The 72089-nt window shown below is 40.5% G+C and overlaps 1 protein-coding gene across 1 annotated transcript; it reads left to right on the top strand.

The window, feature by feature from the left end:
• The first annotated feature begins 22601 nt into the window (after positions 1-22601).
• MTNR1B (melatonin receptor 1B) lies at positions 22602-49460 on the top strand. The gene is made up of 2 exons (XM_085065167.1): positions 22602-22885; positions 44331-49460. The coding sequence occupies exons 1-2, from the start codon at positions 22669-22671 to the stop codon at positions 45197-45199; spliced, it is 1086 nt and encodes a 361-aa protein (XP_084921293.1). The 5' UTR covers positions 22602-22668; the 3' UTR covers positions 45200-49460.
• Positions 49461-72089: the final 22629 nt, after the last annotated feature.

The following is a 72089-nucleotide window of genomic DNA, read 5'->3' as shown; positions in this document are numbered from 1 at the left end:
TTTGAATTCTGCCCTGTTAGAGACTAGTTATCCTGAGTTTCATACCTAGTACCTGTACAACACAATTTCAAAGCAGCATGTCTTTAATGCATATAAATTTAGGAAACTCTGCTCCGTAATTATTATTACAAAGCCAGCCTACTTCCTAGTTTTCCCCTTATCTACTTCTTTAATAGCCTGTGTTGTGGCCAGGACAATTCTTGCACCCAGCCAGAGCAAGCATTTGGGTATTGAGGCAGTCAAAGATCTACTGCAACTCTACTGTAGATGTCTTCGGTGAAAACACTCTTGAGATGAGGTTCACTTGAGCTTTATTAAATATCTATTTCAGAAGAAAACCCCCGCTGCAATTTCATAAAAAAAACCTATCTCACCTGCTTCACTAATTTACAATTACTGGGATTGTGAACAAGTAGTTCAACAGTGGTTGAAAATATCACAGTCAGATGAATCAGCCCTAAGTTTCTCTGACACCTTGTTTTCAATGCAGAAGACACTCACCTGCTATGCTAAAGAATGAATTCTAAAAACTTAGATAAATAAAATTACACAGCTCTCTTAAGCTTTATCCTATTTTCATGATATTAATCCGTATTGCCCTCAAGAAAAGAGTCAACAAAAACTACAGAAATGAATAAATAAAAATTATGATAATTGTTATTTTGGAGTTTCGCAGTGAGATTGCATCTTACATACCAGCTTCCTCTAGAATTTTAATTTCTAACAAGAGGAACTATGTTTCACATCTTAAACTACCCTAAATGCTGTCAGTGTTCAACAGACCCTGATGCCCTTTGCAAGACAATGGGACAGCACAGTGATGATACAGCAAACTGATCTGCTTCTCTCAGCTATTTAGCATCAGCATAATTACCATGAGCAAGAAACCTTCTTCAAATATTCATAAATACTCCACATCACCTTGCAGATATTCTGGAAGAACAGCCACTTGAGGCATCAAAGAATTAGCATGACAAAGAGTGCTGAATTAACACAAATGCCTTCTGGCTTATTCCCTGTGTTTATGTACAGCCTGACACCAGTTACCTGTTTTTAGGTTAGAGCAGATGGAAAAGAATGCAATGAAACTGAAGAATCATTCTGCTCCTCAGATTAACTGTGGGTCCAGAAACTAATCCTTCGGGAAAGAGATTACTCATGCTGACCTTGGATTTACTGGTCATCCTCTCTGTTTGCATGAGCATTCAAGCGTGTTGATGTCAATAAAAAGGCTTTGGGACACACAGACACTCTGGCCTGTTGTAAACCCTCCTTCTTAGCATTTCTCATCCTATCAATTAAGAATAATCCATGAACTATTTTCCTCTGAAGAAATGTGTTGATACAACTGTTACAAGAGCAAAATGAGGAAGAAAAAAACCACTTCACATTTCCTTCAGCAGGATAAATAATTTCATTAATTCACTGATAAAAATTAGTTTGTGAAGGCACTATGTTCTGCAATGCATGAAGATAAATGGCAATGTACTTTTCTTTAATGAGTAACTTGGATGTTTAATTACTTTTTTTAATGTAAAGAGATGTTAAATGACATACTCCTATTCCCTGCTCTTTACAATAGTTTTTAATGAAGTCTACTGATCAAAGAAAATTTATGAATAAAGACATGGATATTAATAGACACATAGACCAGTTTTAATTCTAAAGGAAATTTGCTTTTGAACATATAGGCAAGATTCCATAAACTTTGCCAAGTTTTGAAGCAATAACTAAATCCATTCTGCTCATGAGTTCTGCATACCTAACTCACAGGGATGCCAGTCTTCCTCAGGCAAATCAGTGTTTGAGCTGATTGGTATTTATTATTTATTAGATGTACTTATACACTGTATTTCACACTTCTGAAGACTCTTCAGCCAAGGAGCTTTTTCCCACTGAGCATCAGAGGTGTTTTTCTGATAAAATTATCCATCCTTATAGAATATTTCACAATACTGTAGACTTCATGCCTTAATTATCTTTTCCAACACCTGCTGTTCTGTTATTACCAAACCCAGTTAACTTGTGTAGATAGAGAGCCTGTTTCTTCCTTCTCTGCTCCTAGGTCCCTTCTTTTCTCCGTAAACCCAGACATCTTTTATCACATAAACCTCCTTGACAGTAACTTTTCATCCTTACTGGCATTCATAGACAGCAAACACGGCTGATGCAAACAGCCAATGGAACAAAATTAGAACATAATTGCAATGCAGAAAAAATCACCAGTGATTTTAATATATTTCCTTTTATGTTGGAAGGGATGTGCCATCTTGCAGTCTGCATTTCCATTTGCTGTCCATTCATTGTTCAACATACATTCTGTTCAATTTCAGGCTCCATGTTTCACACAGCTTGTCATTCCTTATTCAGTCACTCTTCAACATCAGCATTGCCAGGCACATGAATAAGTAATTGCACATTTAACAGGTGTGTCTGTGGGAGGGCATGAATGAGTTATGACCTTCTTCGATTTACAGTCAAAAGCCTACAAAAATTTTGCTTTTAGAGTACAAATTTCCCTTGCTCTTAGGACCTAACTCTGGTAGCAAACCTTAAGCCTCCAGTCTGAGCTTGGTTTACCTCCCTTAGTCTAGATTTTTCATTATCTCCACACAGAAAGCTGTCTCCAAGCCCCAAATAAAAGCTTTTCTTAAAAGAAGAACCCATTTTTCTTTATTGTAATAAATCAGATTACTTCTTTCTGTCTCCTCCAATCATAGTGCATGTGGAGAACAATTGCTCATTGTCTATTTTATAGCAACTTATTACAACCAGAATGCTGTCTTTATGCTTTGTCTCATGTTTTCTTTTTCCAGATTAAATATATCAAATTTCTTTACATTTTCCTTTTAAGTCATGTTATCTAATTGTTTGATTATTCTTGGAAGGAGCTCTGAGAGCACTCAGAATTTGTCTATATTTTACTTAAACATGATGCTCAAACTGTATGCAGCATTTCAGTAAGGCTTAGCTTAGCTAAGTGCATAGTAGATGGGAAAAAACCCAACTCTATCTTATTTCCCCTTGTATTAATGCAGAACACAACTTGTATTTCTGGAAAAAAACATCACACTGTGCCTCAATTTCTTTGACATGGTAACTTGTTGGGCTGGTTTCTGATTTATTGCACCCCTAAATCCTTTTTCTACAGCTCTTCAGCTGGGTTACTCATCATTTTTAGGTTTGTGCATTTGATTTCCTCTTCCTAACAGTCATTCTCCACGATTACTTGTATTGAATTTAATCTTGTTGGTTTTAAATTTTGCTCTCTGCAGTCTGCTGGGATCTCCTCACTTACAGAAATTCTTGCAGGCAATTTTTAATGGTTAAGTTCTTTAATGACTTTAGAGTGAACTTCAGTAGGTCTGAACAAATTGAATCCATCTAACATCTAAATGCCTTTAATGTTTCTCTGCTCTATCTGGCTCTGCACCTCTATATTGTCATTAAAATTAATTTAAGCACCTGGTGATGGCTGACATTGCCTTTTTTGCATTGACTCCAATGAAGCACTGCATGCCTCCATCATTTCTACAATATCACTCATATACACCTCTTTAATGTTCCCTTTTATTTTCACTGCAACCATGGTGAAAATACACAATAAATGTAGCAAGCAAACAGATTATCCTTCCCTTTCAAAATGAAATCTAGCCCTGTTATCACAATGAGACGTGAGCTAGCTGAAACGCATTTCTCAACTCTAGTATGCTTAAAATGTAACCAAGGTCAGACAAGAAGGTATATAATAATGGCACTTTCTTACTTAGCAGAGTCATTCCCCCCTTGAGATGACGGGATATGAACTGGGCAAAATATCTTCTTTCTCTAACTAGGCTGCATTAGCTCTGGTGTACCAAGGAAGAGAGAGACACAGTAAGCTCTCCTGGATTGAAAGCAAAATTCTAATGAAACTTTTTTTTCTTTAAATGCAGGTAATGAAACAATAAGAAGGCAATCTCACTTTTCTTTTTTGCAGATTTTGGGTTTGTTGCTGGCAATCAGATGCATGATTTGAAATTTTGAAAAAACATAGGAGAAATGTGACACAGCATACAACAGTATTATATGTACTCGGTCTAATGCTCATTGCTGACCTGGTTCTGAAATGAACTAATCATGGGTGCATTTTTGTACCCATGAAAAATTTACATTTTCACAGAAGATAGATATATGAGAGCCTCATAGAATCACAGAATAATTCAGGTGGAAAGGGACCTCAGGATGCCTCTAGTCCAACCTCCTGCTCACAGAAGGATCAGAGCAGGTTATTCAGACCTTTATCCCACTGACTCTTGAAAACTTTCAACAAATCATATCCTTGAACTCCACTGCTCCTGAGGTTTTCTTGGGAATGGTTGGTGCATCCAGTTGTTCACTGTAATCTTCTGCTCATGGAGCTGTATTACATTTGAACTCTTCCATGACTTTACTGTATAAGGTGACCTTCTTTGGTTTAGAATGAGTCCCTCCTGCAATGAGCCTATGCACATGTCAGCAGTGGTTCGGACTCTGTGCAAGAAGTCTCTGGCTCTTTGCCTCACATTTTCTGGACTGCATTTGTGTCAAGCCATTCATTCTTTTCTGCAGTTATGTTGAACTTCTGCTGGCTGCTTGATTTGGAAGTGGAGACCTTCATAACCTCATGCCTTTCCAGCCAGTGGCTGAGAAGTTGTATTGAAAGAGAGGTTTAAAAACTGTGTGTTGTCAAAGGAATGAATGACAACAAACACTCTTGGAGGAAGATAAGCTGAAAGGAGATTAGAGAGGATAAATACACTGACATGGTCACAAAGTGAGCTGGTATTAGCAGTGTAGAAGATACCAAGGTACCAATGGAGAACTGGGTGCTTCAATAACCAAAATACATTGAGCATTGAATGGTTCAAAATGGAGCTCTGGGTATCAATCAATTAAACAGAATTTTGTCTGAAAGCTGACAAGTCATCTACTGGAAACAAATAAAGGAATGAAACTCTGATTATTCTTCAGGATAAGCATAAGCCACCAAAGTGAAAAAGGTTTTCCTGCAGTAAATCAGTCCAGGAGTTTCCCTTATGGAGCATGAAGCATTGTGTAAGACATGACTCACATTGAATGCTGTATACACTCACTATTCATGGCCAAATATGAATCTAAATTTGAAAAGCTGTAGTGAAAAGCTATGACAATGGAGGAAATATGAGGACTCTTAAAAGTAGGTGTTGCGTGTGACATGAGCTATTAAAATGTGACTACAGTGATATAAAAATGAGATTATTTTTGCCAACTTCAGATTTTTTCCTACTTCCATTTTCAGTATTACGACATTCCCAGCATTATCGATTATTATGCATTTTTAATTTTCAAAAAATCTCTGGAAAATTCCATGGAAAGAAATAAATCTCTGAAAAGAAGTCTTAACTATTCTTCTAAACGGATAAAAGGTAAGACAATGAAAGGGAAACATATATGCTAGGAGGAAAAAGACTAAAACAATTTTTTGCATATTCAAATCTTTTTATTATGTGGAGTGACTGTCTAATGTCTCCTGCACACTGGTAGTTGGTTGACTTTTTATAAGAATGTCTAAGAAGTAACTTTTAGGGAAGCACTTGAATTAAAAGATACGTGTAGACTGGTAGGTAAGCTCAGAAAAGCATTCCTAGGGCAGGAGAGGTAGAACTTCCAAAAGAGCTCTGCTATGCAACTAGAAAAGGCAAAACTTAACAGCTGTGGAGATGAAATATACAGAAGTAATATCATGATGCAAAATCCTAGAGGTGTAAAAAGAATGACAGACTTCATGTAATAAAAGAGAAGAAAGATAAAACAGGATTTCACAGATAACAAGGCAGTGTTATTTTAGAAGTTAGAATATGACCTGTGTAACTACCAAAAACCACAGATCTCCAATCCAGATATCACCCTTGCTCTCTGTTCCTCTTCTCATTTTATTAGCACTGGAGATTCAACAATTAAAATCCCATTGTTTCCTCACTGACTGATGAAGACGATGAGACTCCAGCTCAGTCTTCCAAAGCACTGAAGACCCCATACAGCAGAAGCTGTTTGCTTGTTGCCAGCTGCCAGCAAAACTGGCCAAAAAAAATTATGGTGGGTGATAAAAAGAATATTTGTAAAGTCAACTTTTTGTGTCTTGTTGCAGTCTTGAATTATTTTCATGTACTTCCCTGTTGGCTACTTCTCCTGCCACCTTTCATCACTCTTGCTTTCTCATGTAAATTACACCAATTTATTAGAGTCCAATTTTCTGGCATGTAAAAAAGCTCACTAGCTTCAACAGCATCTCTGAACTTAATTCTGCCTGACAAGAAAAAGTCACAGGCACACTGCACACGGTGGAGACAAGAAAAATAAATGCCCAGGGCAGCATGATATATCACATGGTGATAAAGCAGAGCTAACAGCTGCTTGAACCCTTTGCAATGAAAGCACAGCTATGGCCTATCAATTTTGAGAAGACCTTGGGAGCAGTTTTACGTCCACAATCAGCAGTCTTACAGAGGGGAAGTTTTTATCTACTTGTTTTCACACAGTTTTTGGAAAACCTTGAAGCTGTATTGTGTACACTACGGGAACCTGCTAAACCATATTAAATGGTGGAGTTTTTGGACTGCTGCGTGCTGCAATGCTGGGAGAAGATCAGAATAACAGAACTCAGAGCTCAGAGCACAGGGAGTTATTTGCCTGTTCACAGAGAGAGTATAACACAAGCCCTATGATACCCTTGTGATCTTTGTACTGTGTGTTCAAAAAATTAAAACTGGAGAAGAGACCACAAGCAGTAACAAACTCCCACTCTGGTACCCTTTAAAAACTATTTTTTTAAATTAAAAAAAAATCATTGCCCTTCAGGATCTACCCTCCTAACCAGGATCCACCCTCCTAACCATTTTGTGGAAAGGAAGAGATACTTCTGAAGAAACAGGAATTCAGTTTTTTTCTTCTGATCCATATCCTGTCTAAGCCCAGCAGCTAACATATAGAAAGTGTACTCCCTATACACCTACTACATGTAGATGCATCAGTTTGTGAAAATGGTTGTGATTAAACAGATGAATTGCATGAATTCTGCCAATGAAAATACTGATCTCTTGCCTAAAGGTTTATGTTTTTAAAAAATTAGTTTATGTTTTTAAAAAATCCTTTTAGCTTATTAAAACATATAGGAAAGAGCAAGCCAGGATATGTAATTTGGAGATCATGTCTCTGCTCTTAGGCATTAAGGTCACTAGAAAAAGCATCATTTACTTCTTATTAAGGTATTCACTCACAGTCAAACTAAATCATATTCAAACATAAATACTTGTTTGCTGGATTAGAACTGGTGCTAAATTAACGTAAATATTTAAAAATCTGCAAGGTGACAGAAGTTCTGCATTTTCTCTTTCAGTTATTGCAATATCAATTTGCTTAGTTCCAGACTTTAAACGATGGGAGTTTTTAACTGCAAATCCTATTTATTCAACAGGGGTTTTGGAAATCAAGGTGAGGTTTGTCCCTGCTAATCACAGTCTCAAATAATTTCAGAAATATCTTCACAGGGAAGACAGGGGGCTGTCAGAGCAATTTTAGATGAAGTGAAAAGAACACAGCATGGCAGTGAACATTTCAAAGAATTTTCTTTATTAGCAATGCTGGTAATTGTAAAGTCAAGAGCCCCATTGACTATGAGGGATAAAATCTAGTTTGCAGGACTAAAAATTAGATTTTTGTTTGTGAACTCAGTAGATCTGCCGCTGAGTCACTGAGACATAGAAATATGGCACCTCTTTGTTTTTCTCCAATAATCGTTTTTTCAGCCCATGCATTGTAAGCACTTAATGGATTTGATATAATGGCACTTGGAAAGGGAACATAGACCAAAACTGTGTTGAAACCTGTATATATCCTACCATTATGTTACCAAAGTAAGTTTTGCTTCTAGAGTAGTCAGAAAGTAAAATATTAGGGTAATTGTACCATGCAATGAGACAGGTGAGACTATTATTAGCATGGTCAAAACCAAAGCTAAAACATTCTTAGCAAAGGTTCAAGTCCATTAGGGGTAATATGGTCTCATTTAATAATTAATAGCACAGTAACCAGTTTCACTAAAATCTGTCTGCAATAGGCTGTGAAACTGATGAAGGAATTAATGTACATTCAGCCATTCATGAAAACTTATAGACCTTATATGTTAATACTCCCTTGAGTACTGATCTGACAAAAAAAAAAATATCACTTTTTCATATCGGTTGTGCCACTGAAGTCTCTCAACACCTCTTCAGATTTGTATTGCACTAAAATACAACTTAATCTAAAATTAACCCTCCTTTGCTGTTTGTGGACACACTTCATAAATATTAATGTGTGAAAGCACTCCATTTATAATGAATCAGTTACACTCCCAAAACCTGGGGATCTACATCCCCTCTGACAGCCCACTGCTGACCACACTGACAGAAAAGAAGCAGGTCAGCAACTGGCTGAAGACAGAAACAGCACTTTTCTCATATTGACATCCCTTCTCTGAGACCAGATGATATCTCCTCTTTGCAGACCTTCTGCCACTCAGCCTGTTTCTCTTGGGATGTATTTTCCAAGGCAAAACTAAAGTCCAAGTGACTGAGAAGGCACCAGTGGAAGAGAGCAGCATTTGCCAGTCCTGGCTGTGAGACAATGTTTGGGCAGGACTGAACATCTGCCCAGAGCTGCTGGGGTCAGGTCAGCGTTGCACATCCGTCTTGGATTGAGAGCATCCCTGTAATGCTGTTGGACTGGAGCTTGCTGAGCCTCATTGTGACAATGCCACCACTTCCCACATGCTTGGTGGCAACTGCTCAAGTGCACTCAAATGATCCTGGTCTGAGTAGCCATTTTAAAACAGGCTTAAATTTGGAAGAATTTGCCAAATTGGGAAGTGTCAGATTTAGCAGAGAGGAACGTGGCTGTGAAAAGCAGAAGGCTGTTTCCGTACCCTGTAAACTCGAATGGCGTAAGGTGGCTAAGGAAATCTCCTGGAATGTTCAGTGAGGGGTAGCAGAATTAGAGAAAATCAAGAGGCAGTACCAGCGGGCAGGTTTTATTTCTGGAATCAGGCAGACCCCTACTATTCTCCTGCCAGGGCTGACCTTCCAGGATGAGTGAAACACACAGTGGCCCTGTAAGCACAAAGTCAGAACGGGTTTGCTACAGCTCTTTGGGACACCCAAAACACCAGGATGAAGAGAGAGTGATCCAGACCAAACCAGAGCAGGGACTGGTAATAATAACTGTGCTGGGAAAACTGGAGAGGAACTCATTACAGTTGCATTATTATTATTCATCACATTGTGCATTATTCCAAACCCTGCTCTGACAGAGATGCAGAGGAAACCAATAGCTGTTTTAAGCAACATTACTGTAGTAAATGGGAAGGGACAGAGATGAGGAAGCAAATTGCTATCACAAGGAACTGAAATTCCAAGCAAATTAACCCAGCTAGAAAAATGGCAGTGCTCTTAAACAGGTAAACCTTCATGGAGTGATGGGTTAAATAAAGGAAAACCATTGGGGTAGCATTAGGGGAACCCACCAAGAGCAGCAGCAACCACAGAATCAGACTGGGAACCACTTACTTGGCTGAATTAACACAGAGGTTCCAATAAGCAAGGAAAATTTTGAGAGATGAACAAAAGGCTCAAAGAGATAATAAACACAGGAATGAGTCAGGGCTTTAACATTTGCTAAGGATGACCTGCAGCAATTGGACCTAAGAAAGAGGGAGAAGAGTGAAGCATTGTATAAATAGGAGAGCCAAATATGGTACAAATCCCACAAGCAGCAAAAAAGAAAAGAAAAGGCAGCATCAGCTCCGAGACTCCTTTAACACTCATTCTGAAAAGTTTTGGAAGAAAAAGAGAACCACTTACAAAAGAATATCTAACTGCTAGAATAGCTAAAATGTTTAAAACTGCAGAACAAGACAAGCAAATGCAGTACAATTAGAATGAAAATGAGCCATTCAAATTCACAGAGAGTATTGTTAAATTCAGTGAGGCATGTGAGGAGGTGCATGAAAGAAACCTAGAAGGAGGAGTTCCATTGGCTACAAAATCAATGGAAAAATAAAAAGGACAAACACCAACAAAGTGCTACATGTAAGTAATTAACAGTTGAAAGGATCGTGGATTAGGTGTGACCCTGTAATGGGGGAGAGAGAGAGAGAGAGAGGGAGAGAGAGGTATCAGCCGTGTCTCATTTTAAGTGACGTGAAAACTAGTATTTTTTTCAGAGTACGCAGAAGAAAATGAAAAAACAAAACAAAATGTACCCAACAAAACAAACAAAAGGAAAGGAAAGGTGGTAGAAGCCTATCCATATATAAGGACTGATAATTTAAGATAAAACAAACTTATCAGTTGTAAATAATAGATAAGAAATGGATAACAAAAGTTAATTGAGAACTTACAAACAATGGTGTAGCAATATAAGCTGATGAATTGTGTGAAATAAAAAAGCAAACGTGCAGTTAATCAGGCCTTTAAGATCACTAGAAAATCCTATGGAGAGAGATACTTAAACTGGAGTAACTCGGATAACTATTAATAACAACCCTTAAGCTGGAGTAACTCGGATAACTATTAATAACAATCTTTAGGCTGTAGTAGCTTGGATAACTATTAATAACAACCCTTTCTGCTTTATCTTCCAGAGATAGAACAGAAAAGCAATCTATTCAAACTCTACGAATATATTTAATTATAAGTTGCTTGACTTCATTTCACTTGATTTTAATTCCATTTTATTATCATATCTAAAAGGGGATAGATATAATACTTTTATAGGTCAATTGCCCTGTCTGGTTTTCTCACTGATGGAGGATATATCTTATTCTATTAATATGAATATGACTAAAAGATCACCAACTCATAGAGGTGTATATGTAATATAAAAGTTTACATGGATATGATTTTGATTGTTTAGAGGATTTACTATTCCTAGTGTTGAAAATCAAAGGTGAATCAGTTAGATACAGAAATGTAAGAGATGTATTTTAAAAGACTGCCTGCTTGTGTGGTGCTACAGCCAAGACTTTTTAAAACAACTATGATTAAAGTGATGGTCCAGGGGTAGAACAAGTCAGAATTTTCTCGATGGTCTCTACAGAAGAAAGACAGCAACCATCAGGGCAAGGCAGGCATCACACTTAGGAAACTAACAGCTTTCTGCTCCAAAAGTGGTCAAGAGTGACTCTGAAATTTTCCTGTCCATAACCAGTCAATCTGTAATTGCCTATGTAAGCTACAGTGGTCTTTGGGTGTGTTTTGTGCTCAAACGACCATCAGCTAATTTACAATATGTATGTATGTATGTGACTCTTTAGTGTAAACTCTACGGAAGGATATTATTTCTCACTATATACATTTTAAAGTAACATGTATGAATGAAATTATTGCAAATGTGTACTTTAATGGCACAGTAAAATTTTGAGGCGAATTTTAATCAATTGTAACAAATACTAAGGGTATTTAGAAGGTGGGCTGCATTGGACTTCATGCCTGAAGAATGATCAGGGAGATTTTGGTGACAGTGCAAATTATGTGAACTATAGCAACTCAAAGCTTAGCAGGCTGGTACATTACCAGTACTAGAAGATATCGGTGGGCTGCCCTCAGACCTTTGCAAGTTCTCACATCACAAGACCAATAGCAAAAAGTGAAAGCCTTGAAGAAGATCCATTGCCCTGTCCTGATCCCGACCTCAAGTACAATGATTTAGAGTCTCAATATTAAAAACTATTAGCGGGAACTTTCTCCCAGTAAAACCTTTGCTTTATATAAACATGAATTTCAGAAAGACTTTGCTGACACAAACATAAATTTTAGAGGCACACACTTTATTTCAGTCTAACATTTGATTTTTTTCCCTCAAACACCTAAAGTTTTTAAAAATTCTCCTTCAAATATACTATCTGACATGAGACAACAATACCAGAAGTACAACTTCTAGTGCAGATTAAGGCTCAGAGGCACTATTATTCAAGTGCTAAAACCTCATCACCACATAGAAGTGTTGGCGTATTCCTGCAGGCATTACAAATGTTATTACTTTTCTAGGAATTAAAAAAACAGGAGAGTCCCATGACACAGCAGTGTCAGGCTCTTTTTTCCTTTCTTCTGAAGCCTTTCCAGTCTCATGGAAGACAAGAAGATTTTATATCAGTGAATAAGAGCATATCTTAGACCTAGATATGCTAGTGGGTGGCAGGCTGGACGTGAGCTGGCAACACAGAAAGCCAATCATATCCTGAGCTGTATCAAAGCTCCGTGGCCAGCAGGGTGAGGGAGTGGATTCTGTCCCTCTACTCTGCCCTTGTGAGACCTCACCTGGAGTGCTGCACTCATCTCTGGGGTCCCAACACAAGAAGGACATGGGCCTCTTGGAGTGAGTCTAGAGGAGAGCCATGAAGATGATCAGAGGCCTGGAGCACCTGTCCTATGAAGACAGGCTAAGAGAGCTGAGATTGTTCAGCCAGGAGAAGAGAAGGCTCCAGGGACACTTTACTGTGGTCTTTTAATAGTTAAAGTGGTTGTACAAGAAAGATGGGGACAGACATTTTAAGTCCAAGCCATGAACTCCTGACAATTGCCTAACAAAAACACAGAGACCTGTGGGCCAGCCAGGTGACTAGACTCTCAGAGACACAGCAGGAGCTGAAGGATCTGGAGGAAGAGCTGAGACTTGGACTGTGAGGGTATAAAAGCCCCAGGGGTTCCTTCTTTCAGGGTCCCCCCTTGAAGACACCAGCTCCGGTTGTTTCTGTGTTATTGCACAATGAATAAATTGCTTTAGGGAACAAGACATCTGAGACTCTGCTCTGGGAAACCTGGGGTCAAATCTGGGGTTGAAATCTGGAGTAAGACACCTGTTCTGCCTGTGTGAGTGTGGGCTGTGTCTGGAGTCAAGCAGGGTCCCATTGGGTCACTGGAGCTGCCTGCTGTGAAGAGGCTTCAGTCCCACTCTCTGGCATTGGGAGTGCAACTGCCAGAGAGTCTCATGAATGGTCAGACTGGCAAGTTTACCACTGTCCAGCACAAACTATTCTGTGGTCTTCCAGCATGCTCCCCAAACCTTTCCAAATAGTTTTTCTTTTCACTGCTTGGTCATGTTTCAGTGACACAGTTTTAGTTAGGACTGCAAAAGGTAGTATAAATGCTGCCATTCTGATAGACCCATTAGACTGTCTTCCTCCAGCTTCACCTACTTGGTCCCATGACCAATGCAGCCTCCACAATCATAAATGCAAGACTGAAACAGGAAACTTACATAACAGTGTGAGCCATCATGTCTCAAACACAGGGGAAAAGTCAGGAAAATGCTTGTAATTGCAAGGGTCTCTGAGGAAGTCTTTAAAACAGCTTTCTAAAATTATGCTAGCATCTAATAAGAAAATGAAAAATAAATAACCCCCCAAGACTGGAAAGTTTTTAATAAAGGAAATTCCTGTAAAATTATGAAAGTTACTTCAAAGATTGAGACAGAAATTCGGGAATGAAGAAACTTAACTATAAATACAGGGACAGAAGGACTGTGATGCCAGGAAATGGTAATCTTAGCTACTAAGAAACTGACAGAAAAAAAAAAAGGTCCAGTTTGTTCCAAAAGGTGGCCAAAAAAAAAAAAAGTTTAAAATGACAAAGCAGAAAGACATACATATATAAGGATCTAAGAGTGCAGATCACAGACACTGTGGTTACGTAGGCACTTGGGAGAGAATGCTCTGGAGCTGCTCTCTTATAACTCCTTTTCCCAGAACATACACTAAGTAATCTCAAAGCTCACCAACCCTTCTGCTATAGACCCTCAAGAAGATATCCAAACCCCACCATGCCCTGCTGTTGCTGATGTATCCTATGGAATTGAGCAGCTTGGACCCAAATTTTAGGCTAATATCATGTCATCTCCAAAGCTATAGGACAACCCTGTCCATAGCTTCTATTCTTCTTGAAAATGTATGAGCTTTCCTCAAGTTCTAATGCTGACTAAAATGGCAATTTCCCCAGACTTGCAGAGATGACCCTCTCTCCACTCTGTGACTATTGTGAATGCCACCTTAGCAGAGTGGTAGAGTGTATCTCATCCTCTTCTTACTCCTCACACTGAACTGACTTTTCATGGTTCAATAGAAAGCTACTTCCCTGAAATGTCTGTTCTGAGAGTGACCGGTCGGGGTTTATGACTGGAAATGAGAATAAAAAGACCCCTATGTGCTCATTGTCCTTAGACCATGCAGACACCCTTACAGCACACAAAGGAATTTTTCTCCACTTAGTGTGGAGAGGACAAAAATCAGTCCAATGGAAGTGAAAAGAAAAATAGTTTTGGATGACCACTTGCTATCTCTAATGGACAGATCTCTTCGATAAGTGGATCAAGTTTTGCCCACACCAACAGGTGGGGAAAAGGTTATTAGGGTTCTCCTGCCAAGAGAATTGTCAATTGTCGATTTGCATATCTCAGTGGTGTACTGCTCAGTTTTTTAATGTGGCTCCCCTGAGATTTTTAGTGAAAAAGACTACATATTCTATTGTTCTTTATATTCTACTTTAGAGACCTGAACCTTAAAAATTGGAATTGGCTTTGGTTTTTCTTCCCTTCTGTGAAAGCTTAAAAGTATGATAGTTTGAATTGCCTAACCCTTTATGATGCGGTTCATTTTTCAAGTGTCCTATTTTCAGTAATGTACTAATTCAAATTCAAAACTAGGAAAAAAAGGCCCTTTTTGTCATGTCTTTCTTTCCAAATTGTCATCCATGGCCTGTACCATTTCCCTGTAATCCATGCAGCCCTCATCTCCTGCCAACCAAGTTTCGCTTCATAAATCTAGATACGCTCCTTTCCTTTATGTTAGTTTTAAACATAATGCCACCACAGCATGTTCTAAATTGCTTCCTGAATTCTTCATTTGTTGTTCTGCTTTAAGTCATATCCTGCATGCCAGCAATACCAACTCTGGCAGTATTTACTTCCTTATTGTTTGAGCTAATAATCATACTGAGTTAAAAAACAATCCTGAGCTACTTCCACAAACATACCTCCAGGCGTTTTGTACAGTTAATGAATTCCAGTCAATGCATGAATAGTTAACATTTACTATAAATATAGCTTTGTCCTATATGATTTTGTCCTTTGTGCTAGGAGAGTGCCAGAAGAAAAGTGTGATTATTACTGCACCCCAGATGAAAAAGTAGTTGGAAATTCTTTTGAACTCTTTCTGAAACTGACACAATAAAATCCTAAGCTAGATGTATATTTTAATGTTCAGTAGAAGAAGACTCCAGTGCAGTGAATGATTTAATACACATAAAACCACCCCAACAACTTTAATAGATGAAATTCACCTGGAATGAAGACCATCACTGCTCTTCAATGAAGAGCACTGCACCGCCTCATCTATTACAATAATGTTTCCCTTCTAAACACTACTAGAGTAACTGAAGTGATGTTTAGCCTTTATGTTGTTTGCCACTGAAGACAGACATAGCATTGCCCCTAAACAGCAGCTATACCTCAGGTGGTAGATTATTCAGTGGGTCAGCTTTTGTTATTCTGGCAAAGCAATGAATCCAGACAATAAGTTTCAATTTACACCATGATCTATTGTTCTGTCTCCCAATCCTGAGAGACATGATCCATCTTACATTGCAATTGAATGGCACCACAAAATCAGCTCCTGCTGACTCACTGGTGGTCCTGTTGATTATCAAAGTCAAAGGGCCAGACTTGCAGCATTGGGTTTGCATGGCCATGTTTTGGTAGCAGGGGCTACAGGGGTGGCTTCTGTGAGAAGCTGCTGCAAGTTTCCTCCCATATGCAGCAGAGCCAGTGCCAGCCAGCTCCAAGAGAGATGTGCCACTGGCCAGGACTTGACCAATTAGAAATGATGGTAACACCTCTATGATAACATATTTAAGAAAAAAAAAAAAAAAGAAAAAAAAGAAAAGGAAAAAAAAAGAAAAAACAAAAGGTGTTATTGCACAGATGTAATTGTGGCCAGAGAAGACCAGAGTGAGAAAATGTGACACAAGCAGCCCTGCAGACCCCAGGGTCAGCACAGAAGGAGGGGCAGGAGGTGCTCTAGGCACAGGAGCTGAGATGGCCCTGCAGCCCTTGGTGCAGCCCATGGTGAGGCAGCTGTGTCCCTGCAGCACATGGAGGAGCAGGTGGATCCCTGAGAGGAGGCTGCGAAGCCATGGAAGACCCTTGGTGGAGCAAGCTCCTGGCAGGGACCTGCAGATCCATGGAGAGAGGAGCCCATGCTGGAGCTGGTTTCCTGGTAGGATTTGTACCCTGTGGGAGACCCACACTGGAGCAGCCTGTCCTTGAAGGACTGCACCCCATGGAAGAGTGATCCGCATTGCAACAGTTTGTGGAGAGCTGTTGCCCATTGGATGGACTCACACTGGAGAAGTTCATGGAGAATTGTCTCCCATGGGAGGGACCCCATGCTGGAAGGACTAGCACTGGAAGGACTCCTCTCCCTGAGCAGGGGCAGGAACAATGTGTGATGAAGTGACCATAACTCCCATTTGCTTCTCTGTATGCTGTTGGGGGCCAGGAGGTAGAGCTGGGAAGGAGGAGGGGGTGGGAGGAAGGTGTTTTAAAATCTGTTTTTGCTTCTCATTGTTCTGCTCTGATTTTGTTAGTAATGCATTCAGATAATATCCCAAATTTGAGTCTATCTTTCCCGTGATCCTAACTGGTGAGTGATCTCTCTTGGTCCTTACCTCAACTAATGAACCATCCATTATATGTTCTCTCCTCTGTCCAGCTTGGAGAAGAGCAATAGAGAGGCTTTGGTGGGTGTTTGGCATCCAGCCAGGGTCAACCCACTACCTATGAATCACAGGTAACAGTGGAAAAACAAATTCAGCTCAGGACATAATTTGGTTGGCGTGATGGTGGTTATCAGAAAATTATATATTCTAATCAAGTAATCACCAAGTCTGACTCATATTTTATTTCCAGGGGTCCACCATGTTCCAGCTCCAGTCCCAGTTCTTATTTCCCTAGCATAGAAGAACATACATGAGAGGAACAAGAAGTGGATACAGCACTTGGTAGTCTTGATGGAAGTGTCCCATTACAGAACCCCTACAACCTAAACTTCCCATGAAAATTGGACTTAAGATAAACATAATTCATTAAGAAAATTAATATTATCTAATAAGATTAGATAAAAACCTTCTATTAACATGTCTGGCCTCTTGTTAGCCCCTCCCAACAACTTTTAAACTTTTGCTAAAATGCACCAGATTTGAGTTCTGGCCTCAAGGTTTGAGGTTGTTATACTTTCAGACATTTTGTGAAAATCGAGAGCTGGCTAGAGGAACCAGACTTCCACTCCTTTGGGAAAAAAGGCAGTTGTAACTGTGTTTTGTGTGTATTGCATCAGCCACCTGACTGATCTCAGGTGATACCTCACATCTCAGTCGATACCTGGACACCACGAGAAAGCTCAAGACAGCACAATTCATATTGTCTTGGGCACAACACTGGCGGAAACTGGTGCTGAAATATTAAACCTGACACCCATCTTTATAAAAAAAGTTGTATTTAAGTTTTGAACTCATTTGATCCACCAAACCAAATTATTCCTTGGTTCCAGATTTCAGCTCATGTTGAATGCATGGTCAACCCTGTGAAGCAGACCATCTGTTACTGCTGCTATTGGCAGAGAGCTACAGGCTTGTTTTTATGCAGCTTAGACCATTCGTGACAGCTTTGCATTAACTTCAACAAAAGACAATAAGCTGCATAGCAAAATTAAATTTATTTTAAAACATTAACAAATTAACTCTCAATTTGTTCAAGAAGTACATAACAGACTTTCCTTAGCCTCATTTTAAAGTGACAAAAGAGACAAAGAAACAAAATTAGTTTGTTAGTCAGTCCCATGATAGATTCATGGGACAGTCACCACCAGGACTTCAGAGCCTCCTGATTGCCAGTGCATCACTTCCTCCCCAGCCCGTCTAGGTCTTCTGGCTGTGACAAAACTAGCAGCTGTTTGCAAAAAACAAGCTGAAGGACAGAGATAACAGCACCTGAATGCTACATAAACAAGGGATTGTGGTAGCTCTCTCTAATAATATAAACCAATTATGTTCTTCTGGCTCCGGTTTCCATCTTGAAAAGGATTAGTCATAGGGTTATGCAGGATTAGGGAATTAGCCTTTCACCCCTGAAAAATGTAAGTTCAAATATTAGTTGAGGTCATGAATGAAAATCAGTTTCTTCCATTCCAGCCTTGTACTTATATATTAGAAAAGCACAACACAAATTGGCAGAACAGTCCCAGGAGAGGAATAGCAACAGCAGCTTGTGGTATACACAGACTGTGTGTGTGTGTGTGTGTGTGTGTGTGTCTATATATAGTATACAAAGTACGTAAAAACATATATCTACTTACACTAAAGCATGGGGAAGGTGGAATAGGAGAGCATGTTTAGAGACAGGATGGCCTTGAAATGTTTTGAAATTCGACACTGAATCCGAATCAAGAGATCCAATGCGTAGTTTTAGTAATGCAATGACCCTTGGGGTCATCTTCCCCAAGCAAGAGTCCCCTTTAATCACCTCACACTGCAGTATCTACTATAAGCTACTCCTCAAAGCTCTTTTTCAATTTAAGCAGAAAGACTTGCACAAAGTTATCTATTCCACCTACTTCCCACACCCATCCAGTGATCACAGTGCAAAGAATGTGCACAGTCCTTCTCAAGTAGATCTCAATCTTTCTCTCTCCCTTTAAGTTGAGATGTACTCAACCTAAATCCCTTCCCACCTCATATCTTTGTTTTGTCCAACCTACTGATTACCGTTTCAAAAATGGGTGACTCTTTTTATTGAAAATTCACAGCAAAAGGATCCTGTTATATGTCACTAAAATACCAACAAATTATTGAGACTGGGATGACAGATTTCATGTTATGGGCAATTTCCAGCTGGTAAAAAGAGGTTGGAAAATGATGGACAACAAAATAACCTTCCCCTCATTAAGGCTTTGATTTCTACTTAAAAGTATTAACATTGCACAGGAAAAGATGAAACACAGACCAGAAAATGTTAGCAAGCGAATCTTCAGTTCCTACAGAAAAGACAGACCCTTTTTGGTTAGAGGAGATACACTTTTTTTTGTACAGGCTCATGACAGCAGTGGACTAAAAAACAGGCTTTAATTTAAACAGAGTTTGGGCTCAAGCTGACTTAGAAATACAGAGACTTATATAAAAAACCCCAAATTGTATAGAAATGGAAGTGGTACAAAAGTTCAGACTCCAGCCCCTGCAATGGTGCACACTGTGAAAACAGCCAAGTCAAACCTAGATGGTTAAAACCAGGAATACTATTTGGAGACTGTGAATTTTAGTTCCAAGTGCCCCTTGGTCTTGTAGAAACATGTGCTGACACAAAAAACATAGGAGAGATATGATTTCTTCTTCTGTGGAATACCTCAACTTCAAGAGATTTTGCCAAAGGATCCCTTGTCCTGAAATTTCATTTGTGCTCCTGAAAAGTTTTGACTTCTGTGACCAATTACAGATTGAGAAAGTCAAATCAACAAATCACAGTGAACAAAGTGCTTGAATGTATCTCTAGGAAGAAGTTATTTGTCTTCAGAATGAAAAAAAAAAAGAAAAATACAAACAAGAGAGTTCAGCCTCAGGCAGCAGAGCAATGGATGGAATATTTGATTGTTTCACCATTCAGGCAATTCCCGGTTTTGCCCTGCAACACAAATAGAGTTTGCCTTTAGAAAACCTTAGATTGCTTTCAAAAAGAAACATAAGACACAGTTAATTTTCCTATACCTAGAAGAAAATTTCCCCAAATTTAAAAAGATAAAGTTCTTAACAATCCAACTGTGAAGAATATTTCTCTTTCTTTGAGATGGAGAGCTTTCTGCAACAATGAGTTATTTCATATCAACTGCAACAATCAATATGCTTAAATACCCATTTCACTTTCAAAGAGAACTTGGTTAATTCGAAGTAATATTACTAAAAAGCTGAGTAAGAACATCCACAGATTGTTTAATGCAGCTTAATCAATCATTTTACAAAGCAAACAAGATTAACATTTATAATTTATCCTTTTGTAGACAACTCTAAATAATACTTCCAATTATGTTACTGATACAAATGAAGAGAGTGGGAATTCAGAGCAGATGAAAAACATTCTCTTTACATGTCGCTGAGGCAGGACCATTTTTATTCCTACTTACTTGTTTTTCCACTGTCAAATGCCAGTGCAGCCACAAAAGTCAGACTCTTGTTCCAAAGCCAGCAACACTTATTCTGTTTCACATTTTGTAGCAGGCTCATACTTCAGGCCAAGCTCGGGCCATAGCTTTCTAATTTCTCTCTAAATCACTTGGCACACTTTTGGGAGTTATAAAACAAAGTGAATGATGATACATAACAATTGTGTGTGACAGGGAGAAATACACTGTTCCTCTTGTGGGTACAAACTGCAAACCTGGATAATGCCAGGAGAAAGCCTACCTTGAAAAGCCACATTTATGCTCAGGGACAGTTTAAGCTTTTGACAAACAGTTAAAGATAAATTCTGTAGTAATGACAGACAACAAAATGGTACAGCTCTCCTGAAAGCACTTACACAGATTCTGGAATGATGCCCAGAAAGAGCCTCAGGCATGAAAATAAATGATAATATGTGTAAGTTTTCCATAACAAGTCCATAAGTCTAGAGTGGTACATAGATAATGGGCAGTGAGGATAACTTTCTGAAAAGGGAAATTGGAACAGAGGCAGATAAAAGGAAACACTGTAATACAAAAGCTTTTCTCAAAAGTAGATTATTATTCACTAGTGAAAAATCCTCCTTTGCACTGATGAATACAGAAAAAAGGCATTTCCTTGGATCAACTACCTTTTAAACTTCTGGAGAAAGAAAAAGAAAAATCAACTTTCGCTTCTATCGAGAATGAGCCTGTCCTGTCAAGTATGCAATTATTACTTTCCTATGCCAGAACAGCAAAATAACTATTCAGGAGTCATAATTCTCAGAAGACAGTTCTTCTTTGGTTCAAGCCTGAACTGTGATAACTCCATCTGTAGTCTGAAAAGGATCATGATGCCTTGCATATTGTCTACATTAAACAGAAAGCATCTGAAGTAGAGTTGTTTTGTTTTGGCTTTAATCAGTGTAAATAAAACTGGTGCAAAAATCCACATGCACGTTTCTATGTTCATTCCAACCTTGGACTACTTCAGTATATCTAAAATTGACTAGGAATACATTTAAATTGAACAACAATAAACTATTACTAATTTCACCAAAAAAAAAAGAAGTCCACACAGTAGTTTTTAGCATTTTGATTATGCCAGTGCACATTTGTGCACAAACAAGTCTTAAAGAAGCAATGTGCTATAATAAGTTACTTGCCATTAGAAAAGACAGAAAGTTGTCCTGTTTCTCCAAACTAACCCCATAAGGCAGGTTACCTCAGGATCTGATTCTTGAAAAAGTGAGGGGCATACCTTCCTCTGAAAGCAGGACAACGATACAGCCTGGCCTGGATGGCCTGAAAACAATGTGAAGTAGGGCACAAAACCCTCCTGAGTTGTGTCTGCGGAGAGCAGCCCTAATTGCCGGCGCACGCTGTGTACAGAGCCCGGTGTGACAGTGCCAGCGGCACGTGGTGGCTGTGCCACGCCGGCACCAGGCGCGGCGACACGCGGGCTCTGCCCTCCAGTGTCTGCCGCGCCTCGCTTATTTATTTCATGCAAATGAGCATATGGCATCTGTCACTTTGAGGGCCCAAAGGAAACTACATGTTTCAAGAGTCATTTCAGAGTGCAGCCCGCCGATTCTCTTCTGTTTGCCCCCGCGCCCAGCTTCCCAAGCCGATATCGGTGCGGGCACGTCCCGACCGTGGCGCTCGCAGTTATCGCCCCACGGGCGCTGCCCTTCGTCCCGACCTGACAGAGCGCTGTGTTCAAACGCGAGGCACAAGGCCACGGCGAAGGCAGTGCACAGCCCCTTCAGATCTGCTGCCAGGCCGCCGGGAGGAACGTGCCAGGAACACCCGTCTGGGCGCACCGCGTGCCTGGCGGCGGCGAGCGGCGGGGGGAGCGCTGGCCTTGCGCTGCCGGGAACACCGCGGTCCGGGCGCGGGGCAGGGAAAACACAACCAGACCAATCCCCCAGAACCAATACACAAACAACCCCCAAACAAACATCCCCGCGGCGGATGTTCGCGGCTGAGCCCGGCGGCGGGAGCAGCACTTTGGGAGAGGGGCTTTTCCGCCACCCTCGCCTGTCCCCGCGGCTCTCCGGCCACGCAAGCCGTCACCGGGGCTGCCCGAGCGCGGCCGCCTCCGCTGCCCGCGGATGCTGCCCGCGGATGCTGCCCCCGCCCCGGCAGCCCCCGCCGCTCCCCGCTCCGCGCCGCCGCTCCCGCCCTCCCTCTCACGGCAGGCGGGGCCGTGCCCGCCCCCGGGCTTCCCCCACCGCCCGGGAAAGGGGAGGGGGCTCTGTCCCCGCCCCATCCCCGCCCCTCCCGGTGGAGCAGCGCCCGGCGCGCCCCTTAAAGCCGTTCCCGCCCGCCCGCGCGGTCAGTCCGCGGGGCCGCCGCCGGTCACCGCGGGGAGGCGCCGGGACGGGGTGGCCGCGATGCTGGAGAACGGCTCCCTGAGGAACTGCTGTGACCCGGGCGGGCGCGGCCGCCTCGGCTTGGCGGAGCGGGAGGCGGCGGCGGCGGGCGCCCCACGGCCCGCCTGGGTGGTGCCGGTGCTGTCCAGCGTGCTGATCTTCACCACCGTGGTTGACATCCTGGGCAACCTCCTGGTCATCCTCTCCGTCTTCAGGAACCGCAAGCTTCGGAACTCAGGTAAGGGCTTGACCCCCGCACCACCCTGCCCCGGCGGCGGCAGGGGTGGCGAGCGCCCGGCGTCCCGCGGGCACCCTGGTCCTCCCTTCCTGCTGTCCTGAACAGCCCGCTTGTCGAGTCCGGGCGGGCCGCCCGCTGGAGGTGGGGGACCAGAGCCCATGCTTGCCCTGTAGGGTGCGCAGGGACCCCTAGGCGCTCAGTCACCCTTCTCAGCGCACCTCCCCCGCGCTCCTCTCGAGCTCAGTCCTGCCCTCCGTCCGGGAATGCAGGTCGGTGAGTGCTTCCTAATGAGGCATTATGTGGTCTCTATGGAGCTCCCGAGGAGGGGAATCGGTGCCATCCGCTCAAAATACCGGAGACAAAAAGCGTGCCCAAAGCGGCCGGAGGAATGAAGGAGGAGCTTTTAAAACTTCCTCAAGAGTCCCAAAGATGCGGTGCTGTGCATGAGTGGAGAAGCGGCTCAGCCCGCTCTCTGGAGCCTGCATCAGAGTTCACAGTAGTCTTCCATGAAACAGTCTGTGTTCTTGTCTCCTCACGACATATCCTTCAACCAGAACGCAACAAATAAAGCGAGGTGTTTTCTTTGAATCGTGTCTATAGTTTCTCCTTGTGTGTGCCAGAACGTTGCTCTGCGGCTTTTACTTGCTAAACTTCCTGGCTCTCTCTCCTCATCTCTGCTGGGCTGGTTACACGTGTTTCAAACTACAAAACTCTGTAGTTAAGCACCGACTTCTCGGATTTGCCTCCTGGCCAGCTTCCCTGATTCGCGCACATCCCGCTGCGTGCGGATCCTACATCCCGCTGCGTGCGGATCCTACATCCCGCTCCGCCTCCCCCCGCCGATGGTGCTGCTTGTTCCCTGATGCGCAGAGCTGGGCACACCTGCACTCGGCTGGATGCTGGGTGTCGGTGCAAGATAAAGTGCTAGTCCCGGAATTGTGGTGTAGCTACTACAGTTCTCGCAGTGCCAAGCAGCTCCCGGAACTGCTCATTCCTTGGAGACTCGAGTGCCCTCGTTTTGCCATGCGCACGCAGCTCGGGGTAACCAAACTTTGGTGGGACCTGGCAGAAGTCCGATGCTCTACATCCCCCGCACTCGGAGCCAGCGGGCTCTGCCATCGGTCCTTTGTGTCAGCGGCTGCTCCCTTGCCACGGGGAAAGAGGGAGAGCTGAGGATTTGATTCCCCTGGGGGTGGAGGGCGGTGTTGGTTTGGGGTTTTTCAACCAGTGTCGCTTCCCAAGCGCTGTCGTGTCTCACGTGCGGTGACTACAGCTCCTGCTAACGGGGAGTAGGCGCTCGTTCGCCCTTGCTTTAAGCTAAATCGTTCTTAGGGTCAGAAGCACTTTATGGAGGGCTAAATCTTACGCTCCCCAATCGCTAACTGCAGGCGGGGGATGCCGGCAAGCCCCGTTTACCTGGGGCTGAGTGATCACACCCCACCGAGCAGCACCGAACTTGAGAACGTCTGGCAGGGTGGTTTGGCTGAGCCAGGGAAGTCGTGGGGAGGCAGCTCTGCTCCCTGTGCTTGGGCTGTCAGTCCCAGGGGACGAAGCCGGGAGAAGCAGTGCCATACCGAGGCCGGCAGTGCCGGCAGCCCCGCAGCCCTGCGTGCCCCGAGAGGGAGCGCGGCCGCCGAGCGGAGCTGAGCTGGGCTGGGCTGGGAGTCCCGCGGGACCCGCCGTGACTCACCGGCGCTCTCCCGGCCCCCTCGGAGTCGGGGGAAGGAGCGCTCCCGAGGGATTCACGCCTGGGCTCCGGGGGCAGGAAGAGCCCAGGGAACAGGCTCTCGCTGGGGAGGGCGGCCAGCCCGAGGCATCACATCACGTCCGGGGGGAGGAAGAGGGGGAACCTCTTATCTCTTCTGAAACGTTCCGTTCACCCGAACTACGGCAAAGGGGGGAGTGTTTGGACTCGAAGAGAGTGATGCCTGGAAGAATAAGTTTCAAGATACTGATCAAAGTACTCTGTGGCACCCTAGGACTCTTGGGGGGAAAAAACCCAACAAACCAAACAAACAAACGTCGTCGTCTCACCTAGTTCAAATACCTACTAATTGATCTTCTTCTAGGATCATCCTTAGGGTGATGTCACAGACCCTGTCCCAACGATCTCTTTATCTTTGATAAGTACTGTGAAGAATAGCAAGAAATTCCTTCTGCATAATCTTCATAAGGTTAAATACCTTTTCAATTGCCAGTTCTTAGTTTTACGTCAGGGAGAGATGGCTCTTGGAGGTGAAACTGAAAGGGAAAAGTTTGGTAAATGTCCACAGAAGTCTCTTCAGGTAAAATTTCTTGAGGAAGCAGAGTGGAACAGGACTGAAAATTGATGTGGGGGGAGTGATAGAGGGGATGGGAAAGTGGTGGAGAGCTAAGGCAGTATTGGGAGCCCTTAGCCACTGACAAGGAAAGAAGATGGAAAAGCAGGTGGACTTGCAGTTTTTCCTTCTGAGTAAACAAGAAATGACATATTTGTACTTGTGAAGGGAGTGAATCCAGTAGAGAGTGAAATGGTGAGGAAAAATGGCATGAAAAGAGTTAGACCTTGTCAGAGAAGAAAAATATTAAGTTGGGGGAATGGTAATGACAGGAGGACATCCAGATGATTGAAGGAAAAAGGAAGAGCTATAGCACCATGAGCACTGGGTTCCCTTTGAAGAAGTTAATGAAAGCTTTTTCTTGCATAAGAGGTTGGGACTTCAAATAAGTTGCAGTTGCATAAGGAATAAACTAACCAGCTCTACCCACTGTTGTAGGACAAGACGTAATCTTACCTTCAGAAAGCAAAACAGGACTTGAGCAGTTTTTCCCAAATTTATCAACACTGTTCTACCCCATAGACTTTACAAAGAGTTCTGATAACTGGAAACTACGTAATTATGCATCACTCTCCTTAAAATTAAAACATGATCATAAGTCTATTTTAATGCTGTTATATAATGGGAGGTGCAAGAATGGAGTGAAATAAAATGACCCATTAGCCTTTGGGCTGGTATATATTATGTTCAGCAGGAGAGAAATTAAGAATGGATAGGATTGGTGCTTCTAGACATTGCTCATTCATTCCTCAAACATGGGAATTTTGCTGGCCTTACAACACAATGATTGCTTCAGATCATGCAGAAGCCTCTTTCCCACGTTTAAATTTGGTTTTGGGGAAAATCAGTGAAGACTTTTCCAAGTAATGCATAGCATAATTGGTATGAATCAACATGCTTGTCTTACATAAATGCACCCAGTCTTTCTGTGAGAGGCTGAGCGACTTCTGATCTCTCAACATGATTTAATTTATAGAAATTAATGCTTTTATCAGTTTTAATTTGGGAGAAGAGTAATTTCATCTAACACACTACAAAATTAAATAAAACTTTGTATGTGGAAATAATTAAATTAAATTAGCTTGTCTTTCTATTTGAAATGTCAAATGTGTTTTGAATTTTCAAAAACAATTATTGATTTTGTGTGTCTTCAATTAAGCATGCCCAGTTGAAGGCAGCTTTTAAATTGCTGAACTTTTGGAGTGTTAAAGTTTACATGTGCTCAACAACCACTGCTGGATTATCAAGTGCCCTGAAGGTGCATCAAGTAAATCAAAACCACTAGATGCTTTTAAGAACTTTTAGGATACATTTGTATAGCCATAGCTATAAACATAACATTATGGGCTGGGATAAGAACCTGGTAGGATGCACTCCAGAAGATGGGAACTAGCAAGGCATCTCCCATAGGAGAGAGACAAAGCAAACCATTTATACTTCATTGGTCCTAAAGCCAGCATAAAATCAGTGATAAGTGACAATTAACTCAATATCATTGCAAAGAGTAATGAAGACTTGGGACCCTTTGACTTTTGGCAGAATATTAATATTAACCTTGATGCTTTGCCAAAGAATGCATTAGTGGAAAGTGGTATTTTTAGTGCATTTAGTCAGCCCTCCTCACCCTCTCCACTACTTTCTTTTCTATATATAACAGATAACACACCACAATAAGACTCTGATTTCAATTTGAATAGCAAGGTGCTGTTGCAACACAAATCAAAATTCATGTTTCTTTCACCTTTAAGAACATTGGTGTATTTGCATGTTTTGTTGTATCTAATATGTATGTGGCTCTAGAGATGAGCAATGCTTCTCATATATACATCTGTACAAAATAAAACAATCCTGCATGTAGAATTATAATTTTGGTACTTACCTGTCTACTAAATAAACATATTCAGCATAGGTAAGTCTTGTAGTCTTTTTCCATGCTCTTTCCCTTTCCGTAGCCTTCACATCTCTGTGATGTAGCTGAAGGTAAGTTATCTCCATTGTTAAATGCTGTTTTCAGTTATTCTTCATCTCTTTGGCAACACCAGTTCTCTTTCCCTCCTTTATTCCACCCCTATTGTTATTCCTGGAGTAGAGAATAGTTGTCTCCTGTGTTGGAATTCATCTCTTACAAATCTACAGTGGAGAAACCTGTTTCTGAAACCACTTGGCAAAATTGTCTTTCAATATAAACACTGATGCTGACAAGAACATATTTTGATGGGCAGAGCATGAGATCCCACTCTGATGGTTTCAGCTTTTGTACTCTTGACTTTTTGAACCCTGGATCCATGGAATTCTTAGCTCTGGGATTGTGTGTGCTTGGCTTTCATATTCTCTCTCACATTCAGCTTAAAGGTGCTCAGTGCTAAGAAATTGATGGGAACATAGCTTCAACATTCACAAAAGTTCATTGAACCCAACACTTAAAATAAAGTTCTTCTATCTCTTACCATGATTTGAACTTGTTTTTACTTTAACTTCGTGATTATTAGTTGCTAACTTGGAGCGGATATTTTTATTTGTAGAATCACAATTGTCATTTAATTTGAATGGATCATTTCTCCACCTGTTGAGAACTTTTGTGCAATATTAATGGAGAGTAAACACATATTTACCTCTCAATCTTTTTTTTCTCCATAGTAAACAAGTCAAATGCTTTTCATTTCCTCTAAGTAGCTGGGCTCTTCATTTCCCTGTTTCTTTTAGGCCTTTCAGATCACTTATCCAAACTAAATTAATCTGTCTTAAACAGAAAACTGACCTGTTCACTGTAATGCAGGTGAAGTACCACCAATCCCTTCAAGAAAATATTGACATTATATTCTGTTCTCTCCTTTCCTGGATGGACAAAATGGACCTGGTATGCCTTGAAGCCCATTTTCCTTTTATGTGGTAGCATCATAAGATGACTTTTCTTGGTGCAATCATTTGCTGATGCAGCTCTTTTCTTTTGTTACACAATTATTCCTTCAGTACCTGACCTCATACCTCATGTTATTATACTCTATCCACTTTCTGCTCCTTTAGTCCTCAAGCAAAAAGGATGTTGACATTTCCCTGTATCAGTGTAGGCTCTCAACTTTGTATTAGCACAAAATTTCGTTAGTTCTCTTTGTGTTTTGTGACATAATACTTCTGAAACAGGCAAAATTAGTTCAATGTAGGTTATCTCCCTCTGGTCCAACAATTTTCTTTTATCATCGTCCAGGCAGTGGTAGCAACAGACTGTGAGTGGTACCCTGGTGATTCCAAGGCTAGATTCATTTAGAGCAACCTCCCAGGTCCAGAAAGTCCAAGTCCAGTTTTTATTAAATAAAGATGATCAAATTAGTTGGTAAAGCCACTTTGTATAAGCTCACATTGACTTTTATTCCATTTGTCTGTATCTGCATCTTTAATTTTCCTATCCTTCCAAGTTTTTCTCTCCAGCCTTGCCTACAATTTAGATGAGATTAAGAGCCCAAAGGTTTCTTGATTCATTCTTCATTTTCAACAATTTCCCATCTTGAGCACAGGTGCCATGTCAGGACATACTCCATGGTAGACAAATGAATCTTCCAGAGGTGGCAACACTGTTTTACTGTTCTCCCAGCTCCCTGACTAATTGCTTTTCTGACTTACTGCGAGCACCATTCATGCAAAAAGAAACAGCATTTGTGCAGCACCATAGCAAAGGAGGAGGAAATGGGTAGTAAAGTGTGAGAGCACCACAGCTGCAAGTGAGTCATGGCAACCCTGCTCTTTGGGATGCATGTGGGAGCCAAGCTCTGAGAGAAATCAAATCGCTCAAGCCTGAGAGAAATCTGCACTTCCCTACTGGCACTGAGGACTAGAGAACATTTCAGCCCCTTTTTACAGGTCCCACATGTAGCTCTCAGTACTTTCAGAATGCAACACTATCTCTGAGATAACAGATGTTAAAAAATTCCTGCCATCAAGTGTATTCAATTGCTCTGAAATTTTTGCTTTATTGTAGATATGCTAATTCCTCCTTCCTGCCTTGTCCCCAAGATCACCATTATTGTCCTTATTAAAAGATCTGGCAAAATCTTTCTTCAGACCAGAAGCCATTTTAACTTGATTTCCAGGGTCCCCCTCCCCCAGTAACTTGTCTTTCCTTTTCTCTTTTGTTACTGCGCTGAAAGGGCATTTTAGTCATTTTAGAAGTCTTTGCAAAGTCAATGAAGTTTAAAGGGTTTGTCAGTTCCCATTTTATCCATTTTTGCTCTCTCTAGCAGTTTTCTTTGGTGGACATATTTTTTCCTTTTACTTCTAGCCTCATTTATTGCCGCCTATCCTTACTAAGACAACTTCTTCTCCATCTAGATCCGGAACCTTTTCTTATATTTTTTCCTTCTTTTGGATGCAAGTTACAGAGAATATTTTTGTACCTTTAATATGAAGAAATGCCAACCTTCCTCCACATTCAAGTCCCTAAGCTCCTCAATACAGCTGATTTCACTTTTCTAATTAGCTTCTTTTATTTATCATAATGTGCAAGCCCCCTTCTTAGTTATGTCTGTTTTGTTTATTCTTCCATTTAATTTAACCAAAATAATCCCATCTGCTTTCAATACAACCTTATTTTCTATGACAGGCTCTTCAGGGATGTCTTTGTTCTTTATGAAAACAAAGGCTGCAGTATATTGGCAAATAGACTCTGAATTGAAGAAATCTTCTGGGTGTATGTCCAGAACTCAGATGCTATTTCTGTGCTTATTTTCCCCTTTACATATGAGGACCTTCAGTGTCTTGTTGTTAAATTAGTTCCATTAGTATTTTCCTACTAAAAGAGAGGCATTCTCATCCTACTGCAGGTTTCTGCATTCTTCCCTGTACATTGTCTTTACAACTCTTCCCCAATGTAATTTTGGCCCTAACCAGGATATTCTCTCTCTCTCTCTCAATCTCTCAATCTCTCTCCATTTCCCCTTCTTTTATGAAGACAATAGAACTTTCAGTTAGTATTTCTCTTCTCTGACCACTGGTGTAATTCCATTCTAACCGAATTGTTTCCATGAAGTTTTATTTTTATTTCTTACTGGGTTTGGATCCCCTATTTTATTGTATAGGTTCCTGGCATCCTTTAGCTGACTCTACTGCTTTTTATATTACCACTCCAATTGAACTCCACAATGTTTGAGCTCCTATTTTCTATATTTGTTGCCACCACCTTCCTGAAGCCAAAATTCCCTTACCCTGGGTGTTAAATGAAGAAACTGGATGATTTCTTGTCAAGCTCTCTTCCCATCTCTCAAGTTCTTTTTATTCATTCTGCCAGCTTGGATTGCAAGCTGGTATCCCATATGCTTAGGTGAAATCTGTCCGTGAAGATGTGAAACCTCCTCTCAGAAAGTACCTCCAACTGATCAATACTCCAAATCTTTCTATATAACTTCTAGAACTATTCAGTCATGTGCTTGTGACTCATCTCATACTTCTAATTATGCTTCTATTCTCTTCTTGGAGAGGAAACAGAGTAAGTTCATCACCAATTCCATCCTCTTTTCTGTGAGACTTGGTTCAAACAGTAACCAAATGAGAAAATAAGACTTCAAAGTTACCTATGAAATAGAAACTCCAAACTTTGTTAACCTGTAAATAAGTCCAAAAATAGAAGAGCAAAGTGAAAAGCCAGTATTATTAATTTGCAAAATTACTTTAACAAAGGAAGAATCCTTCAGCAAAAGGAGGTAAATCTTGCAGGTAGATTTAGAAAAAGTGAAAAGTGGAAACCAAAGATTGTTCTAGATGAGAAAAAATCTAAAGTATACAGAATTTTGAAGTATTTCAGCAATAGAAAGTTTGTAAGGTAATTATGAGCCTAAAGGGATTGAAAGAAGTATTTAGGAGTACAGAAACATCATAAGATAGAAAAATAACTTCTCTATCAATCTGCATCACAGGGAATTCTGTTTGGGGTAAAACTGTAACCTGAGGCAGGTTATCCTGCAGCCATAAAGTATTTTTTTTTCCTCCTTTGAAGCATTTGGCAATACTATATAAGATGACTGCTCTAAATTATCATTTACTTTTATCTTGTAGAATAAGTATTCAGTTTATTGATAAGAGAATAGGAAGTTTATTGCCAATATCAGCACCAAGATACTTTTATTTTAGAATACAATACTAAGTCCTATTCCAATCTAGTAAGTGGATCTATTGGTGTATTTGTCTTTAGAGGAAATAGAATGATAAGCATTTAGTTGAGCTGCAGAAGTATGTTTCCTTGAACCTGTAAAGAAGAATCTAGGAGTATATTTATGTTGTGTATTTCATTTGGCACAAGTCCACTCTACCCATGTTTCAAGGAAAGGAAAACCAAAGGATGCTGTTAGTGCCATGCTTTGCCAGCAGCACTGTACTCAGGCTCTCCACAGGGCCAAGTCTAACACAGATGCACCAGTTTTTTTTAAACCCAGAGTATGAATAAGTTTCCCTTCATCTCCTTGAAATAACCAATGCAAACATACTCTAAGGTACAGGAAATTAGAAGGAGCTCTTCGCAGCTGTATTATGGCAGTTCCAATGTGTCTTAGGAGCACTCCCTTTCCTGCCAGCTCTCTGCTGGACTCTGGACTGACATTCCTTTTGCAAGATTCACTGACTGCATGAGGAATGACCTCTCTGCAGTAAAGCTCTATTCTTGGATGGACCAGCAGAAGCAATTCAAGGATTCATGGTGCTCTTTGGCACAATCGGCCAAAGAGCTAAGAGACCAAACCTTCCCACAGAGAGCTAGGACAGCTCATTTCAAAAGAATAACTTTTCATCTATTCTTAGCAGATATATATTCACCAGGTGACTTGAGTTATTATGTTGAGGATGTTATAGGAGGCTACACTCATTCCATTAAATGGGTGACAACGTGTTCTCTGCCTCTAGGAGTAAATTCTACTCCTACTCCAATTCAGATCTATTATGAGTACCACTACCTTCATATGCTTCAGATTTTAGCTTCTTAGAAGTTATCCTTTACTAGCACATATTGGTACCTTGACATAGACTGTCAGGTACATCGCCCTGTTCCCAAGAATACATATGAAAACAGCTATGTTATGCTAGGCTGAGAAAAAAAAACAACCTTTTGTTCTTCATTTGCCAAAAAGAAGTAATGCTATGGCAATTTCCATCTTCCTAATAATCAATCTGACCAGTTGTTCTGCTTTTTAATCTTCCACCGTGCTATAGGCATAAAACAGATCTCCTTGACAGTAAAAGCCAACAGAAACATGTCTAAATCACTGTGGGAGCAGTGTGGTGTGTCCTCTGTAACAACAGTAGCTGCTTTGGAATCTTCTGGTTTACTTTCAATCTCCATACTGATAAGGTCTGACCTATATCAGGAAGTCAGCATTTTCCTGACATTTCAGCTGCATATGGGATAGTTATGTCTTGACATGAAAACATAACAACAGCTAAAACACATTCACCTAATGACTAGAATCTTGATCATTGGGACTTCTTTTTTAATTATTTATTAATTATAGAGGTATTTGATTGCACTGTTTAAGAAATGCTGCTTAAATTATGTCTGCAGAAAAAACATAACCTTTGACAGAGTTACTAATTTTTTCAGCTGTTTTTTATGGACTTGGATCAGTTTCAATGTTTAAATACCTCGTGAATATTATTAATAATTTATATGATACTTCCATAAATATTGTCATCTTTCTGCTATAGAACAACATCTGCTTACCTGTTGGTTTAGGTTGTCATATTTGCACAACGTAGGCAACAATTGTTGTCAGAAGATATCACATGCAGCTACTGGAGCTGAGAGTCTGACTAACAGGAAAAATATCCACTTGGTACATCAGCCTTGCAAATATAATTATGTTAACTAATTGTAAGTTTAGAAGTAGCAGCAAATCATAAAATTTATCACTGCAATGAAGACAGGAATGTCTATGATCTGCTCCAATACTGCCTGAAATTCTCAGCATCCTCTCATTCTAAAGCCAGTTCCATTTTGCCAAATAATTCAAGTATACACAGCATTTCACTTGACTTTGTATAGGGAAAAGAAGCTTTTGTGAGATGGCTGTCACAAATGAATATATGTAATAATAATCAACCTAGGTATTTTTATGCCCTATTTTTTATTCAAGTAAAAATAACCCACATAGTTTAATGAAAAAAGCATCTAATCAAGATGCTCATTCTGTGCAGATCCTGTCCATGGTGAAGTTCATTGGAGTTGAAATTTTTAGGACATTTTAAAAATTTTCATAGAAGTAGTCAACTCTATTCAGGTTTTTTACTGACAAATAAAAAGCTGTTATATTAAAACATGCTGCTTTTCTTCAAGACCAGTAAAGAAATGCAAGTGCATAGTCACTACATGCCAACTGGGAGTTATCCCATCCCTCCTTTCTGTGAACTGCACTTATGGTTCTTAAAACTTTTGGGAATATATTAAAGAGACTAAACATTCCGACCAGCTTGTTTGAAATCAGTTGTTTCTCACTGGAATACACAGGGTATAATTTTTGGATTTTTACAGAGGAAAAAAAATATTTTATTAATAAGGGACTGGTATCTTTGTATGCCTTTGTCTTTCTATGTTGGAAGTCATGACAGAAAGAATATTTAAAATTCAGACTTCCCTGCCACAAGTCAGATAGTACACCAGTATGTTCCAGGTGTTTTACTGGCATAAAATATAGTGTCAGAAAGTGAGTGCTGGGCTGTGGAAATTTAGAGCACTCCTACTCAAGGACAAAAAGTCTCCCTGTGATATTTTTAAAGTGACTGCAAAAGTACTTATTAGATTAACAGGTGGGGTTAGAGCCCATGGACAAAAGATTACTTTCTGAATCAGTTTTCATGCTAAGCAAGATATTCCTTTCTTCTTTTTATTCTTCCTTTTGCAGTCATTAGAAGCACAATGTGTAAAATGTTAATCAGATGTTGAGGCAGGCCTTGTAGAAAGATGGTTTAACCATACTGATTTGCCTAGAAAAAATTATGTACTGGTAGGTGGGTTGAAAGAGTTTATAAGATTTTACCTATAAGATAATGGTCCTGGGTATGAAACAGCAACTACACAATCCAGAGTCCAGTTGCAGTGTTGGACATCTGCTGTTTCAAAGTAGAGGAAAAATTAATTAATTTGAGGTCATGCAATTATGCCTCTATTTAGATAACCTGAAAACAACATAAACCTCTTTAGTCACCCTTATGAAACACCTGGTAGGCTAGGACCATAAAGACTGTAAACTTTCTATACAGCCAGCTTCCTGGTTATATATGAAGCAAGAATATCTGCTCTGCTCACGGAGAGCAAATAAAATAGTGAGGTATGTGACCTGCAAACACAATGTTCTGACATAGTATACATAAAAGTGATTTCCATTTGAGCCTGATTTAGTAAAAATTACATTGGTTTGGTCCAGTTTGCAAGTGTATTCACGCAGTAAAAGAGGTGTGTCTCAGTACATTAGGCAGACAGAAAGCACCCACAGCTCTCTCTCTGGACCCCAGGCCACCAGGGCACTCACTGGGGAATCAGCTAGAACAGACACAAGGTTCCAGTCTGAAGGGCTGGTTGCAGTCAGTTCAAAGTGCTCAAAGGTCATCAAAGTAGCATGTGGAACAGGATTCTGCCACCTGGGTAAGCTGAACCTAGTATGTGACTATCTACATAAGGAGGAACATTCTAGCCTTGCTACAGCCAGTGGGAATTGCTTTCCAAACATAATTTTGCTAGGAGCTGGTGCCTCCTGCCTCTTTTTGTGCAGCCCTTACCACACCCAACACTCCAACTCCTGGAGTTCTGTACCTTTACCTGTCTGTATATTTACTGGTCTGAAAATGTTTCTTGGTCCAAGTTCTCTGTTTGGCTCAGACCATTACGTTCTGTCAAAGATTGCTCAGTTCTACTTTCATGAGGAATCTAAAGGCAGAAGGATAAGGAAAACAAAGCCCATCTACTCTAATCTGCACTGGGGCCTCTTCTTCTGACCAAGCAAGTTTAGCTCACTGTTAATGACCATGTCTGGTCTCTGCATGCATATTAACAGGGATGATCTTAGGTTCCCTCTGCTATTTATTAGATCAAGTAGACCCCTCATGTGTAGCAAAATTGACAGCATCTTCCCTCTATTCCCTAGTGAAAACAGTAAATATCCTGCATACTCATTCTTCACTGGAACAGGTGACCCTGAGAGGTTGTTGAGTCTCTGTGGCTGTAGACAGAGCAAGGCTGACCGGACATGGCCCTGAATAAATCACTATAGTTTATCCCTCTTTAAATGGGAGGGTTGGCCTAGAGGAGCTCCAAACTTCAATTCCAGCTTCCATGATTCTGTGGCTATATTGGTTGCACGCCTATCACCCCTCGTTTACCTATCTCACCAATATCATGACTCACAGGCCCAGCCACAGCAAGTTTTTGTCTTGTCATTTTTCAAGGCTTCTACTGGCTCTCAGAAAAGACCTTGATTCAGCAAATGATCATTACACACTTTGTCTGTATTGAGTTGGAACACAAAGCAGCTAATGCTTCAGAAGAGAATACACAATCATCTTCTGTAAAAGCATTTTATTTATTCATCTGTTCACATGCTGTTTACAAACCTATGAGTATCATTATAAGATGAATCATGTCACTGTACTTTGCTTTAAGACCTTGTTTCCAAAAGAAGCAGATGGCAGAGACTGACAACAGCTTCTGAAGACATTCATCTCCCTATGCATGTACAGTGATGAGGCCTTCCAAAAGCTCAGAACAAAAAGGGTAAGACTTTTCCTTACTGAAAGGTTATAATGGCAATTTTCATCAAGTATCATCTATTTTCTTCATTGGTGAAACAGGAAACAAGAGAAGAAAAGAAGATCATAACAAGGGGACTCCATAGGGTACTAGAAGCATTGGCACCTTGTCAGCAGAAGTGTTTTCCATATTAGATGTTCCCATGTACTCACTGCAGGGCATCAGATCCTATTTTATAAAAATCCAGGATCCTCCACCATGTCTGGGAGTTGAACACAGGACACCTAAAAGTACATAGCAGCAATAATGGGCTTAGATTTCCTTTCTTTTTGCAGATGGAACCAGTTGACATGTACATACTTCACACACATTCGTCTCTGTAGCTGTCACATGCTGCAAGTCCTTCACCTGCAGCCCTACAGAGCAGCAGAGCAAAACACTGTGGAAATTGCCACTTGCATGATTTTGGTTCTGTAAGTGGAGATCCCAACATTTACACTGGTCAAAAAGTTCTGTTCTGTTTAAAATGGTCTACAGCGCAAAACTACCTTATCATGGCTAATCAAATCTCTTGGCTAACTGGGGCTGAGTGTGTCCCATAGTCTCCAATAGTCCCCAATTTTATTCACTTCATATACCAGCCTGATAGCCTGAGTATTTTCAGTAATATCTCAAGCCTTATATTTTAGAATAGAATTATTTAATGTCTGAGATTTGTTGGCTTCTTGTTTTTTTTTTTTTTATTCAACTGATCCGCAAACAAATATTAATAAAACACATACTGAACATCTTAACAAACCAAACATGGGTTTAGTTTGAACAAAATTATTTTCATTTTTCAATTTCCTGTCCTCCTTTCTAAAAGAAGGTGGAAGTAAAGTTATTCTAAGGACTTGAGCAATGTTTTGTTGCAGTTCAGACTAAAGACAGTAGCAAAGACAAAAGTAATAATGAAGGTGATGACATGAACTAGCCTTTCACACAATATAAATTAATATCTCTCACAGCATAATAAAATTTTGTGCAGAGTTTTTAGAAGTGAAATATCCTTCATTTGTTTGCTTCCACACTTCAGTCTTTTATAGTCGATCTGGAACATGTTATAGGGTAGGGTTTTTGTTTGTTTCTTTAACAAAGTGACATCCTATAAAATGCTACATATTCCACCTTTTATTCTATGACATGCAATATAGTGCTGAGACGCCGAAAAAAGTTATTAAAAATTATAGGTTGCTCAGCTCTTTATAGGATCTAACTAGATTGCACCTGTTGTATTTCACAGCTTTTCACATTTGCCCCTTTGTCAGCAGTAAATGAGTTTTCATACTTGCAGTTGTACAAGTAGGTTTCCTATTCTTTCTTGGTTGAAGCAATCAACAGCTGTGATTACTTCAAGAGAAGAAAATTAAGCTGATATGTACTGGCAGATACAGAAAACACGACTTCTTTCATGAACCAGTGAAAAAACCCAGTCTGTTTTTGTTGTTATTTAGCGATTGTGCTCAGCAAGAGGAGATTCTGAGGCTGGGCTGCCACTGGTGCCCATGGTGCTCAGCCCTCAGACTGAATGTCTTGGCTTCACACTCCACGTGAAAAGCAACAGTACCCTAGAGAGACACCTGAACTGAAAAAGGGATATTTTAAACTGAAGAGGGTAGACTTAGATTAGATATTAGTAAGAGATTCTTTACTGTGAGGGTGGTGAGGCACTGGCACAGGTTGCCCAGAGAAGCTGGGGATGCTCCATCCCTGCACGTGTTCAAGGTCGGGCTGGATGGAGCTCTGAGCAACCAGATCCAGTGGAAGATGTCCCTGCCCATAGCAGGGGGGTTGGAGCTGGATGATACCTAAGGTCCCTTCCAACCATTCCATGACACTATGAGTCTATGATGCTCTCAGCAACAACATGGGCCTTTTCCATCCTAGACTATCCTGAAGGCAGAGCCTGACTTCAGTGTTAGGGCATGGATATAAGGGATCTTCTCCCCTGAGCCTGCTGCAAAATGCAGCTCAGTTTCAGAAGGCTGGACACACAGAACAAGGCATAGCTAGACACATACACTGTCTTTACCTGTAGATGGAAGCAAGCACTGAGGAGAAAAGGAGAACAGAGCAACCCGGTATGATATTTATGTATTCTTACAACTTGTGATTCCTTACAGCTCAGAGGATTTCCCAGACCTAGTATGGTATGTCCGTTTAGTAGCCTTCAAACAATGTCTGTTACAAGTACTTTTCCAGCTTCCCTTGAACACAAGTAAAATTTTTACATCTGCAAAATCTGTTAAGGATTTACTACCTAGTGCAGCAACCACCCTCTTTTGTTTGCTTTTAATACAACTAGCTCTAGCTCTTCTATTGGCTCCATCCCTCAGTATCAGTATGCCACTATGGTGGCACTATCTGGGAGAAGAAAGCTGGACCAGTGCTGCCACTTTTCCCAGAGTATGCCTAACAGAGGTGATATTATCTAAGAGAGAAAAGCCAGAGCAGGGCTCATGAATCTGGAGTGTTCTTCCTAATCAGTGCTGTGGAGAGTTCCTGCACCTATCTCAGTTTCCCAGCTGTTAAATCATGAGAAGGATTTAATTTTTTTTTTAATGAGCATACTGATAAAGAGCACTCTATAATACAAGTGATAACCTGTGTATTCTGATTCTAGGCTGAAATTCTTGAACATAACCTAGAAAGAGACAAGCACGCTAACCCCAGAAGAGCAGAAGGGCTGGTGAGTAGGGCACTCTCTGGGGACTATGGGAGACACAAGCTCAACTCTTTTTCAAAGAAGGGCTCTTCTACATGGAAGTGTCCTCACCACTAGGCAACAGTGAAATTTCTAGTAGTAGAGCCTGTCTTGCCTCTTCTGCTTCCCCTTTTCTTTCTCAAAATACCCAGTACTGGAAAAGTTCCTGCAATCTCAGAAAGTATCAGAAGCCCAGAAAAGTATTTATCGCCCCGTAAAGCTAGTATCTGATCAGGGATCAACGTTTCGCTTGGGAAGGAGCAGCCTCGGGGGTTTTCCCCCTGCCCTGCTCGGTGATGCAATGTGCTGTCTCTGCTGTGGCTACCGCACTAGGTGGCAACAGAGAGTCACCACCGTCCCCTCCGGCACCCGAGGAAGCCACAGGCGAGCAAAACTGTGCACCCAGGGGTTACAAACATCAGAACATCAGGCCTTTTGGCTAAACTTTAAACAGCACTGCACTTTTGCACCTGTAGTCTATTAGGAAACTCAAAGCAGCAAACTCACAGCAAGGAGTGATGTTCCCATATTTAACCAGAGGAAGAAGAAGAGTGAGCATGCAGGAAAAATAGGTTTTGGTTTGAGTTAATACCTAGCTGCCAAGCATGCCAAAATCATGATCCCAAAAACAACAGTGCATCTTAGGTACGTCTCTTCAGTAAATCTGTGCCGACACCTGGGAGCTCTGCCTAATAAGCCTAAAATTCAGCTCCTGCTAATGTAGCTTCCAGTACTAACTCGTAGTTGCAGATGTAGGGCCAAGAACACAGGTCTGTTCCAATTCAGGAGTCTCCAAGTCACTAAGCCACAATCTCAAGGTCCTTTTTACATGCTAAATTTCTGTTCTTGTAAGTCCTGCATTCTTCTTGGGGCCAGTCCTGTTTGATATCTTTATCAGTGACAAGGGGATCAAGGGCACCCTCTGGCAGTTTGCAGATGACACCAAGCTGGGTGGGAGTGTTGATCTGCTGGAGGGCAGAAAGGCTCTGCAAAAGGAGCTGGACAGGCTGGATTGATGGACTGAAGCCAATTGTAGGAGGTTCAATGTTGGGGTGGATAATACCACCTCAGGAACTGCTGGTTCCACCCCTCCTCCCCCTCCACGTTAGTTCAAGAAGGCCAAATGCTGAGTCCTGCGGGCTCAGGACAGGAACTGCGGGCAGACCTACAGGTGTGGGCAGGGGCTGGGAAGCTGCCCAGTGGAAAAGGCCCTGGGGGTGCTGGACATCAGTGGTTGAACATGAGCCAGTGTGTACCCAGGGGGCCAAGAAGGCCAATGGCATCCTGGCCTGGCTCAGCAATAGTGTGGCCAGCAGGACCAGGGCAGTGGCTGTCCCCATGTACTTGGCACTGGTGAATCTTGTGTTCAGTTCTGGGCCCTCACTACAACAAAAACATTGAGGTGCTGGAGTGTGTCCAGAGAAGGGCAACAGAGCTGGGGAAGGAGGCAGCTGAGGGAGCTGGGGGTGTTTAACCTGGAGAAAAGTAGGTTCAGGAGACAACTTATTGTTCTCTAAAACTACCTGAAAGGAGGCTGTAGCCAGGTGGGGGTTTGTCTCTTCTCCCAAGTAACAAGTGAAGGGACAAGAGTAAAATAGACTCAAGTTGCACCAAGGCAAGTTTAGGTTGAATATCAGGAAAAATTTCTTCATTGAAAGGGTTGTCAAGCACTGGAACAGGCTGCCCAGGGAAGTGGTGGAATCACCATCCCTGGAGGTATTTAAAAGAGGTGTAGATGTAGTACTGAGGAATGTGGGTTCGTGGTGGCTTTGGCAGTGCTGGGTTAACAGCTGGACTTAATGATCTTGAAGGTCCTTTACAATCTGAATGATTTTATGATTCTGCTCCCAGTGATGGCTTTTTCTTTGTACATAGGATAATTATAGTCACCAACTATTCTAAACCATTTCATAGAACGCACATTTCCTAAAAAAGAAATAACCTGGATGTTCCATAAACCAAAGACCAGCTTTGATTCATTGTTTATGCTCTATTTTTTGCTAGAATCTCTAAAATATGCTGGTCTAGTGGAAATATATTACCTGTCCATTTCCCTTATATCAAAGTCTGCAGTCTACCTCACTAATATCTGAAATCATGAAATATAACTACAAAAGAGCATATCACAGCTTTAAAACTGTCATATTCAAAGAAAACAAACACCCATCTGGCATTTGTTTGGAGCATCATGTTACACCTTCTGTTAACAACGCACTGTTGAACATTATACCAAATTAACATGTCTCAGTAAATCAAAGCTTACCCTAGATCTTGGCTTGTAGTGTCACAGGGAATTCAAATGTCAGTGTGTGAAAGACTTAATTTTCTGCTCCACCTGCTGTTGGTGCCATAGATCGAAGAGGGTGATGTCTGTAGGCAACTTGTTAAACAAATGTGTAACAACCAAAACACCACCTAAAAAAACCCCAAACAACACCATCATACATAATGAAGCTTTTTTGCCAGTTTAAAACCAGAGAGAGAACAAAAACCTTTCAGAAATAGTTGCTGATTGCAATTGCTTTTGGTTTTGGTAGAGACATTAAAAGTCAGTTGTCTTTTCAGAAGGCAGATGCTCAGCCCTTAAAAGTTTTGGCCTTACCAAAAATTTTGTTCCGTGGGTAAATTCCTACAGCCTGAAATCATATCAGGATTACAGTTGTCTTTCTCTTGGTAGTTGTAGTAAGTAAACCAAAATGCAGGACTGCTTCATGAAATATCAATCTAGTTCTGTTTCACCCAAAGTCAATATCAGAACTTAATTTCTTTTTTATGCATACAAGTATCAATGTTTAAAACAGCACAGATGTGGACCTTTTTTAATACCTGGCAAGACATTTTGCTTTTAGTATCTACTGCTTGTAATTAGGGGTCTCTCCATTCCAGTGAATAAATTGTTTTCTTACAAATGAATATACTTCTCTCTCTTATGAAACTGAACTCTAGGAACAAAGTCCGTTGAGTAAATTCCAGAAGTAATGATAATAATTCAAGCTAGATGAAAATTATGTGCTTTCTATTTTGTTACATGCAGAAAAAGGTTAAGTCTTTAGTTATATTATGAATGTATTTTAGGTCACTCTAAAAGCTGTGTGTTAGGTGTATCAAGGAGCATTTACTTTCCCCAAGCACATAAAAGGTGTCTAAGACCTTTGATTTCTCAAAATATTGATTATTTATGTTTTATGAAGTAGGAAAGTTTCTCTCTACTTCTGTAGATTATTCATTGCAGTAATACAACATTAAACTTAATTCTGCAGTCATCCACAAAGACAGAAAAATACCATTGGACCTTACTTTGCAGTGCACAGTGGGAACATTCAACTCTGTAAACAGCCATAGAAGTGACAAATCACCTGAAGCCTTTATAGATATTGGACCATTTTTCTTCTGAGTGGTAAACTAGTAAATTAAGTTTTTGACAAGTTTCTTGCTAACTCTATTTATTCATTGCACCTGGAATTTTCAAGAAGTCTTAAACTGCACAAAGAACTTTGAAAATATCTTGCTAAATGTACTTTACAGTAAATTTCCAAATATGATCGAAAGAGCTGAATGCCCACTCTATTTCAACTGAACAATTACATTTTAGGTAGAAGCTGATGCTGGGAGGCCTTAGAGTTTAGATTAATCTTAGTGCACACACTCAAGACTAAATTCTCTCTTTCTCCAAAAGGCATTCTAAAACAGAAAAAAAGAGTCTTTTTTCCTTCCTTCTTTCCTTCCTTTCTTTCTTCCAACTTATGACTTCTGACTTCTCTGTCTTCTAATGTGAGATACAGTGATGGAAAAACAAAAGAGAAATTCTTGTTGCCACGATGTAAGTACATTCTGATAAAGATGCCCCTGTTCTTCCATTAATTTTGTCTTTTGTCCTATTTACCATATGGCTAGAAGAGGCCTTCACAGTCATCTCATCCTTCCTGTACAAAGGGATCAGCTTTATCTAGGCCAGTGCTGACAAATACGTATTTTATGTTTTCTTACAACCTTCAATGGCACTCAAAGCAATGTGTTCCCACACTTCCTTCTTCTTGCCATTAAAATCTGTTTTTCAGTGTCTACCGTGGAACTTCCTTGTTGTGACTGACGCTTGCTTGGATTCACAACAATCACGGGAAGGAGTTACATCCTTCTTGTTTTGCTTATTTGAAGTTATCAATCATCTCCCTAGTTTGTTCAATCTTTCCTCACAAGTCATAAAGCTGCAGCTATGGAGACACTTGTGTAGGTTTTTAAAATAGATTAAGCAGGCTACTAAATCTCTAACAAGGAACCATCTAAAATAATTTGCGTACCAGTCATGAGATGAGCCATGTTTCTGAGGATACAGATGGATAATCCTGCTTTCCATTCAGTTCACTCACTGTTGTGCAAACTCTGATGAGCATTGTTGTCCCCTAAAGTGTATGGGAGAAAGATAGCTCCCCATTCCTTAATTCAGGAACCTACAGACATAAAGCAGGTGGAGAAAACAGAGTAGAGGTGAAATTCTGTCTTTTTTGACGAGTATATTTCTACATGGTTTTTGCTTTTATGACTGCCAGTTAATACCATTCTTAAAATGACATGGAGAACTGCTTTTTTAGTTGAGGACTAGTAAGCTCAGAATTTGTAGAATGGAGTATCCAACCACTCTTTAAAAAAAAAAAAATTATGTTCCCTGCACAATTTTTAAAATTGCTTGCATATTTTGCATATCAGTTCATGCTGTGAAGGACTTTCAGAAAAAAAAGTGTGCAAGCCATATACAAAACCATACAAACCACATACACTTTATGCTACCTAAATGCCAAGAATTTGAAGTTAATACTTCTGTCTTCTAGAATGAAGTTCCTAAAGAACACTTTTTCAGGAATAGAGTTTACTATCTCACTATTTTATAAAAATATCCTTAGACACAATGTCCAGAAATTTCAAACTGATGAGAAGGACACTGCTTAAGGAGAGACAATAGGACTCAACCATATCACCTATATTCCCTTAATATAATCAGCAGAAACTTTCTCTTGCATGCATGGAAGGGGTTTTTTTTTGTATAATTAAATATGCCTTTCTGCAGTGTGGTGAAGGCAATTCACTTTTCTTTAGTCAATCCAGTGAGAACATAACTGCAGTATGGGTAGGCCATTTATGCGGAATATATCTATACAACAGAGTATTGTGTAGCAATTTGGAGCATACATAAAACACTATATCCTTCCAATAGCTATGGACCTAGTCTTCATATATCCTTCTCCCTGATACCTGTCAAGCCCGTTAGCATTCCAGTGATAGGTTAGAATGGCATAATGGCTTACCTACCTGGCACAATTTAGACTTTTCTTCTTTTTCATTTTATGCAATCCAGCTGTGGAGTTAGCTACACCTAAACTCAACATGTGCTTGTGTAACAGCTCACTGATGGCTATGTTTATTAAAAATAAGAAGAGCAAGGAGGATATCATCCAGTCACCAACAGATTTGAAACATCATGCTCCTACAGATATTTCCATGGTGTTCTAAGTTATGTTGTACAATTATTTCCCTACTGGTCCTATATACCTGCTGCTTGCTGACATCATCAATAATTTAGCATTGCAGCTATCCAAAATAATGTAACATTTTTCTTCTTGTTCCCAGCTATGCTTGCTTTCAGACTTACGCCTATGTATTTTTCTTTCCTTCCAGGTAATGCATTTGTGGTGAGCCTAGCTGTGGCTGATCTGGTGGTGGCCTTGTATCCATATCCACTGGTGCTCTTAGCTATTTTCCACAATGGATGGACGCTGGGTGAAACACACTGTAAAGCGAGTGGCTTCGTGATGGGACTAAGTGTAATAGGCTCCATTTTCAACATCACTGCAATTGCAATAAACAGATATTGCTATATATGTCATAGTTTTGCCTATGACAAAGTCTACAGCTGTTGGAACACAATGCTGTATGTCTCCTTAGTCTGGATATTAACAGTAGTTGCAACTGTGCCAAATTTTTTTGTTGGCTCTTTGAAGTATGATCCACGCATCTATTCATGCACGTTTGTCCAGACTGCAAGTTCCTACTATACAATAGCTGTTGTGGTCATTCACTTCATTGTCCCTATCACCATCGTCAGCTTCTGCTACCTTAGAATTTGGGTTTTAGTGCTGCAAGTTAGAAGACGAGTCAAGTCAGAAACAAAGCCAAGATTGAAGCCAAGTGACTTCAGAAACTTTCTCACCATGTTTGTTGTTTTTGTGATTTTTGCCTTTTGCTGGGCACCTCTAAACTTCATTGGACTGGCTGTAGCCATTGATCCTACAGAAATGGCACCAAAAGTTCCTGAATGGCTATTCATTATAAGCTACTTAATGGCCTATTTCAACAGCTGCCTTAATGCAATAATATATGGTCTTCTTAACCAGAATTTTCGGAATGAATATAAACGAATTTTAATGTCACTGTGGATGCCAAGGCTTTTCTTCCAGGACACATCCAAAGGAGGAACAGATGGCCAGAAGAGCAAGCCTTCTCCTGCTTTAAATAATAATAACCAAATGAAAACTGACACCTTGTAAATGTGTAATAGTCAATGCAAGAGTTTGTCATGGAGAAAACCAAGATCATAGTTGTAATGTGCTGGTCATTCCTCCTTACTTTTGGGGACTTTTCATTCGGATCACCCTTTATGACTGGAATACTGTCTTCATAGTAAAGCACATTGCTCACGTTTAGTGATTTATACAAGATATCAATGGAAAATGTGTTTCAGAATTAAAGCAGCAGGTGGGTGCAAGCTGTTTTAGTTCTGAGAGCTGAATCCTGCTTCCAGACATATGAATGAAGTATTTTTTTACTTCAGCGGGAGTTTTACGCTCTTTATACCAGATCAGGATTCATTTCTTAGAAGATGTAGTGAAGGTACTTGTCTATGTGTACAGCACCTCATTAAGGCTGTGGAGTGGTTTTTTCGTCCCTTCTGTATCTGAACAGAGGGGGAGACAGACACTCTATTTTCCACACCTAAGCCAAACATTACATTTCTGTGCATGTACTGGTGACATGTAATAGTGTTTTTGCATCAAATTTGTAAACTGGAGATAAGAATATTTGTGAAAAAGCAAATATTAATATTAGAGACTTTCCTCACAGGTTTTTCATACTTACAAACATTGAGAATGGGAATACAGTGCATCTACTCTGTTCATCTTTTGTGGTCAATTTTATGGTAGTTAATGTAGTACAACTGATTGATTTCTTACAGATTTACTTTAAACAATATTGTTCCTTCAGAAAAGATTGAATTTTCATTGAACCTCATTTATTTACCTAAATACATATATATATATATATAAAATGTCATTTGATGCACTTTAGCACACCTTACACATTCGCAACAGGCTGGAAATTATAGCATGTGATCATCTGGAGTGGCAGCTGGACACTAGACAGGATATCCTAAATCATCTCAAATGACAATAGACCAAAAGACCCTTTTGACTATAATGGTAGCTGATATACTTGACTTGCACATCTACATCTAATCTCGAACAAAACCTACTGCTGGTGTCTAACCTAAGGCAACCTTCACGGTTCCGTGTAGTGGAGATGTGTTTCCTTCAATCTGTGATGATCAACACACATCCAAGGATAAGATTAATTGCCTTGTGGAGGTGCTGGTCTACTTTCATTGACTTTAGAAGCAGCTTTGATTACTAGTACAAATATCTAATTTTGGATAGATAGAGAGGGCTTGATCTTGCCTAATTTGGGATTAATCCAGTGTAGATGTTTGAACACAATGCATTTTCTAAATACCCACAGTAGTCCATAGAGTTCTAGGAAATTATTCCTTTTCTCCTGAAACAGACATCTTTATTGGTCAGGGGAGCTGATCAAGAGAACTCAGTGACTGTACCTTCACTGACTGGAACAGAGATCAGGCTGCTCACACACACACATTTCAGGCAAAGACAGGTGATCTTAATTCCATAAATGGTGTACCTACACTTCGTATTTGTGCAGTTCACAAAATAATAACATTCTTTTCCATCTTATTTTTAAACTCAGCCTAATTCAAACTGGATTTCTGCTTTTCCAGGTAACACATTGTAACAGTGAGTGTGCAGACCAGATTACAACTTGGGTTATACTCAAGAGCATTGTAGTAATTTACACAATGTGGTTGTACTATCTCTAAATCAAACTAGGGATCTGGGTGCAAACACACAGTAAATGAGCTTATTTTATCATTAGACTTGAAATGCACATTTCTCTTAGCATTTCTTAGCAGTGCTGTTCAGGGTAGAGGAGCTAGGTCTCTGGTAAATCCATGTCAGGTATTGAAATGGGACAATGAGGAATTCAGGTTGCTATTACATTCCAGTTTGGGTTTCCTGACCTGGCTATTATGAAAAATACTTCTGTAGTAATACTAATTTGTACAGAAAATATACTGCTTCTGAAGCCATAAAGGTGTATTAAACATCACCCTTATGTTGCTAGAGTGATAGAAAAGCATCAAAGAACCACAGTATTTTAAATGTCCTATTTGCTTGCCAAAAGCCTATGTAAAGTACAGCAACGTAACAAATGTGATTATTATTTTAGCTGCTTTCATGTCCTTCACATGATTTCTGATAATCTCAGAAGATCAGTATCCTAGGACTCATACAGTAGTATGCTGATAAGAAGTTGAAAACTTTGTGCATAGGGGTAATAAAGAGATGGGACAAATATAACCTGGTGGCAGAAAATAAAAATATTGTGGCTAAAAGTAGAAATCATTAATAAGTAGATTTTACCTGAAACATAATTTTGTAAGTCTGAAACAATTTCGATATGTATTGTCTTTCTTTGTGGCTCCCACAGCAAAATACAGAACACAAAATCAATATACATGTATATCTACATGTAAAATTTCCCCCACAGTAAATAAGAAATTTCAAGAGTCTCTAAAACTGTTAGGAAAGGATACCAAATTTGATTCCCTCACAATCCTGCTTTCTTTGACTTCCCTCACTACTCAAAATTGTGACTGGAAAGTCAAAATTTGTTGCCTGACTTATAGATGAATAATTATTAGAAGTAAATCGACGGACCTTGGTTTATCAATTGCTGGAATGAGTCAGAATAGAGTCCAAAAATTATTGGTTTAGCTCTGTAAAATAAATTTAAATGTTGAAACCATTTCCTTGGCCATAAAAATGAACTGCTATCACTCTCAATACTCATGAGGCAAAGAAATTAATATAAAGTAATTTTGCAAATTAAATCTGCCCTTAAAAAATTAAATATCACTTTAAGAATCCTTGTTCTAATATGTTCCCAGCTATCCTAAATGAAGCCCACACAAGTAACTTAATAGAATCACAGAGTAATGGAATGGCCTGGGTTGGACGAGACTATAAAGATCATCTAGTTTCAACTGCTCTGAACTAGTCAGGGACTTTCCACTAGACCACATTGCTCAAAGCCCCATCCAGCCTGGCCCTGAACACTTCCAGGAATGGAGCATCCACAACTTCTCCAGGCAACCCATGCCAGTGTTACACCACTGTCACAGAGAGAAGTGTTCCAAGATTGTATCCTTCCTGACAAGTGATGGAAAACGTTTGGAACAGTGCTAAATTATTAGGTGGGGGTTTTACCACCCCAGCATTACCTGAAAGGGACTCTGCACTGCATGGTGGTTGCTAAGCCAGTGGAGCTATTATTGTGTCAGGTACTGCCACTTGTTGAGTCCTGATGTATGGACAATAACTAATGCCTGTTAAAATAAGTTTTATACCACGTATTACTACAAAGCATTGCATTTGAGTTGACGTGGAAATCAATCAAATCCATAAAATTTAAATTTTCCTGTAAGTCAATCCAATGCATTAAAATTATATTAATTTAGATGACTAAATGCAGCTCTCAATGGTGAAAAGTGTTTGTGTAGTAATGTATATTTCTACCTACATCAGAGGCCTTAAATTAATTTTGTCCCTTTTCTTACTTTAAGTCAAAATCCCATTTTCCCTCAAGCTAAGTTTGAAGGAAAACTTTATAAATGCACCAAATGTCAAGAGAGGTGATATGATTATAGCATTATTTGAAAGTATAGTCAGGAAGAACATATCAGCTCTGAAAAGATTTTTGAGGAAATTATTACTTTTGTTATAAGAAAGTATTTACACCAGCATATCTGATATAGGCACTTTAAGAAAAAAGAGGAAAAATGTCAGGTAGACCCTGTGTCCTGCACAAAGTAACTAGTGAAGGAAAAACTAGGGCCTCAGGGACAAAGTCTGTTTCCAGAAAATGTGGAGTGTTTTCAAACTTTTCGTGTTATCTTGACTAAAAAGTGTTGTATTTTCTATTAATTAAAAGAAGTAAATGTATTCCAGAATTGTTCTTACAGTAGAACTCTGATTAGAAAAAAGCTTACCCTCACATAGATGGGTGAAGACCACTTGTAAATTCTGTTTCAGTAAAGAGAGAAGTGGAGATGTGGTAAAGTCTAAATGAGACTGGAACAATGCATTAGTCTTATCCTGCCTCTCTGTGCAAGTGAAAATGTCACTCTCAAGGAAGAATTTAAACTAAACCTACAGTCCTATTACTGTTGATTTTGATGAGATTTCTCACCAAATTATTGACTGAATGGAATAATTCTGCCTGGCTCATTCTCAGAGGCAGAAATGCATTTCTGTCTCTCCACTTCTTCCTTTAAGAACATACCTAGATAAAAATTATTGCTTTCATTTCCCAATTGTATTTTAATGAATTGCACAAGTCTGATAATTTGCCAATGAATAAATATATATGGAAGATTGTATATATTTCTTAACACAATTTTGGTCATCTGAACAATTTGTTGCACTTAAGGATGTTTACAGATTTAATGGAAAATGAGGAAGACAATTTATTTTCAGTCATCTATTGATATGTTGCTACTTTTACTGGATCTTGCACATCATTATTATCTATAATAATAAATCAATATTTTACCTCAAGTTACAATGAGCATGCAGTGAGACAACTATGAATGTCAGCTGCAGAACACACAATTGATTCCTGTTCATTGTCTTGTTAGCAACACCTCCAGCTGACTAGTAAGATTACTTTTTCATATAATATTCTATAGTCATAAATATTTTTGTGGCATAGAATTGCTCTGGGTTAAAAATATGAATGAGCTGTGAAAAACTGGATGCTCCTAATTTAACAACTGGAGTTGGAGGTTGAACCAACAAAGAACGTGATGTGCTGTGCGACCCCCTGGCCTCAGTCACAGCACTGGAACTGTCCCATTCACTAACTATAGAGACTCTTGTGTTCAGCCCTGAGGAGTTTCATTCTTGTGGACAGCTGGGAAGGTCCCATGGAATATTGCTGGGGTTCACTCACAGAAGAAGTAAATCTCATGGCATTGTGCAGGCAAAACTCCAAATAATTCAGTGGCTGCCGAATGAAACCTTGAAATTGCTGTATGAAAGGGAGAATTCTTCTTTGGGAGAATAAAGTAGAGCTGGCCACAATTACAGCATTTTTAAAAATCATGTTTTATGTCTGAAATACATAGCAACTAATTTTGTTTCTCTGTAAATACACTGAAGTTCCCTTTTGATCACAGTCATCTGATCAAATCAACTAAATGCATGTGAACTGATAGTACAGGCAATCCTTAAGTGAGGTCTGTTGATGCCAGCTGTGTTTTATTTACAAACTAATGAACAGTGAGGTTTTGTGGAAGGAAAAGGAAAAGGAAAAAAAGGAAAAGGAAAGAAAAAAACCTGCAAAAGCAGTCCACGTGATCATACTTTTAAATTGCTTGTGACAAATAACCAGTTTGCCTGTATGTAGCTAAGTGTAACCATTTTATCCCAGGAACAAAAAAATCCAAAAGTCTTTGCAAAAATTAAATTACACAGTCCTGTTCCAAGCAAAAGATACTCTACTCTAGAAACGTGCAGTCCTAATTTCAGAAGTCTCCATAGGACACTGAAGATATACACAGAATGGTGTGAGGGCAAAATGTAGACGACTGCACAACTGCAAATTTAAAAGCTCTTTATTTTGCCCACAAAACAGAGCTTGCCTGACTACTCTGAACACAGAACCAGTGCAGGAATATGTCAGACCCAGGAAGCACTGGAAACGTGATGCTGTCCAGGATGGTTTATGGGAGGATAAGGCCTCAACTATTACTAGCAGAAATGTGGCTCCTCTAGCAGATACTGTCACTGTCAACTCCTAATCCTCTGCTGACAGCAAACTTCCAGGACTCTATTTTCTGACTCTTCACAGCATTAATACATCTTTTTCATGCTACTTTTTTCCCCTTTTTCATGTCAGGAGCCATTTGGTCCAGCCTTGTTACCCCAGCCTTAACAATTTCCTTACACGATTGAGTAGTCTTAAACAGTCTCTTAAACAACTGACAAAAAAGTTTTTCTAGGAAGAACCAACTCTCTCACAGCCTCTTGCTTTCAATCTTTCAATGTCAGTACTTTTTCTAGTTTTGAAAAGTTATTAACAAGAAGGGAAAAAAAATAAAAGAAAACACACCTCAAAACCATTGCTAAGGGACTTTAAAAGATTACCTCTGGCTTGAAATGTTCATATCTCTGTGGCAATCAGTATATGAGCAGATAGAAATTTTCCCTCACCAGCTCAAGAATACTGTCAGAATGCAAGAATTATGTCTTAGGTTGGGAGGGATCTTCAGAATTCAAATTGTCCAATCCCCTGCTCAAAACAGATCCAAACTAATCAAGTTGTTCAGGTCCATGCCCAGTCAATTTTGAACGTGTCCAAGGATGGAGACTACACAAACTCTCTGAACATCCTACATCAGTATTTGATCATCCTTATGGGGTGTTTTTCCCCCTAACATCTATCTGGAATCTCCCACCGTGCAACTTGCTCCCATTCCCTCCCATCCTATCACTGTGTACCCTCAAGAAGACTCTAGTTCTATCCTCTGATCAGCTAGCTGAGGACAGCAGCCTGTTGTCCTGCCCTTCAGCTTCTCTTCTCCAAGCTAAACAAATCCAGCTTATTCAGCCTTCACTCATATGGCCTGTGCTACATATCCTTTAACAGCTTAGTGATCTCTGCTGGACTCACTCCAGTGTATCCCTACCAATCCTGCACTTTAAAGTCCAAAAGAGGACACACTGTTCCAGATGTGGTCTTAAAATCACTGAACAACATGGATCACTTCCTTTGCCCTGCTGGTGACCCTTTTCCTAATGCAGCCCCTTGCTGCAAACAGATGCTGCTGGCTTGTGATCAGCTTCTTATCCACAAAGGAGCCCCACATCCATTTCTCCAGAGCTGCTTCCAAGATGGTTGAGCCCCAGCCTGTAGTGTTACATGATGTTACACCATCCTACATACAGTATCTTGCTCTCACAGAGCTTCATGATGTTCCTTGCAACCCATATCTTCAGCCTGTCCAGCTCCCTTGGAGTGGCAGCTTCAGTCCCTCTTCAGGACATGGATTAGTTTCTCCAACCTGGTACTGTCCACAAACTTATCAAGGATGCACTCTGTCCAATCACCTGGGTTGTTACTGAAGGCTTTAGGCAGGATTGGTCCCATTATTGATGACTGAGGGTCCCCATTAGTTACTGACCATTACCTAGACTTTATGTCACTAATTGCAGCTCTTTGGGTCCACCAGTTGAGTCAATTCCCCACCCACCATTTTGTCTGCTTATAGAGCCCTCATCTTCCAAATTCAATGAAAAGAAGACTGTGGGAGATTGTGTCAAAGACGTCATTAAAATGGATGTGTACAACATCCACGTGTTCTCCCTTGGCCACAGCACCCATCACCGCATCACAGAAAGGAGTGAGGAAGGTCAGGTATGATTTCCACTTGGTAAACCCGGAAAAACAGGGAAAATCTGGAAAAGACAAGGCTTCAGGATGACTTCACTGTGGCCTTCCTGTATGTAAAGGGAACTTACAGAAAAGATGGGGCAAGTCTATTTACAAGGGCATGAAGGGACAGCACAAGAGGGAATGAGTTCAAATTGAAAGAGAGTAGGGTTAGATTACATATTAGGAAAAAAATCTTTACTCTGAGGGTGGTGAGGCACTGGAACAGGTTGCCCAGAGAAGTTGGGGATGCCCCATCCCTGGAGGTGTTCAAGGCCAGGTTGGATGGGACTATGAGTGACCTGGTCTTGTGAAGGTGTCCCAGTAAGGTTGAAACTAGATGATCTTTATGGTCCCTTCCAACCCAGGACACTCTGTGGTTCTATGATTCTATGATAAACCTGTGCTGTTTGCTCCTAATCTCCTTCTCGTCTATTTTTGAGTATAGAAATGAATTCTCAGTGGATTTGCCCCATCCATCATCTTCCTAGAGACTGAGGTAAGACTGACTAGTCTGTAGTCCCTGAATCCACCTTCTTGCCCTTGTTAAAAATGATGTGACATCTGCCTTTTTCCAGTTCTGAGGAGCCTCCTCAGTTTCCATGGCATGTCACAAATGATGCAGTGTGGCACCACAATGTCATTAGCAAGCTTAGATGCATCCCATCTGGTTCTATGGACTCATGTGTGCACAAGAGACCTAAATGATGCCTAACTCTCTTCCTCTGCTGTGGGTACTGGTTTTCCCCCACAGATCTTGCTAGAAGGCTCAGGGACCTGGGAGACCTGGGGACAAGCCTCCCAGTGAAAAAACTGAGACGAAAACTGCAATGAGTGCATCAGTCTTTTCCTTGTAGCTTCTCACTAAGTTCCCTGCCCCACTGGAAAGTGGGCACCCAGCGTTCTTAGCTTTCTTTAATACCAGTGTGTCCTTGCTGCCCTTCACCTTGGTCACTCCAGGACTTTATGTGCTGTGTGAAGGTGACTATTGCACAAATTCAATTTCAATCTCTGTACTCCAGAGCCTGAAGAAGCCTTTTCCTTTCCATTCCATTTGCAGCAGCCCTAGATTGTAGCTGGGAGAACTAGGTGCTATTTTGTGTGACTTAAGGTGAGCTGGTGCAAGCTAATCTTGATGATCCAAACTGAATGCACAGCCCAGGGTGAGAGAGACTGTACTGGCAATTCATCTAACATTCCTCAACAATGACATTTTGATCAAATGCTAGAGCAAGTTGAGAAGGACATATTTTTGTGAAGGAATCAATCAATCAAAAAGAAAGAACTGGCTTTGGGAATTTTTATTTATTATATTTCCACAGTAGCAATCTGGGAACTTCTAAAGGATATTTTTGATGTGGAAAATGTTATTATCATATTCTGCATTTTTCCCCCTACTCTCAAGCAGAATTTCACTAAAAGTCCTATTTCATTAGATTAGTACAAGCAGTTGTGCTTAATGTTATAGCATCCTTGTCAAAAGTTTCTTAGCAAGAGTAAATACTGCAAGCCTATTTTCTATTTCTTTTGCAATTCACTTAGTTTAAAAGGCAATAAACCAGAAATATTTAAAAGAAATATATGTAATATATATAACTTCCAAAATTTAAGATAGATTTTCCACACTTTAATGTATTCACTAATCCCACATGCCTTAGTTTATAAATGATAATCCATAAAGTCAAGAGCTAGTGATCCCAATGCTTTTCAAATAGTAAGCCCTAATTCAGTCTTCAATCAACTGCAGCCTTTTTGTCATGCTTCAATTACTATGTCACTGGAAATTAATGCAAATTTTATGTTCATAGAACTAGGTTCCTGCAAGGGTTAATTAGGCTTAGTCTAAGCATTTTATACAATAGCACAGCAGGAAATTGAAATTTCAAGCAAGATTACATCATTAAACATAGTCCATCAAAGCTTTTTTCCCTTTGCCCTGAAGTAGCACTATTCTTAAATTGGGTGTCACTGCAACACCATGAAAGCCTGTTCTGCTGCTGAATTCCAAGCAGATATTCAGTATTTTAGAGTATTTTATACAATTAGCAGATACAAACTGTCAAAAAAGCTTCTGCAGGGATTGATCTGGGTACTCTTGGGCTGGACATAGAAAAAGTGCATACAATGGCTCTAATAGCCCATTCTGGTGTGGATCATAAATTGGGAGAGCATTCCAATCACCTGTATTAAAGCACTTTCTGCATAGAGAGTTTGTGTGAAGAACAATTTGAAAAAAAGGACCCACAAAAAATCCTCAAATGACCAGCTCTCAAATGCATTACATGCAAGGAACTAGGTGGACTCAAGTACCAATTTTTGGGTGGGGAAAGCATATAGATTCTAGAGTTTTATGCTCTGTCTCATTCTCTGGCTAACCTTCCAAAAGATACGCTTGCTTGTTGAACAACTGCCATCGTCTTAGCTTTCCAATGCAAAAAAAGTGCATTAATTGAACTTAAACCTACTGATGCATTTAGTTCTGTGCCCCTCCCCTATGCCACCTCAGAGGGCTTTGTTACAACAAGGCTTCCATTACATGTCCTTTTTATCCTGACAGATTCTCCCTCACGTGCTCATTTCCTTGGAACTCAAAGGAATTTTACAATCACTTTGAATGTGAGTCTCTCAACTCCATATAATTATTAAAAAAGATATCAGAAACAGTGAGGTCTTCACAGTTTGTTAACGAATGGCATCTGAAGTTTCAGGAATTACCAGGAAATATGCATGCAAATCATGACCCATTCTATCTGTCTTTAGTCCAGTATGCAGTAGCTTTTTTTGTTGTTCCTTTTAAATAATATGTCTTTTTTATTCAAATTCCTTCCAGAAAAGCTGTCTCTAACCAAAAGAGATTTAAAACATCTCATACATTTTATTCATGGAATGAATATGAATTAAAATCATGAAAGGCATCTCTACAGTCATATAATTCAATCCATGATACGAGAATCTCTTAGATGTCACACACAATGCATGTGATTACTTACATACACTGAACACTCTCCAGAGTAGTAGGAATCTCTCTAGCATAACATGTCCTACGTGGCTTCCTGAAAATGAAACCCAGGTAAGCAGATTTTCTATCTTGGATTTTTCCCCCCTTGATCCAACAGATTTGCCGACACTACAAATCACACTGCCTTAAAGAATAGAGATTCCAGTAAAAGACCAGACTATACTGGTTGTGAGGATGAATTTGTTGTGCATTGCTCTGATGCAAATGGTCAAACAAAGGACATATTTCTGCTCCTCAGAGTAATAACCTCTGGAAATTACCTCAATTCCCAACATGTATACAAACACAGGCAGTGATGAACTTCTCACACCCTCCTCTGGGACACAGGCAGATGTCTGCAAAACCAGGTTCTCTGAAAATGGTTCAGTAGGCTCAGGATTTCTCAACTCTGTCAGCAATATTTGCTCTCCTCCTGCTCTTATACTGCCACCAGCACTCGTATCATAAGCCTAGATGCTAAATAACACACCTAACTATCATGAGACTAGTGATAAATCCACAGGTGTTAGACACAATCAGAATAAAATGGGAGTATTTTGGAATGAGATTATCTTTAAGGTCACTTTCACTTCAGTATTCTATGATTCTATATTGTTTATTTTTTTTTCATAGATGATATTTCTTGTAAGTAGTTTGAATGGTATGCCTTATAGTTTAATGAAACAAAGCTAAAACATGCAATATTTTTCATGGCTCCCTGGAAAACTCAAAGTAGAGAGGTTTGGTCTGATGTCTTGCAAGTATTAATTTTCCCAGTTTAGAACACACAACCTCAAGGTAAGGACAAGAAGACAGCACTTCTGTCAGCTTTCAGTGCTAGATTCCTGGATTTGCTCCACTGAGGTCCTGGACTTCGTTCCCCCCAAACCCTGGGTGGGAACAAAAATGCACTCCACAGCCTCAGCATTTATGGGCCATGCTGAAGCAGCTGAAGAGAGAACAGCAGCTCCACAATGTGTGGTTCCTAATTCCCTATGATTCCAATGAGCCTGAATCTTTTTGGGAGCTGTGCTCCTTACTAATTCTGTATTTCCCATACCTGTTGGTGAAGGAAGACCCACCACACACAGCTGCTGTGAGAGTTTGGTATGGTGGCAGCACATTCATAAGAACAGGTAAAAAAATACCAGCTGCAGATTTACGTGAACATGAAATACCATACACCTACAAACTCCCGGAGTTGTTACGCCATAAAAGACTGCCCAAGCAGGATGGGATTAAACTATTAAGTTGCAAACACACTGTGACCCTTTAGGAAGGATATATTTGAGAAATCAAGACATACCAATCTTCAGTTCGTTCCATAAAGTGGGAAAATTTACTTGAAATTTCCCACGCCATTCTATAATCCTATTTTCTTAAATTTATGATAAAATGTTCACTTAAATTGGCAAAAATGGGATACAGGGGTGAACAGTTCTGTGACAAAAATGACATTTTAAACTATTTTTTCTCTCATCAGAAGTACACTGAAAGAACACCACTGTCTATTTAAATTTTAAAAACCAGCATATGTATTAAAAATATATTCCTTAAATTTTAAATACCTTTTTTTGTATTTAGAAACTCATTATTTCATGAGGATTTCTGTATTGTAAAAGGTGTGTGTGCTTTTGAAGGGTAAGCAGTAGGCATAGTCTCTCGTTAGGCCACAAGTAGTTAACACATTCCCAGTTTCCAAGCGGCTGACAGCTCATTTGTCTTTTGCACTTAAGCAGTGTCTTCATAGTTTTAATTGGATAAATTGTAACACAAAGTATTTAAAAATTAGGAAAATGTATTTTTGAGAATCTCATAGAAGAACACATTTGGCAGGCAGGTTTTTTACCACCTCATACTTTATGTCTGGTTTCTTTTGCCTTTAGATATACTGATAAACCTCTTCATCTACAGTGTGAAGCACCAGGAAAAGAAGAAGCAGGCACCTAAGTGATTTTTAGGAAAAATTGATAAAATGTTGCTCATAGCATCTGTATTTCTTCTCTGCTATATGAGATGTGACAGCAATAAGGGCTGAATCATTTCCTATGGCTCTTCAGAGACAGAAGAAGCTGGAAGGATAATGGCTCTCTCTTCATGTAGAGACAAATGCCTCCGATTTGACTGAGGATTCCCTGGTCAACCAAGTGTTAAATTAGCTGATTTTGAAAGAATGAGTAAACTAAGCCTAAGAGACCTTTTTTTTTTTTTTGTAGATGCTCTCATTCCAGGCAGCTATTGCATAGCTTGCTATGGAGCCTCTGTAATTCTTCTCATAGACCTTTTCATTTATGTTTACTGGATTGGCACTGGCTGCAAGATTTAACTTAGGGTTTTCAAAAGCCCATGATTCTTTCTTTGAAGATGCAAAGTGCCCTTTGTAAAAAATTCACATCCTCAGCTTTGAACTTCAGCAGCAGCCTATTATTTCAACACTTCATTTAAATGTTAATGTGCTATTTTCTAAACTTCAAACTGCTAAACTGCTGCATGATTTCCAGACTCCACAATGAAAGTTTTCATGTTGGAATGACATTTCCTCTAGATTATACAGATACAAGTCTCCATAATTACAGAGAAAAAAGAGAAAGGCAAGGGTTCCAGCAGAAGAAAACCTACCTGAGTTGTTAACTGAATAGCTGCACTGAAATAGAGGATAGTCATTCTAAGGCTGCATAGTATTTAAAGACCATTTAAATGGAAAAGACCATTAAACCCTGCCACACAGCCACAAAACAGGATAGAAGCCTTATCCCATGCTGTAGCAGCCATCTATCCGTAAAACTGATGCATTTATGCAAGACATACATGTACAGTCCCAGTTAGGTTCAAACTGGCAATGGTTTATGAATGCTGCCTTTTGGAGTAGGAGGGAGTCTCCACATCACAGATTTCATTTTTCATCATAGGTGGCTACTGTATGGCATCTGATCTGCAACAAGTTTATATTCTAAGCAAATAAAACGTAGGTAAAAACATCCTGAGCTTTCATGTCTTGGAGAAATGAGAAGGAATTCTCTTGACCGGAGTGAAATCAAGCAAAAATCTTCAGGAGATCAAAGAGAAAAAAGAATCACCTGCCAACTCTGTCCATTATTTACTATTTCCTTCAATTAGTGCAGCCACAAAAATTTCATCCCTCTTTTCCTGGAGTGGGAAGAAACAAGCAAGAGATGTACAGAATATCTAATGGTACTCTGCATTTCTCCCTGTATTCAGGGATTCAGCTACAAGGGCACAGTGGTTACACATACTAGACCTTCTTCATCTAACAATCTGGATTCTGGAACATCCAAGAACACAGTGTGGGTTTCAAATTGCCTGACTCCTGTGCCTGTCAATGTGATTTTTCTTGTGGATTAACCTACATATCAGGCATATTAAGCCACCTAGCACATACACATAGGTGTGCAGGATCCTACAGATTTCCTGGTGGCACCTCCCAGTTGCTACAGGGCCGCATTTTCAAGCTGCATGATGAGTTTCTAAACTCAAGTCCTCAAGATGCAGAGAGTGGATTCACTAATTTTAGCCTAATTTTGGTTCCCCTATTCTCCTTCATTTTAACAGGCTCTCAGTGTACTGGATATGAAATATCAAGTTCAGTTTTCCTCCACAGATGAGCAGAAACTTCAGGGAAGTAGATAAATCTAGAATCATGTTCATATAAATCCATAACATACAGACAGTAGTGGGATCATACCTGAGATATCTGGGGCTATATTTTAAGGCATGTATGACCAAGGACCTGTGGGAAATGTGCAGATTTCTGGAGAAACCCTAGGTCATTTCAGAGCATTTTAAATACTTTTGCATAGGCTGGTCAGTTAGACCTCTTGTGTCTGGTCAAGACAATTTTCTTTCAGTGCCACATGGATTCTGTGAGTGGATCTGTCATAGATGAGACCTTAGACACTTGGCTCATAAATTATAATTTTCATTTTGATGTCTAAATTTATAAATTAAACCTATTGCTAGTGACTTCAGCTGAGGTCAGATCCGATCCCACTGAAGTGACAGCACCATACCTAGCCCTGAAAACAAGGAATTAGGAACAGCAGATTTTCTGGTCGGCAAGATGGACTGGTGGACAGGCAGGAAGACTCCTCCTAGAGTTGTTTGTTTCTTTTTATCAAAACCAGAAACAAAAGCAAGATGAAAACTCATCAAAAGGGTAGGTTTTGCACAGGAAAAGTAGGAAGGTGTGGTCAATATAAGCAGAATCATGCAATCCTCTGGAAGGTAATTAAATGTTTTCTGACATACTCTGCAGTTGTAATTGAGGTCTGCTGGGGCAAAAGGACTTTGAGAAATTCCTATTTACTCACTAATTCAGAAAAGTCCTTTTTATTTACATCTATTTGGGTTTATTAAGTAACTACATAGAATATTTATAGTGTCTGCAGTCTGTTCACTGTTCGTTTGGAAACAAATAGAGCACATCCACAGTTGGTAAGTTAAAACCCTGTATTATGTCATCATGATGGAGGCAAGAGCCTTTTACACAGCATTTAGAGACACCCCCACAAGATCTGAATCATACTGTGTGTGGAGCTGTGGGCAGCTCTCCCTGTTGCCTCTCCCTACTGACTCAGAGGGGCTGCTCTACCCCAGAATAAGGAGGATTTTCTGTGGAGAATCTAGCAAGGAATCAAACTAAAGCAGGCAGGCAGGTGACATGCAAAAATCATGAAAAATAGTTAGGATTTTAAAGCCTTACAACATTAATAATGAAAGACTGACTATCATTAATTAGCAACATAATTTCATCTTTGCAACATCAGTAAGGAAAAACTGAGACCAAAGAGTGACACCTCACATTTACACTGCTGTATCGTAGAGGTTCACAGAGTTTTGGAAAGCAAAGGGTAATCTCACAGGCCACATGAGAGTTAGTTTTGAGTGTGGTCTCTACATTCTTCAAAAACTAAGGATCTGTTTGACATGCTTTTCAACACTTTTCATAATCCCAAAACACCATTTTTCTTGCAAAAAGCAGCTCAGATAATGAGTACTTTGTTGGCTTTATTTTACATAAACATCTTTAATACAAACACCTAGCAGTCCAGGAACTACATGTAGTAAGTTAATAACTTCAAACTATTAAATATATTAATTAAATTAATTTACAATAATAATTGTGTCTATCATAATTTATAGCATATCCATAGGTTTTCCTTTCCTTACTATTGAATTTCAAACCTCTAAAACATTTTCCAAAAAAATTATGGACTTGACTCAGCTAAGTGAGAACTGACCTGCTTTCTTGGACCATTTAGGAAGTCTTTAGTATCTAGTGATGCAGAGACCTCTGGTTGAAAACACAGATCTGAAAGACAAAGAATTCCCAAGGCTGAGAAACTCAGGCTAAAAGCTTAATAAATTCAGCTTGGTTGTCAGAGGTGGGCAGAGCCGATCTGTGGAGGACTTGACACATAATTTAATACAATGTCAGGTCTTTAAAGAAGAAAAAAGAATAGTTCCCAAAATAACCAAGGGAAATATCTCCACTCTTATCAAGAAGGGAACTATCTTAAAGTTGGGCATGAGATTTGTTTCACTCATGTTCTCCCTTTCAACTGCCTGTTTGGCTAGATTAAATCCCAACAACCACTCAGTCCTGACTTTTCAGTGGTTTATAGCTCAAAGTTTATTTGAAACCTTGCTGTGCACTTGATAGCAGGCTCTTTTCCACGAAGGTCTAGATTTATGACCTGTGTTCAAAACACCACAAGATTAGTGTCACATATCCTGTCTTTGGTTGTGTCTGACTCTGATGAAAACTTTTCTGTCCTGGCCTGTGCCCAAAGGCGGTCATTGCTCTTCACATCCAGTGGCATAGCTGTCCACATAATTGCTCCTTGGCAGAATTAATTCAATACAACTAAGACTAAACGAGATCTACTACCTAAGAGAAGGTAGATCATGCCTAATTAATTAGATTAGACAGCAGTTCCACAAGCACTTCTGCTGGCAAATAAAGGTTCAGAGTCAGCATCAGTAGCTCAATGAAGGATGATTCCAGTGAAGCTCTACAAAGCTTTAGACACTCACAGATAACTGATGTGGTATGAAATCACACAGAACAATCTGCTTTTACTCTCCTTCTTCAGGGGTAAGAACTTGAAAAAGGATAATTGGAGTGTGGAATCACAGCAAGAATAAAAACCCTACCAGGTGCCTTCCAGGCAGACTGGAGTGCTTGGGTTTGTGGCAACTTGCCTTCAACCAGGCACTTCTGCTTGATGATAAGAAGTACAAAAACGGGTAAATATAATTATAAGCTGTCAAAACATCTTCACAGTTTCAAAATGTCTTGGACTCAGACTTGGGTAAGGGTTCAATTTAAATTTCCATTTAAATTAAGAATTTGAGGAATTGAAAGAAAAAAGGTTTTAATGCAAGAAAAACTCATCTTAGAGTACAGCCCAAGCCATGGGGATTGAACTAGGTGGTCATTAAAGGTATCCCTCCACCTTTATCCTGGTTTTCAGTCAAAGGACTTTCGGTATTGCAATAAAATACAGCAAATTCCAATATACCACTGAAAGTTATGGAAATTCTCTCTAATGCAGCGGTTTCTGGGCTTTACTACTGACAAATTTACTCCATGATGCCTCTGATGCAACAAAATCCTTGTTTGGTGGAGTTCTGCTTGTGTACTTCTGTTCTGCTTTTTTTAGCTGCTGAATATTAAATATCAGCCAGACATTCAAACTGTCTTCCAGAACAAAATGTCTCATTTTACCCTAATCATCTAGAGGTGCTCCCAGTAAGGAACAATGATCACTATCTTTGAAGCAAATTAGGTCATCTCAGCTTCTCACTTGCAGTTATTCACCAGTGAGGAAGGCGTGGGCTGAGATCTTCCATCTACATTGACTATTTCTCTTTTTCACTGTCCATTTTTTCATGGGAGAGACTGGGCTATAAATAATGATTGTTACCAGTTGTTCAGACCGGAGTGTACATAAAGCTTCTGGAACATTGTAAAACAAGTCTTGGCTCACAAATGAGCACATTGCATATAAAGGAATTTTATGGACAAAAGGATGTAATCAAGTCATGTACTTTCGGACTGAACTGTTAGTGGTATTTTTGAAGAGAGCCACAGCTCGTTTGCCTCTCTGGCACCAAGTTAAAGACAGAGCTCAGGTTCTAAGAGTAAATACATAGTTGATCAGAAGGCCTGTTCTTGCTGAAACACCAGGCTGCAAAGCTGCAAGATGTCATGGCTCTGAACTTCCCAGCCTGTTGGAAACAACACATACAGGTAACCAAGGGCAACATTCAAACCAAGGCTGAAATGCAGAGAGTAGATTTATTTCATTACCTTGCTAGCAACACACAGGGACAGAGCCTCCTTTTGGCTTAGTTCATCCTACCCAACAGCAAGGGCAGAGCTCAGCTGCCTCACTATAACAAAACGGTTCCACATGTGTCTGAGTGTGTGTTATCTCTCCACAGGAATTTTACTTCTCATAACAAGCAGACAATTGTGGCAGGCTATGCCTGCAAGTTACAGTAGCTAAGGGGCCGACTGCAAGGGGCTGGGACAGCTTATGCTGTCTGGGTTACGGTGACAGAAAGAAAAAAAAAAGTGAGCCCCTGTGGCTGAAGAATTAAATATGCACCAGCGAGGAAAACCAGCACACTCCCCCGCCATTTTCTCCCGTATATGGACTTTGTTCTAGAGACTTCTCCTTTGTTCCCCCTTGAGTTGCGTACCATTGGTTCATTAGAATTTTGTACCCCCCCCTATTATGTTACTATTGGTCTGTATCCTTGTCCCTCTTCCCTCTGACTCTCCCGGTTGGTCTGCGCACCAAACCGCTCCCCTTTTTCCTTCCCCATATAATCCCTTGCCACTGGTTGTTCCTTGCCTTTCTGCCTCCACACCTCCAGACCCTACGGGAGACATCCCTGTGTGCAGAGGGTGTGGGCAGGCTGCTCTGAGGCTGACAGCCAAGACCCTCACCTCTGAGCCAGAGAGCCGGTGCTCTAGGTGAGGGCTGGGCAGACTTTCCCAGGCAGACAATCTGGCACTACAACAGACAATGAGCAATATTAGCATAATAAATGGAATTTTCCTACACTAACATTTTTACCATTTCCAGATGCAAAGGTCACTTTGAGGGAAGCTATTCTCTCCTACTTGCCAAATCTCCCAGTGGTAACCCTTTCTTCCCAACACAGACTTGCAAGGATTGCACACCTGAGGTGCATACACTTGCTAAACTGAGGAAGAAGCTGCAGCCAGGTGGGGAACAATGACGGCTCTTCTCTATTTCCTGCTCTGACACAGAGGCGATAAGTGGCTGTGAGTCATTACAGCAAAACAACGCACATAAATGAACTACATTTTTAGCCCACCATTTACATCCTTCTGTTGGTGTCACCCTGACAAGCTTTGAAACTGGTCTTATTTTTGTGACTGCTTAGCCTTTACCAGGTTTTGTTCTTCAGTTGTCATGGTGTTCAAGGGGTCTAGTCACGTCCAGAGGGTGTGTTGTAGTACAAACACACAGCAAAAAGAGAGTCTTATGCTACTGGGCTCCCTGTTAAAATAATGTCTGAGAAAAGGAGCTGAGAACAGTCATTTAAAATGCTTACTTTTTTTCTTCCACAAACTTTTGTCTTATTAAAACAGGATAGTAAGTTTACTAATTTTAGTAAACTATCAGAAATATGAATTGACCTGAAATGAACCTGAAAGGTCATGACAATTGGGTGGAAATGCCTTCCACAAAGCAACAAAACCAGTGCTGGAAGAGAAGGTAACAGTGAATGCAGCAATCTGACACTGAAACCAAGAGTCATGCAAAGGGTAGGAGAGATAGACAGGGATCTGAGGCTGTCTATAGCTGGAAACATCAGAACCACTCACATCATATTGAGAAACATCTCACTATCTAATAAACTGTGGGTTTAATTATAGAAAACAAACTGTGTCTCCTCTTATGGCTCTGTATTCAACAAAAATTTTACCACACTGTACATTGCATTATAAATTGCTCAGTGGTTTTGTATCTCCAGTACTTGCTTACACCTCTGATTTCAAAGCAGTTCCCTTATCTTACCTTTTGTCTGATCACACTCCAAGACTGCCAACAATGAATGCTGTTACTAGTTACTATAAAGACAGTTGTGATAATCCAAAGAATGTTCCTTTCACCCCTAACTATCAAAAAGTGAGAGGCAGGATTGAAATTTGGAGAATAATAATTTTAATGAAATTTTCAGCAGCTCTGAGCAGGTTGAGTTAGCGTAAATACAGCTTCCTCTCATTACTTCACAAGCACCTATAGTTTTCTTACCTGGTTTCCTGGGTCCGCCTTCTTGCCTTTTTTGAAGACTGGAGTGATAATAGCTTTCCTTCAGTCTTCAGACTACTCTCCTGTTCTCCATGACCTCCCAAGTTGATGGAGAGTGGCATAGCAATAAGATGTGACAGCTCCCTCAGCGCTGATGGGTGCATCCCATTGGGTCCTGTGGATTTGTGAGCGTCAGGTTTGCCTAAATGATCTCAAAGCTAGTCCTTCTCAACAAAGAAAATGTCTTCTTTTCTTCAGACTTTCTTGACTCTGGGATCTGGAATTGCAGAGGGCTGACCTTAGCAGTAAAAACTGAAGCAAAGTAGGCATTCAATAACTCTACCTTCTCTGTAGCCATTGTCACCAGGGCACCCACCTTGCACAGCAGCCAGCCCAACATTTTTCCTAGTTTTCATTTTGCTACTGATGTACTTGAAGAAGCCCTTCTTGTTGTCCTCGACATCCCTTACCAGATTAAATTCCAAATGGAACTTATCCCCCATGCCTTCTCATAGGCCATATGTGGTCTTAAAATTAGTTGACAGTTTTTCCGTGTGATATGTTTGAAGATTTTTATAGAACCAGTGGTCAGAAGCCCTCTCATGTAGACCCTACAACACTCACTAGTTTCTAACCATTTGTTGGTTTTGTTGCCATCATTCAGTCAGCAACAGAACTGTAAAAGAGTCTTTAGATAATTTTGATTTTTGAAGGGTTGAGATGTTTTAGTCGAATGTGGATTTGGATTAGGGCAGTGAAAAACTCCTTAATGCTGTTGAAGCAAGGTGAAGAAGTATTTTTTAAAATTCTAGCTTTGAACTTTAAAAACTTGATTGTAAATGCATAGCATTCTGACTACCCTGGAGTACTTAACAGAGGCTTATGAAAATGAGGGAGAGTGAATTTTTACACAGGCCAATAGTGATAGGACAAGGGGGAACAGCTTTAAACTAAAAGAGGAGAGATTTAGATTAGACGTTAGGAAGAAATTCTTTACTCAGAGAGTTCTGAAGCACCAAAACAAGTTGCCCAGAGAAGCTGTGGATGCTCCATCCTTGGAAGTGTTCCAGGCTACGTTGGATGGGGTCGTGAGCAACCTGGTCTAGTGGAGGGTGTCTCTGCCCATGACAGGAGGGTTGGAACTACGTTTAAGGTCTCTTTCAACCCAAGCCTTTCTATAATTCTGTGCTTATATGAAGTGTTCGGATCATATTGCAAACTAATAAAAAACTTCATAACTTCATTCCTTTAGGCACATATATTTATGAAGAGCTGTTCTGCTGCACCTTGCACACTTATTCTTCAGTAATGATACTGTGCTGAAAAGGCAAACCCAGAAAGCACTATATCCACTTTTAAAGATTACGGCATTGGAATGTAAGCAGTTTATGGATGTCAGATAAAAGACAGAAAGATGGGAATCTTGATTCCTCTGCATAGGAAAAAGCATCCCTGGTGCTTTCAGATTAGCAAAGGCCCCACTGCAAGTGTTGTACGCTTGCAGAACTGCACAGGTTTTCATTTTTAATTAACTCACAACTTGTGTTGCTCAGAGGCTGTTGACTGTGAGGGAGTGTGGAACCCTGTTGTGCTCAGAGTGATACACACACAGCACAGCCTGGCCTGCAAAACACACGTCTAACGGCTGACAGCAGGCAGAAGAAAAAAGGGATTATAATTCCCCTTTTAAAAAGGGGAACCAGATGTAAGAGACTGAAGTATTGCTGTCATGAAACATTTCGGATGTGTGTGTGATGGAAGGGGCAGGTTTGGCCTTGCTCTGGGCAGGCAATGCCCTGCCCTGCACACCCCACTCTCCACACCCCAACCCTGGAATCCCTAATCCAGACAACAGGGCAGTTCCACCTGGGGAAAGGGCCCAGGAAATACACTTTTTAGAGCCTTACTCAAATGCCAGGAAAAAGCAAGCTTTTTGTTCAAAGTGGTGCAAAGTTGTTGCAAAACTAGAAAGTGAACATGGATTTCCAAAGCTGTAGGCTGCCATCTGAGAGATGGTTGCATCTCCTATTATCAAGGGGAATCTAACCTTTGAAAAGTAAATCCAGTCTTTTAGTTAGGTCCCTTGTCAATAAGTAACATGAAACACTTGTGATACTTGATATAATGGTATAAACTGCACCCACTGAAACAGCAGGTATCACATGCCAGAGCTTGGCATTGTAAAGTCAGAAAAACCCTCACTCAACGACACTTTTAAAAGGGCTTACAGTTTTTTATGTACCCTGAGTTAGAACATGGGAGAAATATCGGATCTGTGCCCTACGCCTTTATTCTGTGATGGAGCCAAAATCTCCCAGTCCCTGAGGAGCTGAGGCTGGGACTCTGCCAGCCCAGCTCAGCAAGCTGCAGGTTGCAAAGACAGTCTATACACTGTTAATAAGAACTCAATTTCACAATGAAGAAAGCTAAAATGAAAAATCTTTGCATTCTGCTTAGTCTTCCCTGTGCAAGTGTTAAATCAATATCTTCATTAGTCATAATATGTCACTTGATCTTACTTCCGTTCAAAACAATTGCTTAATTTCCTTATCACAGGCAGCAAGGGAGGAGGGCTGGCAGAGACAGCTCTTTGTGTAAGAACAGGTAGAACATACTGTGAGTAAAGAGAGCTCTTGATTACTTTGACCTTTCATCATTAAAACTTTGCTTAATATTATAATTAGAATATGTGCTTCAATTAACCAAGAATGTGATAAAAAGTAATTCTTTCTGGGGTATTTTTATACACCAGAGATGATTAAGAATTCAGTCAATGTGTGATTTTTCCATTTTCTTGCTTATATCCTCTTTTCTAACTTCAGGTCATGAGAATTATTACGTTAGACCAAACCTTAATTATTCTATCAGTTTGCTTGATATATTGAACTATATCACTAGAATTATTTAGCCTAACATCCTGGAATCATAATTTGGAACAAATAAGCCACCAAGAGTGAAAAAAGGTGTGAAGGAAGAGAATGAATCAGGGCATGAAAAAAGGGCTCCACTGGTGGTATAAAGAGGCAAAACCAGCACCATAACTGAAGGAGCTTGAGATATGCCAAGATAAATGTAGGAGTATCTTGGCCACTTGTCTAAAAAATTTAAAAATCACCTCCTGGAATAATCTTCTAAACAGTGCATGAGATTTGCTTTTCAGTACATTCAGCAGGGTCAAGATGTGCCTGAATGTTCAGAAATTCTCTCCATTTCTTATTCAATATATTATATCGCCTCATGCATGCAAAAAGCTAAAGTCAGAAACCCACTGTTAGCTGCTTTTCCCAATCCATCTTTTCTAAACCTATACTTCCACAAAATTTTCTAGGAATTTGAAAATTGGAGAATTGGAGACTTTCCTCCATTCCTTTGTTGCATCATTTTTTCCCCCCAAATAATGTAATTTTTTTACTTTGCAGGCAGCAAATTCTGGATACATGCTGGAAATGGTATTGATAACAGAGAGATATTTTAGTTGCTGCTGAGAGAAGCTTACACAGAGTCAGGTCTTTTCTGCTCCTCACCCCACCCCACCATTGGGGAGAGTGGGGGTGCACAAGGAGTTGGGTGGGGAGACAGCTGGGACAGCTGATCCCAACTCACAACAGGGATATTCCACACCATATGGCATTATACTCAGTATATAAAGCTGGAGGGGAGAAGAAGGAAGGGGAGGACATTTGGAGTGATGGTGTTTGTCTTTCCAAGTCGATGCTGAGCCTGTTGGAACCCTGCTGTCCTGGAGATGGCTGAAAACCTGACTGCCCATAGTAATTGATGAAGGAATTCCTCAATTTGCTTTGCTTGTGTGTGTGGCTTTTGCTTCACCTATTAAACTCTCTTTATTTAAACTCACAAGTTTTCTTACTCTTCCAATTCTATCCCACATCCCAGTGTGGGGAGAGTGAGCAAGAGGCTGTGTGAGGTTCAGTTGCAACCTGGGGTTAAACCACAGCACAGTTTCCAAAGAGACAAAAACTGCATTACGCCATGGTCTGAGTTAGTTGTACACATTTTCCAAAAAGACAGGGTCATGCTGACTTCAGAAATCCTGAGGATATTGAATAGACGTAAGACTGTCTGTGTTCTAAGAAACTCCTGCAGAGCCTTGAACTGTGAGTGATGTCTCATCAGTAGCACAGGATTTCTTGGAGATCAAGCCATTTAGTAAGAAATTAGATGCCACAATGAAGGCAGACTCCAAATCCTACAGTGATGACAACTGCATGGTCTTGGGGTGCTCATAATCTGTCTTGTAGGATGAGCAATACCTGAAGACTGTAAAAGCACAGTGCTGACCCATGCAGTGGTTCCAGTGCTCTTCTAGCACACAACTGCCCTGCAGAGGCCAGGGGACAGCCCTGAAGGAGGTGGGTCAATAGGAGCCAGGCTCTTACAGAAATGATTATTGCCTGTGTTGGGGGAGCATTAGTCTGAACCAAGGAGCATTAGTGAGAGCTAAGGCAATTTCCATTTATTTGAAATGAAGGTGATTGACAGTTTGCTTTGGAATTAGGTGTGTTTATATACAGCGCATAATGGTACTGTGCAATGTGATCATATAAGGCAATGTTTCCAAGCCCCTAGGATTTTGAACATGCTTCAATTTTCCCCCACAGCTAAACCCAAACTCCTCTCTAGTCTTCTTGGTTCCTTTATTTAGATACTTCATTTATTTGTTTGGACTTACAGAAATATAATAAAACTGTCTTGCTGGTACTCTATGCATTTTGACTGTGCATTAAAAATAAAGCACCTAACCAAAATCTCACCTGAAAAATTACTAGGTAGCCTGTTTTTGAAGGACTCCATGTTCATATGTTATCCCCAGGGTAAGCAGCATGTGCTCTGCATTCCACACCATGAAAGAACCAGTCTGGTGAGCTGTAACACAGCCCTTGCATTATTTCACACACATTGAAGAGCAAAGGAAGATATTATAGAAGATCATGATTGTTCCTTGGGCCACAGAGGATCAGAATAGACTCAGAACAAAGTGTTGTGAAGAGCAGACTGTGTCACTCTGCTCTAAATAAGGTTTGTCCTCAACAGTGAGGAAACAAACCCATGTGCATGCTTGTGTGTGTCTTAGACCCAGAGATTGGTCTTTGTCTCCTCCTGTTTAGCAGAATAGGTGTAACTTCTGTGTTTCTTTATTTCTTACTGGGAGGAGATGCTGACTCCCTTGAAGGCAGCAAGGTCCTGCAGAGATGCCTTGATAAATCAGAGGACTAGGCAATCACCAACCATTGACACATCCCAGATTCTGCACCTGGGATGGGTCAAACCTGGATGTATGGACAGACTGGGGAATGAGAAGCTTGGCAGCCAGGAGGGCCAAGCGTGTCCTGGGGGGCATCAGGCATAGCATGGCCAGCCGGGAAGGGAGGGGATTGTCCTGCTCTGCTCTGCCCTGTAGTGACGCAGCCTCACCTTGAATATTCTGTGTGGTTTTGGGCACCAAAATATAAGGAAGACATTAAGCCATTAGAGAGTGTCCAAAGGAGAGCATCAAGGATGGTGAAGAGCCTTGACGGGAAGCTGTATGAGGAGTGGGTGAGGTCACTTGGGCTGTTCAGCCTGCAGGAGACTGATGGAACACCTCATGACAGTTTACAACTTCCTTGTGAGGGGAAGAGGAGGGGCAGGCACTGATCTCTCGTCTCTGGTGAGCAGCAACAGGACCCGAGGAAACAGCCTGAAACTATGTCAGGGGGTGTAGGTTGGGTATCAGGAAAAGGTTCTTCACCCAGAGGGTAGTTGGGCTCTGGAACAGGCTCCCCAGGGCAGTGGTCACAGCACCAGCCTGACAGAGTTCAGGAAGCATTTGGACAATGCTCTCAGGCACATGGTGTGACTCTTGGAGATGTCCTGTGTGGGGCCAGGAGTTGGACCCAATGATCCTTTGGGTTACCTTCCAGCTCAGTTTATTCTGTGATTTTCCCACTATCATGAGATTTACATTTTGGTTAACTGGCTTTTTTCTCACAAAGTCTCACCCACACTCTTAATTTGGTGACCCACTTGTGTTGTACGTATTTTTTTCCCTTTCATCCCAACACAGAGATATTCAGCATGACTCACTTCCTACTACATTGGAGACCTCAGATATAGCCTATGTCTTTGATATGCAAGGAACACTTCCTTCCTTTTGTCCATGAACACATTATACCCTTTAAATTAATACCTTTAATCAATATGCCAATTATGAGGATTTTCTCTCCAAGCCTGTTCTGTAAATTAAATCACATTCTGATCCTCTGCATGAATAATTTCAGGTTTACAGATGTATTCCCCGTGGTTTTTATCACATAGAGGAACCTAAAATGTTTGGCAGCCTATGCTATGATCCCCCTTGACACTCCCAAACCCTGTAATACAAAAATATCTCTTCTACTTTCTTAGCCTTTGTCCAAGTCAGCTTTGTCTATACTCATCTGTAGTGCACTGTCCATTGCTACTCTTGGTCCTGGTTTGAAACTGTCCTCAACAGATTTACAAAATAATCTTCAAAGTTTCTCTTCCCCTTTCACGTGTTCTGAACTCTGCCATCAGTTAATGAATGACTCAAGAAATATCCTTGGATGGAGCAGTGAAAGCCCTCCTGACAGCACCATCTGCTCAGCCATGGCTTTGTCAATTGGATACATTTTTATGTGGATGTGCTTTGTCCCTTCACTGGAGGAACAGATGGGAGTCCCCAGTCCTTCAATTTTCCTTCCACTGTCTCACCGTCAGTTTGGATCAGTGTAGGAATACTAGCAGGGCTCATGTGAAAAAGCAGAATTATGCCTTGGCCAACAGTCTGGATGTCCCTCAGCAACTTTCAGTAATACTTCACCTCCCAGGTACTGTCCAGCACATCCCTACGAGTCTCTGGGACTCTGGGCAGAGTTTTTCCCCCATGACCCTCACAACACTGACCTGCTGACCTCGACAATGGCTTAGGAACTAGAAGAGATATTTTCTGGAATAGAAATTTAGTCATTATAGAAATATATTCTTATACATTCATCTAGATCTCTGCCCCTTTGGCAGCATGGGCTGCCCATCTGAGCTCACTTTCAACCTGTCATGCAAGCTGTCCCTGAGTGTGCAATGGAACAGATGACATGTAAATAGGTATATTCTTCTCATCTTTATGTTACTACCATGTTATTTTTGAAATGTCTCAATTTTGGAAAAAAAAAATCTATCCAAAAACTAAAATTAAGCAAGATTTGCAAAATCTGGAGAGTTATGAAAGATGAATGTGAAACTAAAGACACAGAATCACAGAAC

This window comes from Lichenostomus cassidix, chromosome 1, assembly GCF_008360975.1.
Source record: "Lichenostomus cassidix isolate B80296 chromosome 1, HeHo_3.0, whole genome shotgun sequence".
Classification (NCBI taxonomy): Eukaryota; Metazoa; Chordata; class Aves; order Passeriformes; family Meliphagidae; genus Lichenostomus; species Lichenostomus cassidix.
The sequence above is the reverse complement of the archived record's forward strand: the minus strand, read 5'-3'. Positions and strand labels throughout refer to the sequence as shown.

Coding starts and splice junctions, on each gene's coding strand:
- MTNR1B (XM_085065167.1), top strand. CDS start 22,669: ATGCTGGAGAACGGCTCCCTGAGGAACTGCTGTGACCCGGGCGGGCGC. Junction 22,886..44,330: donor CCGCAAGCTTCGGAACTCAG/GTAAGGGCTTGA, acceptor CTTTCCTTCCAG/GTAATGCATTTGTGGTGAGC.